Source organism: Caretta caretta, chromosome 4, assembly GCF_965140235.1.
Source record: "Caretta caretta isolate rCarCar2 chromosome 4, rCarCar1.hap1, whole genome shotgun sequence".
Lineage (NCBI taxonomy): Eukaryota > Metazoa > Chordata > Testudines > Cheloniidae > Caretta > Caretta caretta.
In genome coordinates this window covers 123,290,303-123,356,505 of record NC_134209.1, presented here as the reverse complement: position 1 = coordinate 123,356,505, position 66,203 = coordinate 123,290,303, and the positions used below count along the sequence as shown (strand labels likewise).

Genomic DNA, 66,203 nt, shown 5'->3' with positions numbered 1-66,203 from the left:
CCTGGCCTTTCTTCTAAGAGCAGGACTAGTTTGATCCATCAGATTCCTCCCTCAATTACGCTCATGCAATCCCCACTGAAATCAGTTGTAAAGGAAAGCCTATACGGCTTTCCTTTACAAAGCTTCTCCTCTCACATCAGTTCTACACTGATGTAATACTATTCACTTCAATCCAGTTCCTCAACATTTACACCAGCATAATGAAAGTTGGAATTTTACAGAAGGGAAAACACACAGTAGGTTATATTTAATAATATACACTGAATTTAAAAAAACAGACTTTGAAGAATAGTAGTTATCCTGATCTCTGGAGACTGAGATTATTTGTACTATGCCAAAGACTATCTAGGCATCTCACAGTACATATAGACAGCATGGTCCCAGTCACCAGTTCTGTGGGATGGTGTGTTTTTCCGAGGTACAGCAAACCAGTAGCAGTAGTTAATGAAATACAGAGTGCCCCATACTGTCTATTATAGAGAGAGACGGTGACATGAACTGCAGCTGGCTGCGTAACTTCCAACATGTCAGCTAAAGACTGACAAGAAAACATGCAGAGAATCACTATTCTGGGGGACTTCAATCTCAAAAAATCCAAACCCTTGAATGTGCTGCTGTTTGCTTAGTTCTTGGAATATTCCCATATTGACGTCATGGGCCGCCTTTCTCCAAGAGTTTTATTTTTCCTAACTTTTAGTGAAAAGTGGCAACAGCCAAGCATCCCTTTCACTCCAGCCAGCTGCCTTCCCTCCTTGAATCCTCAATGCATTCTGCTCTCTGACTGATGCTGATATTTCCAGAAAGAAAGATGAATTCTCTGGACTCCCATTGTGAGCTTGCTTTCAAAGCCCTCTCAGTACCACTCACCTGCATTGGGTTGAATAAGCAAATAGCTGCTAGGATGTTTTTTTAAGAAAAGCAAAGACAAGTAGACTATATGAAGTGTCATATGGAAGAGAGGTTAAGAGTAAGTGCGACTCAGAGCAGCAGACTGTGCGCAAATATTTAAACATACACACAAAGGTTTATTTTATGCAGGTGAAGATGGGAAATCTCCTTTGCCAGGTGTCATGGGTTACATAAGCTGTATTATAACCCTTCACTCAGTTTTCCTGTGGGCACCCCTTCCAAGTGTCAGGACTTGTACTTCTCTCAGGGTGGAATCCTGCAATTCATCCCCACTCTTAGACTGGGTCTCCAGCTTACAGAGCCTCTGTTTACCAACTATGTTGCCTTAGCAAGCCTGAATTTGGGACCTGCCAGATACTTTCCTTTGCGGCCTGTGAACAGTATGAAGATGCAGTGACTCAGAACAACTTCTTCCAAACAAAGTATTATTTAATTTATCCATAGACACATAAACAGAGGGAAAGGGTTAAAACAGAAGGGCCTACATGCATATTATTTCACATAAAATGTAGCCTTTCCTTCAAGACTTACATAGGCCCAGCTTATGCTAGGTACCCTGACATCTGAGATGGGAGGGTCATTGTCTCCCCAGAAGTCACTATCCCCTTCTGTTTCCCTCTTACATTTTACGGACATGGATTTTAACCCCTCAACCTTTATTTCCCTTTTTCCCTGTTTGGATTTCCCCCTTCTCTCTCCTCCGGGTCATCAGCCAGATGATCAGAGCTTGGTGTGGGGCATTAACAGGAACCGACAATTGTATTGTCAGTTAAGCACCAGTAATTGGTCTATCTACAACTGACTTTGCTTCCTGTGGACCTGTAAAACACACCCAAGACTGAGTCAATTCTTTGCACCATATGGCAGACAGAATGATCATAGTCAAATAAAGATAGGTATCCACAGTATTTATTAAAAAAATACAGATCTCCCATTTTCTTTATACCACGTTTTTGCTAACAGTGTTTCCACAGCCATTGGGGGATGGAGTTCTTCTGGAAGATCTGACCTTAAAAATCTCTTTCTGTCTGTTTCTCCATAACCAGGACCAATCTGCCAGACACTAGACATTGTTTTGGAGCAAACAACAAACTATAACTTTATAGCCATGACACCTCAAGATGCCTCAGGGCAGAGAAATCAGATTCCCAAGCCTATGCGCTTCAAGTTATACCCGCTGAAGCTTCTCCATGAGTCTGCTTAAAAATCCTACAATACATTCAGATACGCCAGGCCCAAACCCCACCCCTGTGCCTGGGTTTGAAGAGAAAGCATTTTCATACACATATCAAACCATTTGAAATCTCAATGACTACTGCAATAGGAACAATTACTCATGTGATCTGTAACTCCTGAGTAAACAGCGGTCTGAAGTCCAACACTTGGATCCTTCAAAACACAGCAAAAATAACTGAAGAAAATCCTTTTTGTATTGCCTTTGTCACTATATTCTGAAATATGGGCAAAATTCTCAATGGCTGTAAGTTGGCATAGCTCCACTGAAATCAAGTTACACTGGCTGAGGAGCTGGCCCATAACATCTCACAGTCATAGTGGATCACAAGCTAAATATGAGTCAACAGTGTAACACTGTTGCAAAAAAAGCAAACATCATTCTGGGATGTATTTGCAGGAGAGTTGTAAGCAAGACACAAGTAGTAATTCTTCTGCTCTACTCCACACTGATTAGGCCTCAACGGGAGTATTGTGTCCAGTTCTGGACACCACATTTTTGGAAAGATGTGGACAAACTGGAGAAAGTCCAGAGAAGAGCAACAAAAATGAGTAAAAAGGTCTAGAAAACATGACCTATGAGGGAAGATGGAAAAAATTGGGTTTGTTTAGTCTGGAGAAGAGAAGACTGAGAGGGGACATGATAACAGTTTTCAAGTACATAAAAGGTTACAAGGAGGAGAGAGAAAAATTGTTCTTAACCTCTGAGGATAGGACAAGAAGCAATGGGCTTAAATTTCAGCAAGGGAAGTTTAGGTTGGACATTAGGAAAAACTTCCTAACTGTCAGGGTGGTTAAGCACTGGAATAAAATGCCCAGGAAGGTTGTGGAATCTCCATCATTGGAGATTTTTAAGAGCAGGTTAGACATACACCTGTCAGGGATAGTCTAGAGAATACTTAGTCCTTACTATGAGTCCAGGGGACTGGACTAGATGACCTCTCGAGGTCCCCTCCAGTCTTGCCTTATATGATTTGGCTTATATTTTCAAGAATAAAACAAGTATACAATCTATGTAACAATATATGGTAAAAAGTTAGAGCTGGGAAGAGACCTGTTAGGTCCTCTAGTCTATAATTTTTCTAGTGCAGGATTCTGTTTCAGTAGCACCCAGAAACACCACAGTGCTAAGTATCATACAGACTTAAAGGTAGACACTGGCACGGCTCTGAGACACTTATACGCTTCATTCTTTGCCTAATCTAGTCTTTAAAATTACTCCAGGGATGGGACTGATCTGAAAAACAAACACACACTTTCCAAGGGCTGTTGTCTAGTTTTACACTTATCGTTCATGACCATTCCATCTGCTCTTAGGACTAAACCTTCCACCCTGCACTGAACCTGAAAAAATGCTCTTGACATGGGGAGGTATCAGGGAATGGCATGGTCAGGTGACAGGGAGAAATGGAATCCTCCCTCCACCTGTTTCAAGGCTCCTGCTCAGCCTCTATGTACTGACTAGCTCCCACCCCCAAGCTTCCCTCATTTTTATATGCGGCAAGCCCCCCACCCCCACCCCAAGAGCTATGCACAGTGGTACACAAGGTGTGCAGACCCCTGCCAGGACTCCATTGTCTCACACATGTTCCAGTTGTGCTGCAGCCAGTATCTTGTGCAGGGGAGGAGATAGCATTTGTCCCTTACACAGGACAGGAAGGAACATATGAAAGGTACAGAGGGCTAGCAGTGACAGCAGTGAATTCAGTAAGTAGCACAAAGGATTCTAGACACCTCTCTAAGTGTCTGGTTGCACATTGCTGAACTGGACACAGCAAAGGCCATTTCTGACACTCCAGAGGACCAGCTAGGGAACTGGGTGGGAAAGAGGGAAACGGATATCTGCAACTCTGGAAAGTTTGTTCAGCCCCTTGGGGTTTTGGTTGCAGACTTATGTAAAAGTCAGTGTCACCCTTGCTCACATTCAGAAGTACATCAGGCTTCCAGTAAAATGGGACTGCTCTCTCAGTGAGGTGCTATCAGTGTCAGCAAGGGTGACAAAATCAGGCCCTACATAAGCACAGAGCTGGGCAGAAACTAGCAAAAAGAGGTCTTGTGGATGGTTGGGACATATGAGCTGCAGAATAGGTCACATGACTTCTAACAAAAATCAGAATATTTGGCATGTATCTAGTTAGCAAATTTCATCTGATGCTCATTACGGTCACGTTAACCTGACCAGTTTATGAAATCATTTCCCCTAAATGTATAATTTAAGGTCTTGAAGCTACCCCAGTGCCCTTTCAGGAACATAGCACAAGAAAAAGACAGGGCACTCCTTTAAGCCTATCAAGTGAGCGCATTAATTAAAGTTTTGGGTTATCAATCCCATCGCACCATCTGCAATCCATTGTGAAACACAGAAATGTAAACAGCAGTATTGTGCACAGGATTTGGTAAGATGTCCCTGATCAAGCAGGCTCAGAGAAAAAGTGATAAATACCACTTTTACCAAGGAGAAGTATTTCAAAATATCACTGCAGACATTGCTGTGCAGTGCTGTCATGGTTCTTAAGTCAAGTATGTGGACTGCAATATTCTTCCATAAAAAACACAACGCTGAACAACCTACCAACAATGTAAGGAGTAGGAAGGCTCTAGATCAGCCAGGAAAGTTCAGCAACTGATGATGAAAATGAAATTGTGTCCCTGGGCATCAAGAAAAAATCTTGATGAGAAGGAAAGACACTTTTCATCTAACTTTAGTTTCTCTGCTTTTGACCTCCCATTTGAGGTTGAAGTAAAGACATGGGGGGTGGAGGGGAAGATCTCAGTTCTGATCATTTAGGACTCAAAGGGCACCGAATATTCCAGCCTGTTCTGCTTCTGCTAAGTCCTAGGTGGAAGAGACCTAATAAAGCAGACAAGTTAACAGGCTGCCCAGTGCTTGCAGCAGATTTTCAAGTATGTCATAATTATGTTCAGCACAGCTAGGATGGCAGGAACGGTGGTTCTAAGCCACCTTTGCACTTCCTTGATCCTTAGGGCTAGGCCACAGTGATTCTCAACCTGCGGCCCAATCAGCAGAGAGCTGTGGCCGATCTGACATCCTCAGGGCCACAGAGGTAGTATTGGATGCGGCCCATATATGTGGCCCACAATGGTAAATAGGTTGAGAACCACGGGGAGCGAGTTCGATTCCCAGCATGCTTTAGAGCAGTGTCAGACCTATTCCAAACTATACCCAACTGTAGTGGCCCTTCACCAAGGGGCCATTCCTCAGCCAAAGATTGCCAGCATATATCACTGCATCAGTACATACCATTCCCCCCTTCAGCCACAACCCCTATGCCAGGAGAATCACCGTAGAGCCAGTTCTGCCAGCTTTAAGGCTTCTTTGCACTGCTAGAGGCACAAAGCAACCTGGTCAGTGACCAGAAACTTCCCCTTCTGTAGAAAAAACATGCTGAACTGCATTATGTTATTCTTCTCCTTAGGAGAAAATCCTCCTACTTTCTTCAGAAGTATTTATGTCTGGAGAAGCTTAAATCATTTTTGAATGTTTTGGAGATGGCTGGTGGGACAGCTTCAGAAACCCTGATATAAAAGATGCACCAGAGCACTTTGAAACAGGCCTTTTTGTGCAATAATGACATGTCTCCCAAAAAGCTCTGGCTCATCCAAAGGCTCAATAGCTGTTCTGTGGAGCAGTCAATCAAACCAGAGAGGTCATTATGCTCCAAAGGTCCAAAAGAATGGAAATACTGGATGCGGCTGCCTCCATGCAGGTGGTTGGCAGGCATGTGTCATAGATGCCAGTGTACAGTTTTTGGTTTCATAAATGAAATGCTTAATATGGGAGGGGTGGCAAAATAGCTTTGTTCTTCTTTGAGGGTTTTTATTATACACACTATTAGATATCTACATCTAGCTGCACATGGTGTGCTAGCAAACATTAATACTGGGTATGTATATTTTAACATGTTAACACACACATTTTAACTCAGATGTTTTAAAGCCCTAATGTAGACAAGGCAAATTGTATTCTACAACATGTTGGCTGGCCATGGAGATGTGCTCATATACAGCAGGACTGATTTGGCCCATTGCTCTAAGAGATAATGACCAGATTCTGGTCCTCCTCCTGCTCCCCAAGTCTAGCTTGCCTTGCTGACATCTTTGAACACTTACATAAGCTCAGCTCTTCAATTCCAGAGGCTGAATATGAACTTCCACGTCAGGGTAGTTAGATTCATTAGAAAGCTTAGAAATTGGTCTTCCCAGCCCAAGGAGGAAACTCGGAGTCATTTTCTTTTGCTTCAGACTTCATAGAAAGAAAACGATATATTTGTCAGCAACCTACTGAAATTCAACCACCAATATCTGAGAGGACTCTAGTAGAGTGAGGAGGATGACCAACTGCTTCATCCAAGATTTGTTGTTTCAACAACACTGGTTGAGTCATTGTCAGATAAAGCAAGAGACCTCTCCAGTGACAGGATCCTATCACTGACTTTTCTAGGCAGGAACTCAGAGTATGGATCTCTCTGAAGAACGAATACCCAATCCTTAGTTAAGAAAGACCTGTCACTTTTCATCTCATTTTCATCCTTGTATTTCTGAGAGTCAGGTTTCTCTTCAAATGGTGGCACTAAATTGTTTGAAAATAACTCAGGATCTTGTGTTTTCCCAGGGCTGCCTTATGTAAAACATGATTCATCAGCATAACAGATTCATTCATCACATTAAATTGGGTGTATTTCAAAATTCTACATTTCCTTCCTTATTAAAGTTCACTTTTCACCTATTCATAGCTGGTAATTTCTGGTAATTCCATCTGTTCATGATTAGGGGTAGAGGTCTTAGGGGAGCAGCAAACAAAACATGTCAATCTATAAGAGGGGCACTAACTCTGAAAGTTTGGGGAACCCTGTACAGGCCAAAGTCACGCTAAAATAACTCAATAAAAGGTCAATGGCTGTGACACTCAGGGTCCAGATACCCCAGGGGGAAAAAACAGGAGATCTGAACCCCAAAGAATAAGCAACTGAATCAATTGGTGGTATACAGTGTTCTTGTGTATAAAGATACGTCAAGTAAGGTCTTTTATGAAAGCTCGTAATGTTCTGAACCTGATGGTCATTAAGAGATGTATAGAGTCTGTGGTTATACATTGATGTATTTGTATAAATATAAAACTATGCTCATAATTTGTGCTGCCACATTCAGCTGCTCCATCTCATAACAGGAAGGTGGTCAGCCAGGCAGGGAGGAGCTGCCTCTCCTCCCAGAGGAGACTAACTGTAAGTACCTAGCATTGCACAACCCAGGAAAAGAAATGATAGGCCATTAAAGATAATGGGAGAACACCCAACAACTTCAAAGAGAAAACCTCTGTCATGGAAAACTAAGAAATGAAGGAATTTCCCCCACCATGAATCACCACAGTCGAGAGAAAGAAAAAGAAAGAAACACCCCTGCAAATCTTTTTAAAAGGAAAGGGGTTTGAAGTGAAGGCTACCCAGAACTGAAGGACAGTCTCAAAGGCAAGGGGCTGCTGGTGAACACTAACTCAGTGGTCTCCAAACTTTTTATGCACAAGATCACTTTTTGAATTGAAGATCAACCCAGAATCTACCCAGCCCCTCCCTGAGGCCCCGCCCTGCTCACTCCATTCCCCTCCTTCCATTGCTTGCTCTGCTCTCCCGCATCCTCACTCACTTTCACCAAGCTGGGGTGGGAGTGCAGGCTCTGGACTGGGGCCGAGGGGTTCAGAGTGTGGGAGGGGGCTCTGGGCAGGAATTTGGGTGCAGGGGTCATATGGTCACACTACACCTAGTTTCACAGAATCCACTGGATTTAATGAGTTTTACTTTTTATTAGTGTCATTTGTGGTTTATAGATGCAAAATCCTTCAGGGATTGTCACAAATCAGTGTGTGGAGTGTGCACTGGCTGAGCCTGGGGCAGGGGTGCAGGAGTGAGAGGTGCAAGCTCTGGGAGGGAGTTTGGGTGCACGAGGGGGCTCCAGGCTGGGGCAGAGTGTTGGGGTGGAGGAGAGGGTGAGGAGTGTAGGCTGTGGGAGGGTGTTTGGTGTAGAACGGGGCTCTGGGAGGGAGTTTGGGTGCAGGAGGGGGCTCTGGCCTGGAGCAGAGTGTTGGGGTCCCGGAGAGATTGAGGGGTGCGGGCTCTGGGAGGGAGTTTGGGTGCAGGAGGGGGCTCCAGGCTGGGGCATGGATGCATGGGGGGTGTGAGGTGCAGGCTCCAGCCGGGAGGCGCTAACCACAGGCGGCTCCCACTCGGTGGCACAGCAGGGCTCAGGTAGGCTGCCTGCCTTCCCTGGCCCCACTCCGCTCCTAGAAGCGGCTGGCTGCTGGCAAGTCTCTGTGGCCCCTGGAGGTGACAGGGGGCAGTGGGTCTCTGTGCACTGCCCATGCCCTCAAGTGCCACCCCCTCAGCCAATGGGAGCTGCGGGGATGGTGCTGGGGTCGGGAGCAGTGTGCAGAGTCACCTTCCCCCCAGGGGCCACAGAGACATGCCAGCAGCCAGCCACTTCTGGGAGCGGCATGGGGCCAGGGCAGGCAGGCAACCTGCACCGCTGGACTTTTAGCAGCTGGAGATTGCGATCAACTGGCAGAGGCTCCAGGATCGACCAGTCAATTGCGATTGATCGGTTAGTTACCACTGCTGTAACTCTTCTTAGGGCTACAGGATATGCTGGGAAACTGAGCAAAGGTAGTAGGCAACTTGTATTAGAAAAGGGATTTTGATCTAATGTACAAGTGCAAAGCCTGCAGTTGTCTATGTTTATTTTCTGTGTAACCTGTATGTGTTTGCTTTCCCACACTATTTCATCTTTGCATCTGTGGCTTTTCTATTAAAGAAACCTTTTTTTTTTATTTTTACCCCAAGCAGGTCCCTATTGTGCAAACTGTGTGCAGTGTTTGTCCCAATGTGAATTGATAACTGGGGAGCAGGTTTCACTTCTACGGAGGTGATGAACCAGAGTGGGAAAGTCCAAGTGTCTGGTATTCAAAAACGTGGGATAGATGGATTTGGGGGAGGCTCAAGACCAGAAGGGTTGTGGAGGTTATCCTCTAAGGAGTAACTAGGCTGGTGGTAACCAGGGTGAGATCTTTCTGCTTATAGGCTGGCTACTGGTGTCAAGGCTTTGAGCCATAGTAGCATAGCATTGAGGTACCCAAGATTACAGGCAGATGATGGCAGAACCCCTTACTGGTGTGAGTGATCTCCACAACATTACCAATGTAATTCACCAGTTGGGCCTATGAATGCAGTGACCTTTCCTTTCATGCGCTGGTAATGGGCTACACCGAAATGAAGACTGGACAATGGGATAGAAGACAACTTGTATTAAGAGTACTGCAGTGTCTATAATGAAAAATTCCAAACCTTATTGTTCTGTATTTTCCTCCCTACAAACTATATCTAATAGGGATGCCAACTGTCTAACCACACAAATCCAAATACCCTTCCCCGCCCCCTTTCCCGAGGTCCTGCCCCGCTCACTCCATCCCCACTCCCTCCGTTGCTCGCTCTCCCCCACCCTCACTCACTTTCACCAGGCTGGGACAGGGGTTGGGGTACAGGGTGCAAGCTCTGGGAGGGAATTTGGGTGCTGGAGGGGGCTCAGCGCTGGGGCAGGGGGTTGGGATGCAGGAGTGGGTGCGGGTTCTGGGAGGGAGTTTGAGTGCAGAAGGGGCTCAGGGAGCCTGCCTTAGCCCCACTGTGGCGCCAGACTTTTAGCAGCCTAAAATCTCCTGCCAGGAGATAGGGTCTTATCCCAGGAGACTCCCAGCAAAACCAGGACGGTTGGCAGCCCTATCTAATAAACATTTTTCTATGCCTTAAAAATGCCTGGATTTTTCAGGGGTTTTACCCTAAGAAGATCATCTTAGTGTTCCTGGCAGACTAACCAGAGTAATAATAGTACTATGTGCAATGTAAAAATACACCACTCTCTTGTAAGTGACACAATAACTTTTTTTCTTATAAAGTGTTTTCTTCCCCAAATAATTACACATTCAAAAACATTGTCAATGTAAACACTCAGGAGTAGATTCTACGCTCAGGACATCAATGTAAATCAGGAGTAGCTCCTCTGAAGCCAATGGAATTATACATGTATAAAATTAACAATATTGAAATCAGAGCTAGGCCCTCAGAACATGCATGGCTGACAATTATTTACGCAACAGAAACACTGCTCTATTTAATTTCATAGACTTTACCCAAATTATTTTTTTCAACCATTTGTTCTCTCACGTGACACTGCTAAAGAAAGAGGTTAGGTTAGGTTCTCTTTTCCCCACCCACACGCCCCATCTAAGAACGTATGCAGGACAATGAAAAGGTCGCTGCCACCATAAGAGGAAAATGGTAACATTATTTGTCTTGGCTCCTTTCACGCTTTCCCCACAATGTAGCAGAATGCATAGAAAAGGGTAGCATACTGCAATCAAAATAGTCAACATTTTACTGAAAAAAGGTAGGCTTCCTGCTTGTCTACATTCTCAAACCACCTCCTCTGTCTTAAACACTGGCAGCGCACGAATGAGTATGTAGATCTTTCATATCTAAGGTCAGGCTTCTCAAAAGGAACCAGGATGAATGGGGGAAAAAATTGCGTAACTATCTCAGAAGCAAATATTATGGCTTGTACTGTCGGAAGTGCAAATAATAAGTTTGTGCTGCCATTTTACAATTTAATTATATTTGTGACATCTGGGGATTGTAGCCTTCTGAACATAGACTTAGATCAGGCTTTAGTCTGGCAAGCTAAAGCTGAGGTCAGCATAGCTATTGGGCTCAGGGGTGTGAAAAATCCACTCCCCTGAGCTCCATAGCTGTGCTGACCTAAGCTTTAAGTGTAGACACTGTCACTCAGGGAGGTGGAGTTCCTACAGTGATGGAAAAAACTCCTTCCATCACCACAGTCTGTGTACTGTCTACACTATAGGCTTACACTGGCATAGCTACGGTGCCACAGCTAAGCTATGCTGTGTAGTACTATAGCGTAGACATGGCCTAAGACCTAAGCTACACCAGTTTTTGCCTCACCACTCAAGCACATTCTAACCTACATTCTAACAATTCTGTCTCAAGACTGGGGCTTGGAGCAGTCTGCATGACATTGCCAGCACGCTGCAGTACAAAGAATTATCATCACTGAGTAATGGTGGCGTGTACGGCTGGGAACCTTGTATTTTATCATGTTGCTGATGGAACGTACCCTATATTCAAACATCATGTCTTATTCTCCTCTCACTTATTGCAATCTAAATCAGGAATAATTTATGAAAATATTAATTGAAAAAAAAAAAAAGCAAGCTGAGATTTGTGTATAATATGATTCCAGGAGCTGGAGATTGGAGCAAAACACCAGATATTGTGGAACTCATGATAAAATCACAAGTGTTGGCATCACAGTTATTTAATAGGTTCATAACTCTGTCAAATCAAAGACTTACCATTTTTACTACAACATTCCAAGGCATCTTTTCAGCGGGTACTATTTCTATATGAAGCTAGAGCTTAATACTCCTCACTCTTTCCGCTGTAGCACTGTCCGAGATTTTTTTGAATGGGAAACACTATTTCTTCTTCCCGCCGCCCCTCTACACCCCACCATCCTCCTACTCCAAAACACTGCTGCTGAACTGATTTTGCACAACCTTTCCACAATAAGTCACCTGAAAGCATAGACCCACCCCCACCCCCCCAAACCTGAAATGTGACAGTTATAGAAAGTTGAAGGTGGCTCAAAAACAGAAGGTTACAATGGAAACATTCACAAAACCTTAACTGCTATAGTAGCCACTGTTGTTTCATAAATAATTAATGAGCTATAAATCAGACACAAAACAAGTTACTCTCCAAAGAGCACAGCAAAAGCTGAAATCAAGGTTCTAAGATAAAGGCACAGTTTCAAGAACCTCAGCTGCAAAGGAAGCAAAGTTGATTTCTATTCCTGGCGTGTGATTTAACAAATACTGTTTTTGTCGTTTGTTGCCAATAACAACAAGTATCACTTATTTAGTATTCAAACCTTGCTAAAAAAGCTAGGCCAGATTTGCAATTACCCAACCAGCTTCTTCGTACAATCAAGCAAATAGGTAAAATGCTTAAGTATGTTTTCCAAGAATTAAAAACAAAACAAATTACATAACAAAGGCATAAAGTGATGAAACACTGCAATGCCCGATTAGTGGACAAGGCCATCAAACCCAACTGCCTTGTTAAACATTTATATATTTTACTTCACAAGGAATCTTTTGTTTCAAGTAAATAGAGATAGCATAACCTTACTGTATGTGCTTTTATTTACACAACATAGCATTTTGCTTCAGCATTGCAATATTTGGTATCCTGTTCTCTCTTAGTAGGGAGTGGAAAATTGCTCTTTTAGATTTCATTTTTATTTAAATGAGCATTTTAAAGAAAAAACCATGAAGAGGTTAATATATAGGACTATCAAAATAAGAGTGGGTGGAAGAGTATTGGGTTTATTATTTGTTCAGTCAGCATTGTGCTTATGTGTAACCCAAAGTAGAACACAGTATGTCTTTGTCCCCTTCTAGCGGCTAATCCACATATGGGGATAAAAATTTATTATAGCTTTCAGCTAATGGAGTTACTCTTTTGGTTCAAGCAGCTCACACCCTTAGCACTGAAGAACCTAAATTCAAACTCGGCTGACAACCAAAGTCCTGGGCCCTATCCCAAGGAGCTTTCAAATGAGGTTAGACACAGACAAAGCAGGTCAGACCCAAGTGATGGTGCCCACTCTAAGCAGGTCATGACAGTGAGACCAGAGAGATGAGAATTATCAAAGACAAATTCAATAATGGAAACCAAAATGATAGTGTTGCACCGTAACCTCCATCAGCCCCCGTGGTGGCACCTCTCTCTCACTGGCTGACACGGCTGTTCCTCTGAAACCTGTCACTGGAACTGAGGATTCTGGCCTGGATTTTCAAAGATGAATAGGTATGTAAACACGGAAATATCTTAAGCCCCGTACCAGGGCCAACACTCTCCTGAGCACCCCCTCATGGGCAGAGATCACTCTGCAGCACTCTTGCCCCCATTTCCTTCTCTCCAAGGCCCCTTAAGAACTGCACTATGGTTGATTAGCCACAGGCCCTCCAGTCTTTGTTAGAGGCACAGATCAGAAGTCAGGAAAATCATCAGCACATGCAATGTTATATTTGCCATAGTACCACCTGTTTATAAAATAAAAAGCATTGTAGCACTGAAACGTCCATGAGAAGTGCAGGAACCTTACCTACGTATAACAACAAGACTGATACAAGACTGCACAAAAGCATTTCAGAGGTGCACACAACATCCACAAACCCTTCTGAAACCCCAGTAAAGCATACACACGGACAGGTGTGCACACGTGTACTCTGTGGTCAGATTCTGACCACACACATACACCAGTGTCTGTGCAGCTATCTGTCTGATCAGATATTCAGAACCAATACCCAAATAAAATGACCTTTGAAAATGCCTCTGAAAATATAGAGACAAGGTGGATGAGCATGACACCAACTTCTGCTGGTGAAAGAGACAAGCTTTCAAAAACTGTTTTAAAGTTGTGAGTGCCTTGCACCTTCCCCGACCAGCCCACATTGGTGTCAGTGAAGCGTCCCTGGTGATCTACCAATGCTTGCATAACCACAGAAAAGTAGTCTTTTCTGTTGATGTACTCTGGTGCAAAAATAGAGATATGCATGCCATCTATCACTCCACTACAGTTCGGGAACTGTGCTGCTACAAATCCATCCATTACATTGCTGAAGGTTAAGGACCCTGCAAACTTGCATTATAATGGCCCCCACAGTGGATTTTCTGACTTGAAACTGATTTCTGACTGACTGGTAGCAATCTAGTGTTGCAAGTTTCCACAGTGTGATCTCCATTAACTTCTCCACTGTCAGTGTGTCACAACGCAATGGCCCCCTCAGGCAGATTGGTAACATAAATCTGTCACAAGTGCAGCTCTCATTTTGGTGTCCCTGCACTCAAGGGCTGGGGCAAGCTCAGCACACAGATCCAGGAATGGGCCTTGCGCATCCAAAAGTTCTGCAACCACTGCTCATCATCCCAAACCTGCATTACAATGTGACCTGACCAGTCAGTGCTTGTTTCTCTCCATCTGCAGCTGCTCCTTGAGTGCCAACAACAACCTTGATTGGTTCTCGCTATGTCCCACAGCGATCTCTTCTCCAAAGAATCATCATGTTCTCCACTGATTCAGTTCTTCTTGTGGCTCTGCAAATACTCCAGGATTGTGTGCTCTGTGCTTACAAGGCTCATGACACTAGTGCAGAACTGTGCATGATCCATGCTTCTGTCAGAGATGGTGGACAGCGAGGAGGGCCACACAGGTTTGTGGGATTTTGAAAAAAGGTGCAAAAATTATGGGACACAGATAACATGTGATGGAGACAGCTGAAAACTGCAAACCCCATGCTCCCAGTCACCCCACGCAACTCATTTCAACCCTGGACGTACACTGGATGATGGCAAGTTGCACAGTGGGATCTCTCTCCATGATGAGCTGCACTCTATCGATACAAGAACTCCTGGTGAGTGCATGCACTGCCGACACAAGGAGCCACATATGCATGCACACAAGTGATGTACTAACTGCGACAATTGTATGCTGTCGTAATTTGTGTTGACATAAGTTTGCAGTGTAGACACCGCCTGTATAGATAAGAGAAACAAAGGGATGGGGGAGAAGGGATATAGCAACCAAACAAGTGAACTATGTGGTGGTTGGTAAACACAATTTTCGTGTCATAAATTTTTTCATTGGTTTCTTTTTACTTTTACAGTTTGGGGTGAGGTTTTATTGGGAGGGGAGTAGCTAAATAGAGAGAAACTAGGGACAAGAGGAACTTGGCGCATGGAAGGCTGGTGACGTGAGACTGACATGGAGAGACCATGAAGGAAGGGACAGGAGTGAGTGGAAGGGAACAGGGGAAGGAAAGCAGTTGGGCACTGATGATACACCCAGTCCATGCTGCAGCTGCTCCTCCTGGCTGCGTATCTGGATGAGGCCTGGCCTCCCAGCGGTTTCTCTCTTTCTTGAGGTCACATGGAGGGGAGCAGCCACCACATGGCCTTGGTGTCCCCAGAGTGGGGCTCTCCCCTGCAGAGCTCTGGGTCCGGGATGCTCGAGGGGAGGGTAACTCTGTTTGGGTCTCAGCTCCCTGCTTCCTTGTAGCTGCTACAGTTACCTGTTTCTGTTCCAACCAGTTGAGTTTCTGGTTGGTCCCTCCCAGGAGTTTTGTTATCGGGAAGTAGATAATCTGAAAATGCAACACTCTACTCTTGTGTTTGAGTTGTTTGACCTTGCCCAATATTTTATTTATTTTTTGTTTTGTTTTGTTTAGAAAAGGGGCAGGGAATACCTAGGTATCCACAAGTTATTCTACTATCTGTGAGCCTTACAAGAAAAACCACAATTAACCCCTCTTTATTTTTTTGTCCTGCTTCCTTGAATCTGACCACAGAGTACATGTGTGCACACCTGTCTGTGTGTATGCTTTACTGGGGTTTCAGAAGGGTTTGTGGATGTTGTGTGCACCTTTGAAATGCTTTTGTGCAGTCTTGTATCAGTCTTGTTGTTATATGTAGGTAAGGTTCCATGCTTTTCCTGCCCATGAAATACTTGCCTCTCCCTGCTTGCTGATTCTGACCCACTATCTTCTCCTTATTCAGTTCCCTCCTAAAATTCCCTTCTGCCAGAGCACTCACGTCAAGAAGTGGTGAGTATGTGTGAATTAAATCAAAAGCAGAATCATCACATTCTTAAACAGAGAATCCCTTTGATCTAAGTGATACCTTCATCACCCTCTGCCACAACCCCCTTTTCTTATCCTTTAAGATTAGACTGTAAACTCTTGGGGGCAGGAGTCTTATCAGTTGTTTTGAAAAGCACCTAGCACAATGCTAAGGTACTACAGAATTAACTATTCACTGGTGAACAGGCACAACAAACAAGGGAGTTTTATGAGGAACTTCTCCAGGTGAGGGAGGAGTCAGGAGAAAATATGTGATCCTTGGGGTGAGGCTGTCTGTTTGTTGTAACTGTGTATGTCCCAGGATCCTAGAGAGAGACACAGTGGGTGAGTTAATATCTTTTATTGGACCAAATTCTGTTGGTGAAAGAGACAAGGTTTTAAGTTACACAGAATTGTATGGTATAGTGTTTTACTTCACTCACCTTGTCTTTTAACTTTATTTGCCTGTTAGTTTGTTTGTTGTGTGCTGGTTTGCTTGCTGTGTGCCTGCTTGACTGAAGATTGCTGTGTGCTCTGGTTTAGGGGCTGTGTGCTGAGCCAGGTGGTTGGCTAGGCTGAGTTTACACTAGCCAGGCTCTAGCCTGCTATCCCTTGATCCATAACCCCTTTAGGGTCCCTTGACAAGGAGGCCAGGCTAACTCTGGGAGAACAGGGGTTTAAAAATCCAGCTCCTAAGTGACCAGCAGCAGCAAACAGGGGAGTTTAGAGAGGGAGTGAGAAAGGCATTCCTTCCAGGTCCAGTTATGGAGCAGAGGGAGCCCCATGACCGAGGGGGAGAGCACTCGACTGAGTGAGCTACCAAGGTTAGGAGAGTTTGGCTGCACTGAGGGTTCAGTGGCAGGGGGAGAAGGTGGCTGAGGAACTATAACCTAATTATTGGAAGGGCACCAGAAAAGTCCCTACCAAAAACAAAAAAGAAGAGGGAGAAAGATAGCGAGAGAAAGAAAACAAAAGCAACCCCCCCCCAAAAAAATACCCCCAAACAACAACAAACCCTGCAAGAATAAAAATAATGCAGACAGTCTAGCAGCAGAGTGGGGCTATCCAGTTTGTTGCACTGAATGTAGCATGTATGATTACTGGTTTGTGGACAGGTGGAGAATGTGCGCGTATGGTACAAGCAGCTCAGTGGCTCTCAGAGACAAAATACAGGCTCCTGAGGGCAGAGTGGCTGAACTGGAGAAGCTAAGGAAGACAGAGGTACATTGAGAAGACTTTCAGGGACACAATAGAGCGGTCCCACTCCCAGTCTGACAGTTTCTGTGCTGTTAAGGAGAATGACAATCTTACAGAAGGAGAACATCAAGCTGGAGCAGAAGGAAACAGTCCCATAGTTGGGACCCTTCTTCCAGATGAGGTCATGGTATCCTCTTGCATTGAATATACCCTTGTGGGAAGGGGGACCCCAGTTATTAGGAAGACACAGATAATAGTAATGGGTGATGTGATTATTAGAAAGAAAGATAGTTGGGTTTATGATGACCAGGAGAACCCACATGGTATATTGCCTGATGGGCGTAAAGGTGGCAGATCTCATGAGACATCTAGACAGACTTATGTGCACTGCTGGAGGAGCCAGGGATTGTGATACATGTAGGTATCAATGACATAGGAAAAGGTAAGAGAGATGCCAAAGTTAGGCTGCTAGGTAAGAAATGAAAGTCCAGGAGCTCCATGGTAGCATTTTCTGAAATGCTCCCAGTTCCACATGCAGGGCCAGAAAGACAGTCAGAACTGCAGGGTCTCAATGCATGGATAAGACTACGGCATAAGAAGGAGGGTTTTAGGTTTTATTAGGAACTGGGGAATCTTTTGGGAAAGGAGGAGCCTATAGAGGAAGGATGAGCTCTACCTAAACAAATAAGGAACCAGATTGGTGGCATGTAAAATTTAAAAGATTGTGGAGGAGTTTTTAAACTAAGGGCTGGGGAAAAGCTGACAGGTGTGGAAGAGCACATGATTCAGGTGAACACATCCCTTAGGGATGAATTCATTAAAGGGGGAACTCTACATCCTAGCAAAGAGAATAGGAAAGAAGTTGGTAAAATACAGGTAGGAGCTAATGAGGAACAGTCAAACATAAGAGTGTCCCATTTAAATATAACATATGCAGGCAAACAACTGAATATTGACAAAATGTACAAATCATGCTAGATGTCTAAAAACTAAGATGGGTGAATGAGAGTGCCTACCATCAAATGAGGACATTGACATACAAGGCGTTACGGAAACTTAGTGAAAAGAGGATAATCAATAGGACATGATAATACCAGGATACAAAATATATAATAATGTCAGAGTGGGTCATTGGTGGGAGAATGACACTATATGTGAAACAAAGCAAAGTCAAAGTAAAAATCTTAAATGAATCAAACTGTGCCATAGAATCACTATGGATAGAAATTCCATATTTGAACAATAAGAGTGTAGCGGTAGGAATATACTACTGACCAGGATGTTGACAGTGATTGTGACATGCTCAGGAAGATTAGAGAGGCTACAAAAGCAGAAAGCCCAACAACAATGGGGATTTCAACTATCCTCATATTGACTGGGTACATGTCACCTCAGGAATGGATGTAGAGAGAAAATTTCTAGACATCATAAATGACTGCTTCTTGGAGCAGATTGTCTTGGGGAGAGGCAATTCTTGATTTACTCCTAAATGGTGTACATCATCACAAGAGGTAATAGCTGAACTAGTGACCATAATGTAATTAAATTGACCATCTTTGTATGGGGAAAATGCCAAAAAAACCCATCACAGTAGCATTTCACTTCAAAAAGGGGAACTACACAAAATGAGGAAGCTAGTTAAATGGAAATTAAAAGGAATAGTCACAAATTAAAATACCTGCAAGCTGCATGGGGACTATTTTAAAAAGACCATCATAGAGGTTCAAACTAAACGTGTACCCTATCAAGCTGTCCTCCAGTGGCTCAAGAGCATGGGTATCAAATTCAGGCCAGACTGTTAGGAAACAGAGCACAAACCCCAAATTGGCTGTGAGTTCTATACTTCAGTTTCTCTAGCCAGTTATTAAACTCCTCAGGCACTGGAACATCTTGAACATGGAGTCACAGACAGTCCCCTGAGGCCCTCCAATCTGTCTTGCCACCCAGGTAAGCTTGCCGTTGTGATAGATGGTTGCTTCCACCAAAGATCACAGCAATATTCAGGTTACTCCTCGTCCCAAAGGACCAGTCACTTACCCTAGGTCAATTGCACCTTAAATCTCATATCAAAGATAATGCTTGCAGTCAATCCTATAATAAACTATTTTAAGATTTATTATACAGGAAAAGGAAACGAGAGTTATTGACAAGGTTAACACAGGTGGACGTATATACACACAAATGAGTTCCAATCTAAGTTTCAAAAAGTAATAGAAGCTTCTATGACTTAAGCCTAGTGTGAACAGCACTACGTCAGCGGGAGAGCATCTCCCGCCGACATAGCTACCCCTATTCGCAGGGGCTAAAGTAATTAAGGCAATGGGAGAGCTCTCGCACATCAGCTTAGAGTGGCTACACAGAGCGCTTATAGCAGCACAGTTGCATCAGTACAGCTGCGCCACTAAGTTCTCTCGTGTAGTCATAGCCGTATAATACAAACCATTAAATGTTGCCTTACAACAGTGATTCTCAACCTGTGGTCCACAGACCCCTGGGAGTCCACGGACTATGTTTAAGGGGTCAATGAAAGACAGACTGAAAACTGACGGAACAGAATTCAACTATATATACAGACAACAGATTTCCAAAGCAGGCTGCACCTCCATTCAAAAATTTTTAGGGGTCCTCAATGAGTAAAGGTTGAGAACCACTGCCTTACAATATGGGATATAGATGTTATAAGCGAGATTAATGCATGCAACAACTTACAGGCATTTAATGAAGTCTAAACACTAAGCCCATTTTTATAATTCTAATATCTATTTTAACAATACTAAACACACAAGTGAACCAGACTGATTCCAGCTATGTGTTTGTCAATATTCACAGGAGGCACAGGCACCTTGGCCTAAGCTGGCCCTTGGTTTGCCAACATCACATACTCCAAATAAAACAAAACAGTAAGAGGACCAAACAGTGCCACCATGGCTAAACAGCAAAGTAAAAGAGGCAAGTTAGAGGCAAAAAGGCATCCTTTAAAAATTGGAAGTTAAATCCTAGTGAGGAAAATAGAAAGGAGCATACAAGTCAAGTATAATTAGGCAGGTCAAGAAACAATTTGAAGAACAATTCTCAAGAGACACAAAAACTAACAGTAATTTTTTTTTTTTAAAGTACATCAGAAGCAGGAAGCCTGATAAACAATCAGCGGGGCCACTGGACAATGGAGGTGCTAACGGAGCACTCAGTGAAGACTAGGCCATTGCGGAGAAGCTAAATGAATTCTTTGCATCAGTCTTCGCACCCCTGAGCCATTCTTTTTAGGCGACAAATATGAGGGCTAGTCTACACTGGCAACGTTAAAGCACTGCACGTGGCTTGGATGGTCTCAGCAGAGCGTGAGCTCTGGGGGAGAGCTCTCCCGGTGCTCTTAAAAAAAAAAAAGAAAAACCCCCCACCAAGCTCCACGTGGGGCTTAGCTACCAGTGCAGGTGCACCGTCTACACTGGCACTTTACGGCGCTGAAACTTGCTGCTCTCAGGAGGGTGTTTTTTCACACCCCTGAGTGAGAAAGTTGCAGTCCTGTAAAATGCCTGTGTAGACAAGCCCTGAGGCACTGTCCTGGATAGAGGTGTCAGTAGAGGAGGTTTTGGAACAAATTGATAAATTAAACCGTAGTAAGTCACCAGGACCAGATGGTCTTCACCCAAGAGTTCTGAAGGAACTCGTCCATGAAATTGCAGGACTCTAATTGTGGTTTGTAACCTATTGCTTAAATCAGCCCCTGTACCAGATGAGTGGAGGCTAGCTAATGTAACACTGAATTTAAAAAAAAGACTCCAGAGGCGATCCCGGTAATTACACCCTGCTAAATCTAACTTCATTACCATGCAGTTTGATCAAAACTACTGTAAAGAACAGAATTATCAGACACACAAATAAACATGATCTGTTGGGGTAGAGTCACCATGGCTTTGTAAAGGGATATCATGCCTCACCAATCTATTAGAATTCTTTGAGGGGTCAACAAGCATGTGGACCAGGGTGACCAGTCAATGTAATGTACTTGGACTTGCAGAAAGCAAAACAGCAGATGAAATTCAATGTGGACAGGGGAAAAGTAATGCACATTGGAAAAGATAATCCCAACTATACGTACAAAATGATGGGGTCTAAATTAGCTGTTACCACTCGAGAAAAAAAAATATCTTGGAGTCAACATGGATAGTTCTCCGAAAACATATGCTCAATGTTTAGTGGCAGTCAAAACAAAACAAAAAAACCTAACAGAATGTTAGGGACCATTAGGAAAAGGATAGATATGAAAATAGAAACTATCATGATTCCACTATATAAGTCCATAACACACCTACACTTTGAATACCACGTGCCGTTCTGGTTGCCCCATTTCAAAAAATGCAATCACATTTTAGTGTACTTGTTTTAAAAAAAAATCTTGCATTGATGATTTTTAAAAAATTTTAGCCTTTGAATAGGGAACTGTGAATAAGAAACCAATTTCAACCTTAGAGAGAACAGTTTGCACCCTATCAGCTTTTCTAGCATAGTCATAGCACTTCACAATTAACAGGGTTCTGCTTCAGAGAGGATTAAAACACTAAAGAGCAACAAAAGTATCTGTAATCACTTTGTAGTAGCTAGAATAAAAGTTACAAGACTGGCAAATTCTCCCGCTTCAAGGCACAAAATAATTTCCACTTTTTTTTGCTCAGTCTGCCCACAGTACTGCATGTATGGTGGGGAGCTGGGAGGTTATAGAAAGGGGATGGGCGGGAGATAGTAGCCTGTCCCTGATGCTTCAGAGGAAGGCTATCAGAGGCGGGTCTTTCACACTATGCAACCCATTAATCTATTTAGGCAAGGAAACTCATGTGATACTATCCTATCACTGCAACACCCTTTAATTTCACAGATGCTGCTAATAAGATTGCAAATGTGCATAAACCGTCCCACTGCTTTGTGTAAATTTTGTGCTCCACTCTGAATCAATAGGGCTGTTCCTTTTTCTCTGTGGTATTTCAACCCAGCAAGCAGCAGGTCACAGTTAATTTCCAAATCAGTCAGTGTGTGAAGGCAGAGTGTGGGGGCAGGGCGGGGAGTGCTGTTTGGCACATAAAAAAAAGCTACTTTTCTGTCGTGACCAAGAGAGCAGTTGCTGCTGCTGTTCACTAACTTTATCTACGATGCCCTTCCAAACCAGGTCCTCCAGGACGCGGCAGAGTACCGTCCTTTTAGTGGGCATCATGGTCCTGATACTGACAATTGTTGCTGTGATGGCAGCTGTGCTGCTGGCAAATGGAACGAAAGAGACTAGCATGCAGCTGCTACAGTGGAAAGGCAGAGGGACCACTAAAAATCTGCAAGAAGTCATCCTTGGGAGGTGTTATAACTACATCACAACAGTGAACCCGGAGCTGAGGTGAGTAATAATTATGGTCATGCATAATATAGTGTAACGGCAAAGAGCCTGGCACTAAGTCAACTGAAACAATATCCCGTGTTATCAGCTGAACAAGGAAAACAGGAATTAGAACTTCTTATAAGTATTTTGGAGCAAAACATATAAAGTCAGATTTAAAATTGGCCACAACATTTTTGGGAGAGGATTGAGGGTGCGCAAAACAGCACAGCAAATGAGAGTGTGAAACAACTGTAATTTGGGACCAAATTCTGCCCACACATATAAATGTGCAACTCCTTCAGAAACTTCACAGAACTAAACATCTAAACTCTGGGCCAGAGTCTAGTAAGTTTTAATATGTGGATGTGACCGCAGTGAAGTTTAACTGCAATCTGTGAAGAACTATGTACCCTATAACATTTAACCCATATAACCAAATATGTGAGTGTATATGAAAGAGACAGTAGGAGGCTGGGAAGTCATTTTTAAGACAGGTATTGCTATTCAGCTACTTTTTTCCTTCTGGGAATGAGAAGAACATTGAGAAATTCCTTTAAAATATGCAAAACATATGATGTGGTAATGTGGGTCAGAGGACTTGCCCAGATTCACTGTAAGCACATGGGGCTTTCAGGCTTGTGTAAAAAGATTGATTGCAGCTGGTCATAGGATTAGTGCAGGGGATGCGCTGCAAAATCTTCTGTACACATTTACTGAACTCCATTAGTGTGCTTGGTGCTGTACATTATACAGATGATGAAACAGTTCCTACCCTAAGGAGCTTAGGATTTGAATGAAGGGAAAGGTTACTTAAAGCATGTTGGAGAGAGGGCATTTCAAGTGTAAAGGCTTGCACTGAAGGGGCACAGGCAAATGTGGGAGAAGATATAGAAGTGGCATTTAGAGAAGCAGCTGGGAACAGCTCTTGCAGCAGAAGGGGGAACATGAAAGAAGGATATGAAAGCAGAGACTGTAGTCCAGGACAGAGCTGTGCAGAGTCTTAAAGGGGAGGACGACGCAACTTCTCTTCCTCCATGGAGACAGAGGTTGAAAACCCAGAGATTCCTTGTTGGAGAGGGAGTCTGGCAAGGGAAGCATCATCCTGCCTTTTCCCAGGCCCTGTAAAATACCCCACCCCCCGGAATTCAACATGGATTGGTCACTGTATTGTGGGAGGGAGCAGGGCTGAGGCAGGACAGTCTCTCTACACAGTACAATTCCACCCTTACACCCACAGAGTCAACATTTTCCCATGGAAGTGCTGTCATGTTTAACTTATGTGCCTGCCCCTGCTCCATAATGGTACGAACATAATTTAAACCTAGCAAAATATTAACTAGTTTCCTGCTAGATTGCAGCAATCAACAAATCTTGCCTTCTGCTGTCCAGTGCTGAGACTACTGTATAAACAATCTAAAATCTGCAATATTTGAAGGGAAACTGTCATGATAAAAAGCCTTGACCCTGATCTCGTGAAAATTTAAGCATAAGCTTAATTTTAAGCATGTGAGTAGTATCACTGAAGTCAACGAAGCTATTCAGATGTGTAAAATTAAGCCAAGTGTTTGCAGGATCAGGACATCCTAGTGAAAAAAGGAAAGAAAAAAAGCTTCCTTGCCAATGTTACTAAAAACATATTCAATTATTTACTGAAATAACTTTTAAAACCTAACAGTCTTTTCAATTGGTATATTACTTACTTACTTTTTAATAAGGGCACTGAAAGTGTACAGTCAGGGCATGTCTGCACTGGCAGACTTACAGCGCCACTCAGAGGGTGCTGAAGGAAAACCGCTGTTGTGTGTTAACACTGTGAGGCCCTGTCTACACTTGCAAGTTTCTGTGCAGTAAAGCAGCTTTCTGTGTTGTAACTCCGGAGGTGTACACACTGCCAAGCCACTTAGTGCGCAAAAACTGCCCAGCTGTAGTGATTTAAAAAAGCCACCCCAATGAAATACGTACAGCTTTCTGTGCCGGGGCTACAGTGCTGCGGTGCCCGTATATACACCCTGGTCGATTACAGTGCTATGATTGGCCTCCAGGAGGTGTCCCACAATGCCTGTTCTTGCCTCTCTAGTCATCGGTTTGAACTCTACTGCCCTGCCCTCAGGTGACCAACTCTCATCCCTACCCTGTAAATTCCTTTGGAATTTTGCAAGTCCCTTTCCTGTTTGCTCGGTGATGCGTGCAGTGGTCTCAGCACATCTTTCCAGGTGGCCATGCCTGCTCCACGCACCAGGCGATCCCCCGCTTGGAACAGTGCCGAGCTGCTGGACCTTATTAACATTTGGGGAGAGGAGGCTGTCCAGTCCCAGCTGCGCTCCAGCTGTAGGAATTATGATACCTACAGACAGATTTCACGATGCATGACAGAAAGGGGCCATGACCGGGACACATTGCAATGTAGGGTCAAAGTGAGGAAGCTGCGGAACGCCTACCACAAAGTGCAGGAGGCAAACCGCTGCTCCAGTGCTGCGCCCACGAGCTGCCGGTTCTACAAAGAGCTGGACACGATACTTGGCTGAGACCCCACCTCCACTGTGAAGGCCCCTGTGGATACGTCATTGGCTTGCGTGCCAGTTGAGAGTGGACTGAGCCTGGAGGAGGAAATCTTGGACGAGGAGGGGAAGGGGGACCCAGAGGCAGAAGATGGCTCGGAGGCCAGAGATGCATGCAGTCAGGAGCTCTTTTCTACCCCAGAGGAGCCTAACCAGTTACAACTGTTGAAGATTGGCGAGGTGCAAACAGAAGAGGCCTCTGGTATGTGGATCTGATCTTCAGAATTGCTGAAGTGAATTGTTGGGGGCAGGAGGATTGCAGAAATAAGGCTGGTCTCCCACCGCATGCTTAGTCTGAGCGGTGGAACAGGCTGTTGGTTGACTCCCTCACTTCACGGGAACCTCCCTCAGAGATCTCCAGGAAACTCTTGTGGAGATACTGGGCAATCTGCTGCCACAGGTTCTTCAGCAGAGCTGCTTTGTTTCTTGCCCCATTAACAGAAACTTTCCCATGCCACTCTGCTGTCATGGAGGCGGGGGGAGGGAGAGAAGAACGGCCAGAGTGGAAGCCACAGTCTTGGAGAAGACCCTCCTTGATGACCCTCCCTTGATTCCCTGCTCATCCTCGGCAGCGAGATACCTTCAATAAAGATCACATCCTGTGGAAAGTGTGGGGACAGGAATGATTAGCAGGCCCCCCCTACAGTGCTGGCTCTCCGCAAGAGCCACATGCCCAGTGTACAGCAGGGTCTGGTAAGAATGATTTACCCTGCCCCTGTGGCTACTTACCATTTTGGAGGTCTTGTGGCTCATGTGTGATTGCCTGGGGTCAGCCAGTTAGTGACAGGTGTGTGAGTACTGGCTGTGTTTTCAAGCACCGAATCAGTGTTCTCTGTGTTGCAAACAATAATGCTTCTGTAAAATGTTGCATTTAAACTTTACAGAGATGACCTTGGGAGCCCATCCTCCCTCTTAGTTATCAGAAGCTGAATGGCTGCACAGAATTAGAAAGCGGCCAAGAAGAACTAAAGAGGACTTTCTGCCTCATGTTATGATGTACTCTGCTGCTGAGAAACAGGAACTGAAGGAGTGGCGGGACAGCGAGAAGTGGGACCGAAAGGAGAATGCGGCATGCCAGAGTGAAGCCATGGAGCAGCTCTTAAACGTTATGGAGCGCCAAGCAGACACGCTCCAGGTGATACAAGCTCTTCAAACTGAGGAACTCCATGCCCGCCGTCTTCTCCAAACTGTTGCAAAACTCTTTCCCATGCCCCCCATAGACACCGCCAACACACTCTTATCAACCTCCTGGCTCCAGTCTCTACCCGCGGCATTCCACTCCTCCCTGCCTCACAGTCCAGCACTGTGGACTCCCACTACCTACTGCATTCAACACCCATCCCTCTGCAGTTTGGCCCTGCTGAAGCACAAGCACCTGCTGCATTGTACTCCAGAGAAGAAGGTTGGAGACAATCCCTGGACATAAACAAAAAAATACATCAGCAGGGAGGCGGATGGGGGAAGGGAAGGTCCCAAGAGGAGGAGGGGTTCTGGGACGGCTAAAGATTTGTGTGACTCTCCCCTCCGGTTGTTGTTTTTTAATAAAAGAATTGTGTTGGTTTGAAAGCAAATCTTTATTCCATTAATTGAAAGCAAAAAGAGCCCTGCAAAGCAACGTACAATTATTGCATCATGTGCACCAATCACCTCCTAGCATTACAAGGACTGCAATCCTGAGCACAGCAACAAATATTAGGGGCTTTCAGCTTCAAATTGCTGCATCAAGGCATCCTTGATCCTTAAGGCCCTGCGCTGTGCCCCTCTAATAGCCCTGGTCTCTGGCTGTTCAAACTCAGCCTCCAGGCACTGAGCCTCTGTGGTCCAGCCCTGAATGAAGCTTTCACCCTTCCCTTCACAAATATTATGGAGCGTACAGCACGTGGATATCAGCCTAGGAATGTGGTCATCGGCCAGGTCCAGCGTCCCATATAGGCAGTGCCAGCAGGCCTTTAAAATGGCCAAAAAGCACATTCAGCAGTTGTTTTTCACTTGCTCAGTCTGTTGTTAAACAGCTACTTGTTGCTCTCAAGTTGCTCCGTGTATGGCTTCGCAAGCCAATGCATTAAGGGGTAGGCGGGGTCTCCCAGGATCACAATGGGTATTTTGACTTCCCCTACGGTCATCTTCTGGTCTAGGAAGAAAGTCGCTGCTTGCAGCTTCTTGAAGATGCATGCATCATGCACTTTTCCAGAACAGCCTGCGTTAATGTTTGTGAAATGCCCATGGTGAGCCACAAGCACCTGGAGAACCATTGAGAAATACCCCTTGTGATTAATGTACTCTGTGGCTAGGTGGTCTGGGGCCAGAATTGGAATATACGTGCCATCTATCACTCCTCTGCAGTTAGGGAAGCCCATTTGGGCAAAGCCATCCACAAGGTCGTGACTCTGGGCAACGTGCGTGGTCTTTCAGAGCAGGATGCGATTAATGGCCCTGCACACTTCCATCAACACTAGTCCAACCATCAACTTTCCCCACTCAGAACTGGTTAGCGACCGATCGGTAGCAGTCTGGAGTAGCCTGCTTCCACAGTGCAATCACCACGTGCTTCTCCAATGACAGGGCAGCTCTCATTCTCGTGTCCTTGCACTGCAGGGCTGGGGCGAGCTTATCACACAGTCCCATGAATGTGGTTTTCCACATCTGAAAATTCTGCAGCCTCTGCTCGTCATCCCAGACGTGCAGGACGACGTGATCCCACCACTCAGTGCTTGTTTCCCGAGCCCAAAAGTCGCGTTCCACCGCGGTCAGCACCTCCGTGAATGTCACAAGCAATCTCGTGTCATAGCTGCTACGCAAGGCGAGATCAAGGTCGCACTCCTCTTGCCTTTGTAGTTTAAGGAATAACTCCACTGCCACTCGTGACGTGTTGGTCAGAGCGAACAGCATACTGGTCAGCAGTTTGGGATCCATTCCTGCAGCCCAAAGAGGCAGGGCACACAGTACACAAACGGTTGAAAGATGGCGCCAAATGCGGACGGAAGCACAGGGATTGCTGGGATGTGAAGCAGTGCATCCTGGGTCATTGGGACAGGATCCAGGATGCACCGCAACCCCCTCTGCCTTCCCTTGTCTTAGCAGCAGAAGAGAAAGAGGTGCTCTGTGGGATAGCTACTGTCATAAATATAAAGGGAAGGGTAAACCCCTTTGAAATCCCTCCTGGCCAGGGGAAAGCTCCTCTCACCTGTAAAGGGTTAAGAAGCTAAAGGTAACCTCGCTGGCACCTGACCAAAATGACCAATGAGGAGACAAGATACTTTCAAAAGCTGGGAGGAGGGAGAGAAACAAAGGGTCTGTGTGGCTGTCTATATGCTGGTCTTTGTCGGGGATAGACCAGAAATGGAGTCTTAGAACTTTTAGTAAGTAATCTAGCTAGGTATGTGTTAGATTATGATTTCTTTAAATGGCTGAGAAAAGGATTGTGCTGAATAGAATAACTATTTCTGTCTGTGTATCTTTTTTGTAACTTAAGGTTTTGCCTAGAGGGGTTCTCTATGTTTTTTAATCTAATTACCCTGTAAGATATCTACCATCCTGATTTTACAGGGGGGATTTCTTTATTTCTATTTACTTCTATTTTTATTAAAAGTCTTCTTGTAAGAAAACTGAATGCTTTTTCATTGTTCTCAGATCCAAGGGTTTGGGTCTGTGGTCACCTATGCAAATTGGTGAGGCTTTTTATCCAACATTTCCCAGGAAAGGGGGGGTGCAAGTGTTGGGAGGATTGTTCATTGTTCTTAAGATCCAAGGGTCTGGGTCTGTAGTCACCTAGGCAAATTGGTGAGGCTTTTTACCAAACCTTGTCCAGGAAGTGGGGTGCAAGGTTTTGGGAAGTATTTTGGGGGGAAGGACGCATCCAAACAGCTCTTCCCCAGTAACCAGTATTAGTTTGGTGGTGGTAGCGGCCAGTCCAAGGACAACGGGTGGAATATTTTGTACCTTGGGGAAATTTTGACCTAAGCTGGTAAAGATAAGCTTAGGAGGTTTTTCATGCAGGTCCCCACATCTGTACCCTAGAGTTCAGAGTGGGGGAGGAACCTTGACAGCTACCTAGAGTACACTGCTCCGAATACTGCTGCAAGTGTGAACCCACTATTGTGCAGGCAGTTGAACACATAACAGTGGTTTCCCTTCAGTGCTCTCTGAGCTGCGCTGTAGCTGCTGGCGCTTTAACTTTGCCAGTGTAGACGTGCCCTAAGTGATATAAGCCTCCTTGTATATTCAGTGATGAAAAGTATTGTCTGGCCACTCTTTATATCCATTTGTACAGTCCCTAGCACAAGGACATCCCACTCTTGACTGAGGCTTTTAGGCGCTACATTCATACACATATGGAATGAACTCTCAAATAAACCGTTGTGTGCACGTACCCATTTTTCTGATAGTGTCAATGAAGATAAGAAAAGTTCTCTAGAGTGTTTTCTTTTGACTTCCATATAACATTCCATACACATAATACAGCTTAATTGTCCCTTCTGTACTTCTCCTTCGGATCCCTCACTTCTCCCACAAGGTGGCAGTGTTCACCTTAAATTCAGCTCTAATGTCTGTAAACCTTTAAAATAGAGAATAGAAAAACTAAAACACATCTACACTGTGGCTGGGTTTTGAGACTGCCCCAGAGTGATGAGACAGAGCAGGTTCTGAAGGGTGAAGGTGTGGTGAAAGAAAATAAAAAGTTTAACAGTGCATAGAAAAAAAAGCAACAGTTAGTGTGCAGGCTAGAGAGTGCTCCAAAGTAAGATGTAAAGACGAATGGTACTTTAAAAATGCATTTTATAGTTTCTGAGCATCTCATACCCAGACACCAACTCATCAGGCCAAAGTTTAAAAAGAACACAAATCTGGTATAAAAGTCCACTATTAACCCACAACCACAGCAGTACAAGCACCTAAAGCAGGGTGAGTCTCCAGCCAGTAGAAGCAGAAGCAGCCAAAAGCAGGGACTGCTGCACTGGGGAGCCGGGGTAAATTGGGGCCCAGCTAGGGCCACCTCTCCCCCAGCATTCTCCTGGACCCAGAACTGTGTAAGGGAACCCCTCGCACACTCTAGGGGCACTGGGATTGAGGTGGTGCCTCCCCTCCCTCTCTCCTGTGGCCTTGGGGGAAAGCTGCAGAGAGGAGCCAGCCAGAGACTCCAGCACAAAGGAGGTGTCTCTGGGCATTCAGAAAATTTTCTACAGTTTTGACTGGACTTTCTCTGCCTTGTGCTGATTGGCTGTTTGCTCTGACCCTCCCCGCCCCTCCACTCCCTCACGTTATCTTCATCTCACCTTCAGTCCCCACCTGCCCCCTTACCCTCTTCTCCTCTGCTCTGTCCCCCGGACTCCCTTCCCTTCAGCTGATCCTCTCCTAAATACCCCTCCTCATAAAAAAATTACTGTGGTACTAACATGTTTGCTGCCATCAGATTGTTCCCTCTGCTTGTGGGTTACCTCCATTCTTCTACCATGTGCCTGTCCTGTCTATTTAGATTGTAAGCCCTTCAGGGCATGAACCATCTTCTACTCTGTTTGTATGGGTTTCAGAGTTGTAGCCATGTTAGTCTGTATCAACAAAAACAATGGGGAGTCCTTATGGCACCTTCGAGATGAACACATTTATTTGGGCATAAGCTTTCGAAGGCTAGAACCCACTTCATCAGATGCATAGAGTGGAAAGTATAGTAGCAGGTATGTGCTGTGTATTTATACCTGCTACTGTACTTTCCACTCTATGCATCTGATGAAGTGGGTTCTAGCCCATGAAAGCTTATGCCCAAATAAATTTATTAGTCTCTAAGGTGCCACTAGTACTCCTCGTTGTTTCTGTTTGTACGGTGCCTCGCACAATGGGGCCCATTCTTGGATAGCCCTTCAGGATTACCATAACAAATAATAATAATTAATAGAAGGTTGACAAACTGAGCCCCTGGACCAGATGGGGTCCATGTGATGTGGAAATCCTAGCTCATGATGGCTTAAGACCTTTTAGGGTACAATCTTTCCTTAAAAAAATTATATAATTTTATATATATATGGTTCTCGCTCTTCTGGCTGTGCAAATAACTCTGACAGTAAACTAAAGTTCTTAGAGAGGTGTGAACTGCTCCCATTCATCAAAATCATGATTTATTCTGAAGCCTAATGATGGCTCTTTATGAGCCAGATTTCCAAATAACGAAGATGCACAACTGCATTTCTAATTTTGGTGACCAATGACAGTGGTTGAGAAGGCAAGTTGGATAAATGCATGCACAAAGGACCAGATAAACAAAGAGCATAAATGAGTGCCCCTAAAAGCATCAAGCCTTATTTTCCCTCCTTCCTCCTCGCCCCCAAAGTGATACCAAATGCAACAGCAGCTCTACTAACTGAAGGCCAGATCCTCTACAATGGCCCTTCACCAGCTTAAACCACATGAGGATCTGGCCCTGAAAGTTTACTAACTACAAATGGTCCATATTCTACCTTTGACATGTGGGTAAACCACCCACTCACAGTGGGTATTCTTTATGGCTGCTACTTTGTAGCTCTCTCCCAGGGACCACAATTAAAATAAAATTTGGCCTTTTGCTATCAATGAGTATGACAAAGGAAAGAAGTTGTTAGCCTTGCTGGAAGTCTCTGCTGAGCAGTCCAAAGTCACAGGCCCCCCAGTTAAGAAGGTCCTTATGCTATGTTGAGTCACTGCAGCCACCCCATCAGAGGGGAGTGAATTCCTCATAATGAAACCAGACATGCTGGGCACAGGAGCACTTTCACTGTTTGTTGTGAATTTAAACTCTGTTCCATTGCCACAACATTTTCACAGTGTGATCAGCAAAACCGCGGGTCAGCAGGAGGGGAGGATGCTCTCTACCTCACAGGGGCTCTCAGCACCTGATAGCACGATGCCCTAAAAATGCATTTTCGAAAGCTGCATTTAAAACTGCATACTTTTCATGAAGCAAATGAAACCCTAAAAGGCCAAATTCATCCTTGGTGTAACTACTTTTAAAATCAATTTAATTACACTAGGGATGAATTTGGTTCTGTATGTTCAGTTTAAGTGAAAAAAATACCAAGAACTATATTAATCATAAGCCTCCAGACCACCACCTCCTAAAATTGCTCTTGCTTTTCTTCAAATGAAGAGATACCCTTTCAAGGTTAGCCAGTTCAATCAGACTCCCATACAGATCTGCAATATACAATATTCCAGAGGCTTTCCATTTTTCTAAAGTGCGTATAACATCTGGCCACTAAAATAGCTCCTACTTGAAATGTTCTTGGCTCTAATTTAGATATGGCATATTAATAAAATCTTCTTTTAAAAATGTGGATGACTAGAAATATCCAAATTCATGACCAAATATAAGCTAATGCTTTCCCCCAAATTGCACAGACATAAGGACAATCTGAAAATATACTTACAGTACCTACTCCATTTAATCAGACAGTTACCAATTTCTAGCTAGCTCTTGTTTGATGTTGTATTCTGTACAGGTTTCAGAGGAACAGCCGTGTTAGTCTGTATTCGCAAAAAGAAAAGGAGTACTTGTGGCACCTTAGAGACTAACCAATTTATTTGAGCATGAGCTTTCGTGAGCTACAGCTCACTTCATCAAAAGTGAGCTGTAGCTCACGAAAGCTCATGCTCAAATAAATTGGTTAGTCTCTAAGGTGCCACAAGTACTCCTTTTCTTTTTGCGTATTCTGTACAGTAAGTCAAAGAGCCCAATTCTACAACCTTTAAGAGTGAGAGACAGGCCTGCAGAATCAGGACTCAAGTTTTAAGTCTTTAGTAGATTTTACAGTTTTCTTTTTGTGCATGTTATCACCATTTCATCTATATCGTGTTCCAAGTTTCTAGTTCTATCTTCTCTAATTTTAGTCAATGAGCACCTCACACTAGATAGCAGTTACCTTCTGTGCGGTACAAAGCAAGGCTTCAGAACGCCTATGTAGTTCAGAACTTCAAGGTCAATAGCAGGACTCCTAGGAATTCTAGATATTCTAGGAGTTGGGGCTTATCTAGATTATCTTTGAAAAATTTGATTTTTAACTACATGATTTGTATATGCCAACTATAAATACAATCCCATGTAATATACAGTTTTGTTTTTTAACAAGGATTTGAGGTAGAATCTGTGTTCCACAAGAGAGTTGATTCAAAGTAAGATAGTCCTTCTCAGAGCAAACCAATGAAATAATTTTGTTGCTCAGTTTTATAGACTGAGTTATCCTTTTATAGACTGAAACATATTTTATAGCCAGCTGGATCTATTTGCATGTTGAGGGTCTGGGTTTTTCTTTTTTTTAAAATACTGTATTGACATGATCTTGTTTCTAAAATACCCATTCTGGTGTCTCATTTTTATTTGCCACCCAATAGAGTGGCTGCTTCATAGTAAAAGAAGCAGGAACGTTCCACAGATGTGGACATGTAAATCCTACCTCTTCAATGATTTTAAATATTTACAGTTCAATTATCATTACTACTTATTATTTGTATTGTTGTAGGGTCCCTGTCATGGACCAGGACTCCATTGTGCTGGGCACTGTACAACACAGAATGAAGAGACAGTCACTGCCCCAAAGAGTTTACAGTTTAAGTTCTGCCTCCTTTCCACCTGATCCCAAATACGCACAGTTCTGCCGGATGTTAGTGGGATTTGCACAAACACAGCTGCAGGCAGAACTTGACTTTAGTCTTTTAAAATATTAGAAAACCAAATCATCCTGATGGCTGTTGCTTCATCTCTCTAATAATTGTGATCACAGCCACAGTCTGGTAGCAGGAATGCGCTGGATTGAATCTATTGTTAACTCCCCATTTTGGAAATAAAAATCAGGTTTTCATCTTAATCAGTGAGAGACCCTCCACAACTTTGTTCTCCTGGTCATTTTCATTGTGCAATCACAAACATTTGTTTTTGAACTCAGCCATAATGTTAATCGGATTTCAAGGATGGCAGGTTACTTCACTGTATGATATATAAGGGATTTGAGGCATAGCTTTAAAAAATAAGGACCCCTTAGAAGGACAAAGATTTCCCAAGTTAGAAATAGTAAGCCATCTACATGATCTTTTCCATGTAACAATATTTTAATCCTATCCCCACAAGTCTCTTTCATGAAACAGTTGACACCTGCAGTAAAAAGGGTCCACATGCCCATTATGTAATGTTACCCTTTAAACGGTATGGGCTGATTCAACATGATCATGGTGTAATGTTACTTCATGATGGGATGCTAAATTGCTACCATACTGGGCCACACTGCTAGAATGCCTTCAACCTGGTGGGTGTGACCCTGCCACTTTCAGGCTGACAATCTGGTTGACCACAGTGGTATAGACACTGTCTCTACTTCTATGGCAGAGTTCCAAAGCACTGGTCCACTCCTCAGCTGAAAGGCTCATCCCCTCTCCTCCTGAACTATTGCACTTAGATCAGCTGGCATCATATGTCTGCGAGCTGTAGCACGTCATCTATCTTCTAGAAAGCTAAGGTACTTATATGACCCTCATTCCCATAGTAATCTTTGATGTATTTATCCTGGGATGTAGTGCGGTGCTATTATCCCCATTTTACAGATGAACTGAGGCACAGAGAGGCTAAAGTGATATGGCCAAGATCATACAATAAGTCCGAACCCATGCCTCCCAAGTTCCACACTAGCATCGAAACCACTGGACCATCCTTCCCTCACTCAAATCCCCTTCTTCCCATCCTGCTGTTCCACTGCAGATCATTCTGAGTCATCATGAGATGGGTGGGAAGGAGCTGACCCAAGATCTCTCTCTCATATTCAGCGTTCCCTAAACAATCTGGCCCTCTTCCCACAAGTGCTACCAGGAGTTTCAGCAGGTGAACTGCACCACGGAGGGCAGGGGAAGAAAATTCAGCTGGACAGCAACGATCATCAAGTGTGGGGGGTGAAGCAGAGTCAGCTGTAAAACAGGGTCTTTGCCAGACTGTGCCTCAGCGACAGTTTCCAGCCTCCAGTGCAACCGCTTATCTCTGCACATCTGCTCTTTTATCATGGGAGCCCTAGGAACTGGCTTGGACACAATGTTTGTTCCTGGGATAAGTGTCTAAATTTGGGACCCTCCCGTCCATACTGGACAGTCAGCAAAGTAGCGAAGTAACTCGCGCTTATTCCAGTATAGCTGGAAACACGCCAGTACAGTGGCTGTCGTCTTTGGCATGCATGCTGCTGCCAGCAGCTATGTTAAATACAGCTGTCAGAACTCATTCTGATGCTGAGCAGCTGGTGTTACCTACTTTCTCCTCTTTTGCAGGAGTATTAGTGGTAGTTTGATTTGGAGCAGTCGAACAAGATGCTCTCAGCTAATGCTCTCAGTCCCACTAGACTTTAAATACAGTCTTGTCCAGGCTGGGGCAAACATACCAGTACAGTGTGTCTCTACAATACAGAGCCCTCCATGAAGTTTTCTGAACACATTTCTTATTCAGAATATGTCTCATGAATATGAATAATTCTTTTGGCAATGAGGGAGAAAGTTTCCTTCTTGCACTGTGTAGCACTACAGTGAAGGATCTCACCGACACACTAGATGGACTTCTGTCCTGCTTTCATTAACATTCAGCACTGGTAAAGTCAGTGTGAGATTTGCCATTGAATTCTAGGAGATCAGATCAAACCCTTAGTCTAAACACACCCTTAGATCCTCCATTGGAGAGAGACAGTCTGAGTAATGATAGTTTAAATTTTCCCCACGCTTTCTCAACAATGCAATAGTATAAGTCTCAGCCTTCATACCTATTAGCCTTTCTGCTGAGATTGCTGAAAATAGGGGTGGCTAGTTAATGCCATTTGTATTGATGGATTGTGCAATGTGTCAAGTTTCCAGTAGGTTTCAGAGTAGCAGCCGTGTTAGTCTGTATCTGTAAAAAGAAAAAGGAGTACTTGTGGCACCTTAGAGAGACTGATAAATTTATTAGAGCATAAGCTTTCGTGAGCTACAGCTCACTTCATCGGATGCATACAATGGAAAATATAGTGGGGAGATTTTATATAGACAGAGAACATGAAACAATGGGTGTTACCATACAGACTGTAACAAGAGTGGTCAGGTAAGGTGAGCCATTACCAGCAGGAGAGCAGGGGAGGGAGAGGGGAACTTTTTGTAGTGATAATCAAGGTGGGCCATTTCCAGCACTTTACAAGAACAGTAGGAGGGGAAATAAACAAGGGGAAATAGTTTTACTTTGTGTAATGACACATCCACTCCCAGTCTCTATTCAACCCTAAGTTAATTGTATCCAGTTTGCAAATTAATTCCAATTCAGCAGTCTCTCATTGGAGTCTGTTTTTGAAGTTTTTTTTTGTTGTAATATTGCCACTTTTAGGTCCGTAATCGAGTGACCAGAGAGATTGAAGTGTTCTCCGACTGGTTTTTGAATGTTATAATTCTTGACGTCTGATTTGTGTCCATTGATTCTTTTACGTAGAGACTGTCCAGTTTGGCCAATGTACATGGCAGAGGGGTATTGCTGGCACATGATGGCATATATCACATTGGTGGATGTGCAAGTGAACGAGCCTCTGATGGCGTGGCTGATGTGATTAGGCCCTATGATGGTGTCCCTGAATAGATATGTGGGCACAGTTGGCAATGGGCTTTGTTGCAAGGATAGGTTCCTGGTTTAGTGTTTTTGTTGTATGGTGGGTGGTTGCCGGTGAGTATTTGCTTCAGGTTGGGGGGCTGTCTGTAAGCAAGGACTGGCCTGTCTCCCAAGATCTGTGAGACTGATGGGTCATCCTTTAGGATAGGTTGTAGATCCTTGATGATGCGTTGGAGAGGTTTTAGCTGGGGGCTGAAGGTGATGGCTAGTGGCGTTCTGTTCTTTTCTTTGTTTGGCCTGTCCTGTAGTAGGTAACTTCTGGGTACTCTTCTGGCTCTGTCTGTGTCAGAGTACCCAGAAGAGTACCCAGAAGTTACCTACTACAGGACAGGCCAAACAAAGAAAAGAACAGAACGCCACTAGCCATCACCTTCAGCCCCCAGCTAAAACCTCTCCAACACATCATCAAGGATCTACAACCTATCCTGAAGGATTACCGATCACTCTCACAGATCTTGGGAGACAGGCCAGTCCTTGCTTACAGACAGCCCCCCAACCTGAAGCAAATACTCACCAGCAACCACCCACCACACAACAAAAACACTAACCCAGGAACCTATCCTTGCAACAAAGCCCATTGCCAACTGTGTCCACATATCTATTCTGGGACACCATCATAGGGCCTAATCACATCTGTCACACCACCAAGGGCTCGTTCACCTGCGCACCTATCAATGTGATAAATGCCATCATGACCCCTCTGCCATGTACATTGGCCAAACTGGACAGTCTCTACGTAAAAGAATCAATGGACACAAATCAGACGTCAAGAATTATAACATTCAAAAACCAGACGGAGAACACTTCAATCTCTCTGGTCACTCGATTGCGGACCTAAAAGTGGCAATATGACAACAACAAAAAAACTTCAAAAACAGACTCCAATGAGAGACTGCTGAATTGGAATTAATTTGCAAACTGGATACAATTAACTTAGGCTTGAATAGAGATTGGGAGTGAATGTGTCATTACACAAAGTAAAACTATTTCCCCTTGTTTATTTTCCCTCCTACTGTTCTTGTAAAGTGCTGGAAATCGCCCACCTTGATTATCACTACAAAAAGTTCCCCTCTCCACCCTTCTCCTCCCCCCCGCTCTCCTGCTGGTAATGGCTCACCTTGCCTGATCACTCTTGTTACAGTCTGTATGGTAACACCCATTGTTTCATGTTCTCTGTCTATATAAAATCTCCCCACTATATTTTCCATTGTATGCATCCGATGAAGTGAGCTGTAGCTCATGAAAGCTTATGCTCTAATAAATTTGTTAGTTTCTAAGGTGCCACAAGTACTCCTTTTCTTTTTAAGTTTCCAATAGGAACTGGACTTAAGCAATCATCTGATTTCCCCTCCTACGGTATGTCTAACTGTGTGCCTTTCAGTTTGGGATAACCATTGCGTGCACATGAAGACAAGGCAACTTCTGCTGCACTGAAGAAAGTCATGACAGGAAACTGTTTAGGTTATCATCCTCCAGCTGTTATGCACGTGCCTCAGCTTAGGAGTAGTTTCATAATGTCTCTAATTTCTATAAGAGACACAAAGTAGATGACGCAATAACTGAGTGGAAGGTACAAGCTTTTGAGCTTCACAGAGCTCTTCTTTCAGCTCTGTGAAGTTTGAAAGCCTGTACCTTCCACCAACAGGATTTGATCCAATAAAGGATGTTCCCACACCTACCTTTTCTCTCTCATATCTTGATGACAGTGTGGTTACAACAACACTACAAACGTTTGATTTCTACATCAGGCTTTCTTTATATTGATGGGCAACTGGTAGGTAATTTCTGAGATAGGTATCTTAGTATTATCCCCATTTTGCAGATGGAGAAACTGAAGGTTAGTGGCTTGCTTGGGGGAAGTTTATTCTCCTAAGGCTGCTGCAGAGTGTATAGCATGTGGGGGACAGCAAATTGTAAGTTATTGGTGCTTAGCCCAAAATTTACTAGTGCATTTCTTCAAATTGCCATTGGCTTTGGATGGAATCATGTACCCAGTGCTGCTATCCTTTGGTCTCTTCCCCTGTCCTTGCTGGCTATGTTTTTCTCAGATTGTGCTATTGACTGTGAACTGACTATACACCTATTTTTCAAATGGCATGGAGGCAGTGCTGTCTAGTGTAAAGAGCCCAGAAATGAGGTAGTGTGTGTTCTTGCGGAAATCAACACTGTGTGTCTCAGTTTGCCCATCTAATACTCAGATCGGCACCATATAAAAGCCTAGATTGACTTGGGAAATAGTGATAATTCTTCCCTACATCACAGAGCTGTTGTATAGCTTAATTCAATAGTGTGTTTGTAAAGTGCTTTGAAATCCTTGGATGAAAAGTATCATCATGGTGTTACATTCCTTAGGCCACTTAGGACTATTTTTGACAATCACACCATGACCAAATACCAAACTGCATAGTCCCCATGATATCCGCTGGTAACAATGCTGTAGAGCTGTCAGTGGTGCAAGTTCCTTAAAATAAATGGCACCTCTCCAAGTTAACCAGCCAGTATAATTTTATACTGCCCAGAGGAGTACTAGGCACTTCACAGAAGTGGTGGTGGTGGGGGAAATATACAACCAGTCCTTCTTAAAAGAGCTTTTGCATGGGGGACACTGAGTGGTGGTGAGAAATAATGGAGAAGGGGTGAGTCAGGAAAGGATAAAGGTCACAGTGTTACAGTTATGCAATTGCTCAGTTTGGGCATGCTTATCTCAAGGTGACTCAATTCAGGTGTTTTTTAATTTTCATAAAAAGCACCAACATAAAGCTACCGCATTGTGACTATTACTGACTAACTTATGATGAACAGCACGAAAGAGGTGAGTTTTCAAGAAGGAATTTAAATGTAAAGGGGCTGGTGCCTTGGCAGAGAAGAGAAGGAAGGGTATTCCATCCACCAGGGACAACATGGAAAAAATATACTAGATGGACAAGAATTGAGAGTTGATGTTTGTCCACAAGTGTTAGCTTAATTAATTAGCTTAATTCAATACCTCAAATACAACAGAACAGATGGTGCTGATTAGTCTCAAGAGTATCAGCAAGACTCACATAGTGAAGATTTAGAAATGGAACAGAGTAGCATTTCACTGGAGCTCAACAAAAGTCTCAGAAATGTCACTCCAAGCCTACATATTGAAAAATGACCTCAGCCTGGCACAGTGCAATGAATTACCGTTTACAGGAGAAACTCTCAGCACCTGTCAGCATTCGCTTGTTGTGTTTCCCATACTGATGACTTAGCTGATAGGCCAATGGCTTAAGCAACAAAGCTAGACACAGACAACTTGGTTGTGCACCCTCCCGCATGTATCAGGTTTACATCAGTGTAATTCCATTCACTTCAGTGGAGTTAGTCCTGACTTCAGTGCAAACAAGAAGGCCAGAATTAATACTGCAGATAAGAGGATGCTGAAAAGTTGGAGAACAAGTAACTCATGTAATTCCACTGAAGTAAACAGGTATAAAACCATTGTAAAATTGGTGTGTTACTAGAATCAGGCCCTAAATACTTATAGGGTTTCTTCCTTTTTCGGGGGATAAAATTACTGATGCTACCTATGTAGGTCTCCTCTTGGGAAGGTTCACAGGCTGATTTTCACCTTACCAGAAGATCTACATATCTCATTGATCCCCAAACTGGGGGGCATGGAGGAACATTTGGGGGACGGGGCGCACACATGGCAGGGCCCAGGTCAGCTCCCACGGGAGATAGAGAGGGAGCGCCACCAAGCCCTGCTCCGGCCCCAGATGCAGCGCCGCATCCCGCCCAGCTCTGGCCCCAGCCACAGCTCCACTCAGAGGTGCTGGAACTAGGGGTGCAGGGGGTGCTGCCACACACCCTGGCTTGAAGTGGTTTCCATTATATACAGGGTTGACAGTTTGGTTCAAAGGCTCTCAGCACCCCCACTATAACAATTGTTCCAGCACCCCTGGCTCCACTCTGTCCCCTCCTCAGCTCCAGCCCAGCTGCAGCCCCATTCTGCCCTCAGCCCAGCTCTGCCCTCATTCCCCCTCCACCCCCAGCCCAGCTCTGCCTCTAGCCCCAGCTCCTCCCCCTTCCCCAGTTCAGCCCCCAGCCCATCCTCCTCTGCTGAACCAGCTGTGCAGTAATGGAGGGGGCGGGGCACAGACAGATTACATTACTGGTAAGGGGGGCATGACAAAAGCTTTGGGCACCACTGACATATCTACACCGACAATATTATTCAACTTCTCTGTACCACAAAGTGTTCAATCTCCAGGCTAGATTCTGCCACCCTTGCTGCTCAGGATGAGCAGTCACTGACTTTGTGACCGGTCCAACTGACTGCAGTGGGACAACTCACAGCACTACTCAGCAGGAATGAGGAGGGTAGAATCTGGACCCTCTATTTGTGTGGAGACAGATATTTGAAAGAACGCAGGACCAAATGTTCAAGTGCGCAGCACTGACAACTGGGGCCAAATTTTCAAAAGAATTCCACTCCCTTCTAGGCAGCGAAGCATGGAAGGTGCTCAGTGACGGGCCACAGCATAAAATCCCTAAAACAGGGCGAGACAGAGAGAGGGCTGATTTTCAAAATTACTCAGCATCCAGCATATACTCAACATGCTGAGGGGTTTTGTTGTTGTTGAAAATCTGGCTATTTATTTTGGTGCCTAAATGAGAGAGAAGCACTTTAGGCACTGTCGGCCAGACTTTCTAAACACACCAGAAGGGAGGGGATCCTTTCGTAAGCCCCTCCCCCACTATTTATTTTCTCTTCGTAACACAGTAGCAACTCACAGAAATAGAACGATGATTCTGGATGATTACCTGTTTTTTAAACGGTTGCTCTCCCATTAACTATATTTTAACCTTTTGACAGAGACAAAGATTGCCAAAAAATATGGGAAACAATGCAAAAGGCATTTATTTACAAGAACCCATGTAATATTACAACAGAAGATTATCAGCCGTTACTGGATTTGGCGAGTCATACTATCCCCTGTAACAAGGTAACAATATTTGTGTGTGATGAGCTGTCTGGGTAGAGACTGCTTGTCCGTACATGCTAGTACAATGAAGATTCTTTGCTTTGTTCTGTGTTTGTAAAGTACCTCTAGCACAACGGGGTCCTGGGCCAATACGAGGGCTGCTTGGCACTATGGTAACACAAATAATAATAATGATGGCAATCATGAGTAACCCTCAAATACCTACAGGTACTCTGACTGCAGGCTTGAGATAACATTACTCCCAAAGCTACTTCTTTTAGAACAAGAGAATCCTGTTCATTATAGGTCCGTGATGAAGATCACAGATCATTCCTTCTAGGGAAAAATTTTTGGGCCATGATGGGAAAATCATTGTGGCCGTTATTGCTATTTAGAAGAGAAGCTCTGTGTAAGAACAGCCATGCAGTTAGAGGCACACGGCTTTTTATTGCTCAGGTGCGGTTGAAATGCATGCAGAAATGGAGGAGTGACAGCAATTAGAGCTGGTTAAAAAGTTTCCTTCAAAATGTTTTTTCAGTGGAAAATTGTTTTCCCCAACCAAATTAATTTTTTTTCCCTGAAAATTTCTATTTTCCTTAGAAATCCCAGTGGAATTTTTATATATTTTAAAATATTCAGTTTTTGGTCTTTTGACAAAAAACCCACAAAATATAAATGAAAACAAACATTTTCATCATCAAAACTTTTTCAGAAAAAAAAAAAAATTTCCTGATCAGCTCTCATATCAATGCCATTTCTTACACACCATCCTTTCCCTCACAGTCATTATTTTGGAGCAAGACAAATGACCTTGTTCATCATTATACAAAAACCAATCACAACTTCCTCACTCTGGAGGACACCTTGCTGGGCTATATGGCTGACGGGGTCTCATGGTGTGGAAACCCTTCTAGTCCAGGTAAGGATTCCTTTTTAAAAAACAAACAAACAAAATTAATATAATGATTATAACTCCAGGTTCTCTTTCAGCCACAAATTTCTAAAATAAGATAAAATCTCTTTTGGAGAGGATACTTTTCATTCTTGGTTTCAGCCCAAAACAACTGTTGATCCTTTCTACCCTGCCTCAGTTATGGAAAAGTAAAAACACACACCCATTTTCAGCTTAATTTTATCAACACTTCTTAGCTCCCAGTAGGACAAAAAGAGCTTAGTCTAGGGACATCAAACTTGGCATGTGACCAGTGCTCACGTCTAGCTAAAGGCCACATATTGCCCCCCTTATTTACAGTAATCGGCAACCTACTGTGATTCCAGTGGGACCACTTGTAAACTAAGGCCCCAGTCCTGCAATATGCTCCATTCAGGCAGACTCCTGCACTTGCACAGAAGTCATTGGGGCCCCATGTAGATATAAGGGGGTTGCCTGTTCAGGCTAAGGGCCTAAGAATGAATAGAGACGTAAGAATCTCTCCCCAAATTTGAGGGAAATTTATAAAAAACAAAATAAAAATTATGTGGGAAGTGTCACTTCTGAGCATGCTCAGTGAGCATTTGCAAAGACACCCCCCCCCCCCACACACACACGCACGCACGTTCTTCCTGCTCAGGCTGACCAGGAACAATGTTGCTGGAATCATTTGCATAAGGGGACTGTAAATGCCTCATTGAAACAACTTAATCTCCCCCTCAGAACATTTTTCGCCTAAGCCTGTTGCTGTGATGGGGTGCAATCAGTGGTGAGCTGGAGCTGGTTCGCACCGGTTCACTAGAACTGGTTGTTAAATTTAGAAGCCCTTTCAGAACTGGTTAAAAGGGCTTCTAAATTTAACTGGCCAAAAGTGGAGCCTTAGGCGCCAACTCCATGGGTGCTCCAGCTCCCCGCCCCACCGGTCCCAGCTCACCTCTGCTCCGCCTCCTCCCCCTGAATGCGCCGCCCCGCTCTGCTTCTCCACCCCCCCCAAGGCTTCCACGAGTCAGCTGTTCACGCGGGAAGCTGGGGCAGGCTGAGAAGCAGGCTGCGGCTTCCCACTCAGGCCCAGGGAGGTGGAGGTGAGCTGGTGCAGGGTGGTGCGAGGAGGGCCGCCCGTGCCACAGCAGGTAACCCGGTGAGGCGGGGCGCGCAGGGGAATCGCTCCCTGCCCCAGCTCACCTCCGCCACCCTCGGCCTGTGTGGGAAGCCACAGCCTGCTTCTCAGCCCTCCCCGGCTTCCTGCCGAACAGCGGATTCGCAGGAAGCCGGGAGTGGGGGTGGAGAAGCAGAGCAGGGCGGCATGTTCAGGGGAGGTGGCGGAGCGGAGGTGAGGTGAGCTGGGGCCGGGCGGGGAGCTGCCGGGGGGGTTCTGCACCCACCAATTTTTCCCCGTGGGTGCTCCAGCCCCGGAGCACCCAGGGAGTCGGCGCCTAAGACGCCACTTTTGATGTGATCAGTGGGGGAGTGGCCGCTTCCCCTGCTCCCCCCCAGCTACACTCCCCGCCCCTTGGAGCCAGAGGGACCTGCCGGATGCTTCCTGGGAGCTGCCCCAGGTAAGCACCTCCAGGACTCCCCACCTCGCCCCCCAGCAGGTGCCTCTGGCTCTTAGGGGTGGGGTGGGCACCCACTACGGTGGCCCACAAGACCTCCTGCCCGGTTCTGGGGGCAGTCAGGGGACAGGGGTGGATGGGGCAGGGGTCCTGGGGGGGCGGGTTGGATGGGGCAGGAATCCCAGGGGACGGGGGTGGGCAATGACCCCCTCGTGGCATGCGGAGGGAACCCGTTGTTAAGATTTTGGCAGCTCATCATTGGGTGCAAATGTTTATTTTTGCCATTCTTATTCAGCACTGCAGGCAGTATTAAAGTGTCTGACAATTTCTTCTCTAATCTTAGTTATTCTGCATCATATATTTATTTAGGAATTAACTATGAATCTTGTCCAAAATGGAGTGAATGTGAGAGCAACCCTAGTTCTGTGTACTGGAAAATGGCATCCAAGATGGTAAGGATTATATAGCAACTTCTCCAGGATCACAGTTAGAATTTATTGTTCCTTTGGGGGTTGGGGATGTTTAAAGAGTAAAAACTTGGCCCCAAGCAAGTCAATAGCAAAACTCCAATAGACTTAAGTGGGACAGGGTTTCACCCAGACTGTGGAAATCTGGGGCTAAAATGTTGAACATCCAAATTTGTCTGATATGTCTGTTCCATTGGCTAGAAAACAAAGGCTTTGATCCCACAACCAAATCCATGCGTGTGAATCCCTGAGCCTTTGTAAGATGCATTGATTTCAGTGGGACTCTGTGCAGACACAGAAGGCTGCCTACACAGATCCAATTGCAGGATTGGGGCCTTTTAACCACGGCTCCCCACTTTAATGGCCAGTACTCTTTTTTTTCCCCCTATATTTTTATCATAATCAGTTACATCCTGGAACAATAATTTTAATCAAAATATTCATGTTTATAACAATGAAAGAAATACAGCAAAGGAAAAAGTAGTTAACAGTTAAACCTTTGAACACAGTCTGATCAGCTCAGTGGTCTGATGTGAATTCCTCCCAAACTGTTAGGAGTGATGCCACAAATTACTCAAAAAGCCATTTTCCTCTCAGGTTTCACCAAAGACGTTGAATGGTCAAATTTGAACACCGATTAGACTATTATGAATTGAAAGTTGTGCCATGTGTTTTTGGAAATACAGGTTTCCCAAGACTTTCACAAGGTCTCATGTTTCACACAACATTTAATGTCACAATAATTTGGGCATTCTTGTTCTTACTTGAATGCGTCCCTCCATCAGTGATCATCTTGATATTTGTGTCAAACAGCACCAAGCACAAATAGTGCTTAACAAACATTAACCAACCATAATATAATCATAGGAATCATTCCCTCATACAAATACACAAGATCACAATTGCTAAAATGAATGACTTTTTAAACCTCTGCATGCTAAAAGCATGCTGAAAACTGCTGTAGAGCTTGACTGAGAGAATGAGCGCCTCCTTGTACCTTTTTAACATAACGAGAAGAACTCCTATGTGAAGCCCTGATTCAGCAAGGTGTACAGGTAGGTGCCTAACTTGAAGCACATGAGTAGCCCCATTGACTTCAATGAGACTCCATATGCTTAAAGTGATGCATGTGCTTCAGTACCTTGCTGAATCGGAGCCTTACAGAATGCTTATTTAACTCTATTCTGTTGAGGTTCTTCCCGCTAAATCAAAGGTAATTTAAATTTATCATCAAATCTGAAGATTGAGGAGACACTGAGTAAGGATATTAGAAACAAAAATGGTTATATGTAAAACAAAAAGTATAACACCCGTCTTAGAGACCATATTTAACCTTTAACAGGCTAAAATCCTTGTCTCAAGTAGTTTCTCACCGAAGGCAATCTCCCAGCATCACCAACCAGCATGGCTGGGATCCACCTTTCACAAATGCAAAAGACACTGTCCTTCTTGCTCGCTCAGTGATGGATACCAAAGTCTCCTTATATTTCCCCAAACTCCTTGTTTTGTCCCCAGAGTCAGGATGGCCCCTATGATTCCTTTCCTAGTGTGCTGGCTCCAAGTTGCCCTCACAGACTTGTGTTGACTCCATATTCAAACCAGGTTTCTATTGTGTTGGCTTATAATGCTTAATCTACATAAGGACCTAGGCAGACAGGTGTCTAGCAAAACTGGTTTGTCAACGCTACCTAGGACACAGACTCTAAAAATATATTTTCAGTACATATATACAACTGCTTACATATCATTCATCCATCCATCCCTCAAGAGTTATGTGGTTCAGTATGGCATAAGATACCTCATTATTAGATATTTCACATGCTTTCACAGTATTTATCCAAAAAGGATCGTGTGTTACGTGTAGTCAGTTTGTCAGGCCTGACAGAAGTTGCTACTACAGAACAGTGAACCCTTTGCCAGTTGGTATTCAGATCACAGTTGGTCACAGTTAGTTCCCCAGCATAAATTAAGCAGCCTGAGGGCTGCTCTAATTTGCACTGGCTGCCAGTAGACACATGGTCTGACACAGAAGCCAGGGCTCAGGGAAGTCGCAGCAATGTCCTCTACACCAGCAGCCAGGAAAACTGTGGCACAGGAGCTGTTATGCCAGCTTTACACCATCACAGGATCTCCCTACATGGGGTTATCCAGTTGCGGTTGGTCAACGTAGCTTTTAGGTCACTTTGCACCAGTGACAGAAGATGTGGCCTTTTATTTTCACTGGAATCTTCTGGTAAAATAGTGAACCCAGATCCTGAGCTGGTAAACATTTGTGCAGCTGTACTGAAGTCAAAAGAGCTATGCTGATTTACTCTAGCTAAGGATCTGACCCTGTGTTTCATGTAATGCTAAAGTACAATGTACATTTGCTTTGTTTAGTTTGCAGAAGGAGCATGTGGTGTGGTTCAAGTGATGCTCAATGGATCAATAGATGCTGGAGCATTCAGAAGTAACAGGTATCTACTTAATCGGTCATTGCCTGTGGCTCTATCTTACTACTCACTTCGGGAATGTGTACTGGTGCAGGTGTCTGTGATAGTAAATCCCAGTGCAAGACTGGAGACTTATAGGGCCAGATCTTCTTCAGCTTTGCTAAATCAGTGTTGCTCTGTTGACTTCTATGGAGCTATGCGAATTTACACTTGCTGAGGATCTAGCCCATTCTATTATGCATCTTCTGATGCATTTGATTTGGATTTTTTTCTGAAAATGGCCACAATCCACAGAACTTTATGCAGTAAGCCCAAAATGAACTCCTCCGCTATATTACACTCACATAACTGACACATATAACTACCCTCAGAGTGGATTTCTTGGGTTATGCTCCCCCAGAGATAGTACATACTTTCAGTGACTGACAGGAGGTGCTGCCTCTGCTAACTCTGTGGGATGAAGAAACTTGTGGTTAGCACAAGCGGAAAGGTTTTTTTTCCCCTTTAGCAGTGGGAGGCACTGGTAATCCAGACAAGAGAAAAATCATTAGGAATGAAAGAACCTCAGACTGTTTCATTCTGCAAACAGCTCCAAAGGCTCTCAATAGAGCTGAATGAAAATGGGGGGAAATTCCTTTACCACAAATTAAATAGTCCATGAAAATCCCATGGGAAAATTACACGTTCTCTCCATTGGGAATAACGATAACTCATATGAGTATGTAGTAGTGACTGGAAAACACTGTGTTTATCTTGTTCTAAAACTAAGATGTGTTGCTTTTTCATGCTCGCATTCTTACAGCATTTTTGGAAGCGTTGAGATCTTTAACTTAGACCCAGACAAAGTTTCTACAGTGCAGATTTGGCTTATGCAGAACATCGGTGGACCTCCAAGGTAAAGTTTGCTAGTACAAAATAGCGTGAGATGCTTTGTTTCTATAATTTAAAGTGCAGTGCAATTCTGAAACATGACTAAAAATAGCACTCTCTTACCCATCAACTTTGCTCCTTGAATGCAATTAGCTACTTACTTTAGTAGAAATAGTAAGATTTTTACCACTTTTTATGAAATTATTATTATTATTATTGCCAGCTCTGCTGAGCCAATACAGCTCTGGAAGAGCAAAACTGTTTCCTTTCTGTTAGCCTTGCAATTGGATATAGTTATCTCCACAACACTGTTGTCTTCAAATTCTGTACCTCTTTACTTCTGTGCAATCCTACGGAGGCCCAACAGATCTGTGTCGTGCTCAGACATAAAGAGCACAGTTTGGCTGAGTTAGCAGATCTGTGCAGTTGGAAAGCATCTTTTTACATGGAAACCGAGCAAATATGCTCTGCAGGTCACTGAGAGGCAATCAGTGCACAGTAACCATGAAGCCATGTTTTGCCAAGTAATTTTTAATAATAGAACCACAATTTAAATGTTTATTTTTAACTATTCATACCAGACAGTGCCCATAAGTCACCAGAGAATTTCTATTCTATATAGGTTTTATAAAGAGCTCATCACCATAGTATCTGAGCACCTTCCAGTAGTGCATTAAGTGACATGACTAACATCTGTCACTCATCTGCTCTCTCATCCTCTCCACAGGGGGAGAAGTACATACGACAGAGTGTTTTGTTTTGGAATTTTAATTTTATATTACATACATTCCTGTACGTTTATGTTAGAGAAGGCAGTCAAAGAAATGCACCTTGCACTTAGAGTGGAAGGTGATGCAGTCTGTGAGGGTCCTCTGTAGGCAAGGGGGATCTTCTACATGGATCCTTGAGTGTACACTTTGCACTGATGCACTGGCACAGCATGCCTGCAATGTGTCTGAATCTGGCCCTCTGATCTCAGTTGCTCTGGTGTAAATACAGAGTAACTCCATTTACTTACTCCTGATTTTCACCAGTAGTACACAGATTAGAATTGAGCCTTGGAAGCCTTTCCACCAGTTGAGGACCTCTGCTTACTACTTAAGTCCACTAGAGTGTCTGGCCATTAACTGGGAGACGTGACTGGGAATAAGCAGGAAGCATTCTAACAAATGAATTCATCTGGTCACAAAGGGCTCAGCCCCAAAGCAAGATAAACATTATTTTAAGAGAACCCAAAACATCCAGATTTCTAAAATCAAACCACGAGGGGCAAGTGACACACAGGACAGACAAATTCCGTAGAGGGGCTCTAGAGACTCCATAAACCTAGGGCTGCCAACTGTGGGATCACACAGACCCAAACACTGTTGCCCCACCCTTGCCCCACGCCTTCTCCGAGGCACCGCCCCATTCACTCCATCCCCCCTCCCGCCGTTGCTCGCTCTCTCCCACCCTCACTCACTTTCACTGGGCTGGGACACGGGGTTGGGGTCCAGGCTCTGGGCTGGGGCCAAGGGGTTTGGACTGTGGGAGGGGGCTCCAGGCTGAGCCTGGGTTGGGGTGCAGGGTGCAAACTATGGGAGGGAGTTTGGGTGTGGGGGGGCTCAGGGCTGGGACAGGGGGAGGTTTGGGGTGCAAGCTGTGGGAGGGAGTTGGGTGTAGGAGGGGGCTCAGGGCTGGAGCGCAGAAAGGGGTTCAGGCTCCAGCCAGGAGGCGCTTACCTGGGGTGGCTCCAACCTGCAGCTCCTGGGGAAGGGGGCTCTGTGCACTGCAAGTGGCGCCCTTGGAGCTTCCATTGGCTGCAGTTCCCGACCAATGGGAGTTGTGGAGTCTGTGCACTGCCCACCCCCCAAGCGCTGAGACCCCCTGCTTTCCCCTTCCTTCCCCACCAGGGGTCAGAGACATGTCAGCTGCTTCCGGGAGCGGCCCAGGGCCAGGGCAGACAAGGAGCCTGCCTTACCCCTGCCTTACCACTGGACTTTTAGCATCCTAAAATATCCCTGTTTGGCATCAGTAGCCTCCAAGAGATAGGGCCTGATTCCAGGAAACTCCCAGCGACACCGGCAGGGTTGGTAACCCTACATAAACCACAACAGCATATCTCTACACCTGCACTGACCCCTCCTTACACACACCCTTCACCCCTCCCAATGCTGCTGCCTCTCCCCACACCCAGCCTTTGTAAGGGTGCCACTTAGTAGTGCAACAAAAAGTCTCCTGACAGGACTGCAGGCTAGAAACTTACTGCTTTTACTCAACAGCATCACAACTGGAGGAGAAGGCAGGGGACTTCCCCACTGACCAAACAAGAAGTAAAGGAGGGGTGGAGCACGGGGATGAAGTCACCCAGTTCATAGAATCATAGAATATCAGGGTTGGAAGGGACCTCAGAAGGTCATCTAGTCCAACCCCCTACTCGAAGCAGAACCAATTCCCAGTTAAATCATCCCAGCCAGGGCTTTGTCAAGCCTGACCTTAAAAACCTCTAAGGAAGGAGATTCTACCACCTCCCTAGGTAACGCATTCCAGTGTTTCACCACCCTCTTAGTGAAAAAGTTTTTCCTAATATCCAATCTAAACCTCCCCCACTGCAACTTGAGACCATTACTCCTCGTTCTGTCATCTGCTACCATTGAGAACAGTCTAGAGCCATCCTCTTTGGAACCCCCTTTCAGGTAGTTGAAAGCAGCTATCAAATCCCTCCTCATTCTTCTCTTCTGTAGACTAAACAATCCCAGCTCCCTCAGCCTCTCCTCATAAGTCATGTGTTCTAGGCCCCTAATCATTTTTGTTGCCCTTCGCTGGACTCTCTCCAATTTATCCACATCCTTCTTGTAGTGTGGGGCCCAAAACTGGACACAGTACTCCAGATGAGGCCTCACCAATGTCGAATAGAGGGGAACGATCACGTCCCTCGATCTGCTCGCTATTCCCCTACTTATACATCCCAAAATGCCATTGGCCTTCTTGGCAACAAGGGCACACTGCTGACTCATATCCAGCTTCTCGTTCACTGTCACCTCTAGGTCCTTTTCCGCAGAACTGCTGCCTAGCCATTCAGTCCCTAGTCTGTAGCGGTGCATTGGATTCTTCCGTCCTAAGTGCAGGACCCTGCACTTATCCTTATTGAACCTCATCAGATTTCTTTTGGCCCAATCCTCCAATTTGTCTAGGTCCTTCTGTATCCTATCCTTCCCCTCCAGCGTATCTACCACTCCTCCCAGTTTAGTATCATCCGCAAATTTGCTGAGAGTGCAATCCACACCATCCTCCAGATCATTTATGAAGATATTGAACAAAACCGGCCCCAGGACCGACCCCTGGGGCACTCCACTTGACACCGGCTGCCAACTAGACATGGAGCCATTGATCACTACCCGTTGAGCCCGACAATCTAGCCAACTTTCTACCCACCTTATAGTGCATTCATCCAGCCCATACTTCCTTAACTTGCTGACAAGAATACTGTGGGAGACCGTGTCAAAAGCTTTGCTAAAGTCAAGAAACAATACATCCACTGCTTTCCCTTCATCCACAAAACCAGTAATTTCATCATAAAAGGCGATTAGATTAGTCAGGCATGACCTTCCCTTGGTGAATCCATGCTGGCTGTTCCTGATCACTTTCCTCTCATGCAAGTGCTTCAGGATTGATTCTTTGAGGACCTGCTCCATGATTTTTCCAGGGACTGAGGTGAGGCTGACTGGCCTGTAGTTCCCAGGATCCTCCTTCTTCCCTTTTTTAAAGATTGGCACTACATTAGCCTTTTTCCAGTCATCCGGGACTTCCCCCATTCGCCACGAGTTTTCAAAGATAATGGCCAACGGCTCTGCAATCACAGCCGCCAATTCCTTCAGCACTCTCGGATGCAACTCATCCGGCCCCATGGACTTGTGCACGTCCATCTTTTCTAAATAGTCCCTAATCACCTCTATCTCCACAGAGGGCTGGCCATCTCTTCCCCATTTTGTGATGTCCAGCGCAGCAGCCTGGGAGTTGACCTTGTTCGTGAAGACAGAGGCAAAAAAAGCATTGAGTACATTAGCTTTTTCCACATCCTCTGTCACTAGGTTGCCTCCCTCATTCATTAAGGGGCCCACACTTTCCTTGGCTTTCTTATTGTTGCCAACATACCTGAAGAAACCCTTCTTGTTACTCTTGACATCTCTTGCTAGCTGCAGCTCCAGGTGCGATTTGGCCCTACTGATATCATTCCTACATGCCCGAGCAATATTTTTATACTCTTCCCTGGTCATATGTCCAACCTTCCACTTCTTGTAAGCTTCTTTTTTATGTTTAAGATCTGCTAGGATTTCATCGTTAAGCCAAGCTGGTCGCCTGCCATATTTACTATTCTTTCGACTCATCGGGATGGTTTGTCCCTTTAACCTCAACAGGGATTCCTTGAAATACAGCCAACTCTCCTGGACTCCTTTCCCCTTCATGTTAGTCCCCCAGGGGATCCTACCCATCCGTTCCCTGAGGGAGTCGAAGTCTGCTTTCCTGAAGTCCAGGGTCCGTATCCTGCTGCTTACCTTTCTTCCCTGCGTCAGGATCCTGAACTCAACCAACTCATGGTCACTGCCTCCCAGATTCCCATCCACTTTTGCTTCCTCCACTAATTCTACCCGGTTTGTGAGCAGCAGGTCAAGAAAAGCGCCCCCCCTAGTGGGCTCCTCTAGCACTTGCGCCAGGAAATTGTCCCCTACGCTTTCCAAAAACTTCCTGGATTGTCTATGCACTGCTGTATTGCTCTCCCAGCAGATATCAGGAAAATTAAAGTCACCCATGAGAACCAGGGCGTGCGATCTAGTAGCTTTCGTGAGCTGCCAGAAGAAAGCCTCATCTACCTCATCCCCCTGGTCCGGTGGTCTATAGCAGACTCCCACCACTACATCACTCTTGTTGCACACATTTCTAAACTTAATCCAGAGACACTCAGGTTTTTCTACAGTTTCGTACCGTTAACTGCTTGATGACCACTTTGACAGAGACACACAGCCTCCCTGAATGCCCCTCCCCCATCGTACTGGTCACTGTCCACACTTACTTGGTACCACCAGCATAGCTTTTGCTCCCTTCTCTAGGGGCATCCCAGCAGCAGAATGACCCACATTTCCCTCCTCAGCAGAGACCGAGCAGCTCTTACCTCATGCTCTGGCAGCCTGCTCGGTCTCTCCAGAGCCACACTTTCCTCCTGTGCTGAGGCCCCTCCAACACCCTCACAGCAGTTTCCCCTTCACTATCCAATTAACATCTCTGGCATGTCAGCTCTGAATGTTGATTTGATTCACATCACATGTTGTGTCAGCCCACAGCTTCAGGAAACTCTTATGAACGAGGAAGATTGTTTCTGTTTGTCAACTGGCCTGTGTTTTGTGGGGCAGTCCTGCATTTGCCCCCGTGACCTGCTACCTCACTGATCTGTCTCACATGCTGGGCCACTGGGATTGATGTTTTTTTATTACAGTTTGCATCTCCTTCCACTCAGGGGCTCTCCCCCCACACACACACTTTCTTCACTTCCACATCACTGGAGCCTTAAATGAGCAGGAGGGCTGACTGTGCTGCTACAGACAGGGAACGTGTGAGGCAGCCAGTACCACTTTGCTTCTCCCTGTCTCCTTCCCTGGCTTTTCTAATCCCTGCTCTTCCTGTGCTTTGCTGCACTGATAGCTGTGTTAGCTGCTAATACTTTGGTCTAGACAACTCCCAAACAGTTCGTAGGACTCACAAGAGGAAACCAGGTTTCTCTGTTTTTTCCAGTTTTAACAAATGGGAAACTCACCCTTAGATCATGGACTTCATGCAGGGATTGCAAAATGAAATTCTATGGCCTGTGCTATATAGGAGGCCAGTCTAGATGATCCCAACAGTCCTCACTGGCTATGAATTCTGAATTCCTTACATACAAATTTCATGAAACTGACAACTAAGTTATACCTGCAAAATATACACACACAGGTGCAAATGTGCAAACTGCCTGCTAAACATGTATTGACAGGTGTGCAGACAAGTGCTGATTACATGGTTTATGATGGGAAAAAATGTTAATTTATAGCTGCACTTGTGTATTTTGTGGACCAACCCAGACATCTGTTTTTTTTTTTTTTCAGTTTGGCCTTGTGTTGTATGCATCAGTGGGCTCTGAACACATCACACTGGAAATTAGCACCAATCCTGGTGTTGGATAGCATTTAACAATTAGCAATGGAATTTATTCAGACAGGGAGAAATTCACCTTGATGAAGAGGAGCAGCACAGGGTCCTCCACACGACTTAAACTCTTTGGGAGGGATACACAGAGGGAGCTGTAGATGGAATGGCCAACTGCAGGAGAGGGATCTGGAGTAGGGACCTACATCCATGAATATATCGCCAGTCTCCCATCTCCACTGTACAGACACAGGACCTGATCACGTTGCTTTCCATTTACTTCAGCGAGCCTTAGATCAGCCCACTGAGGCTGTAGGGCACAGGGTCTAGAATAGCAGCTGTGAATGGGCAAGTTCTGCAGTCCTCATGCCCTGCCGGTGTGTAAAAGGATTGAATTATTTCTCACAACACAGTTAGCTCCCCATGCAAAGACTTTTTGCAGGAGAGAGTGATGGTCACCCTAGAATTGTACTCAGTAAGGCCCTGATCCATGTGGAATTGTACTCAGAACGGAATTGTACTCAGTAAGGCCCTGATCCATGTGGTCAGACCCCACCACCACCCGGAGCTCCATTGATGCCACTGGACTTCACAGAGGCAGTAGGGCTCCCTGCCACGGATTAGCTGGCAGGAGTGAGGTACATTTAACCAAATGTGTGGTCAGACAGCATGAGGCAGCATAGTGTAAAATCCACCTGTGTCTGCCAATTGTGAACTTCATACACATACAGGATACACGTAACAACCTGAGGTTTTTCTTTTCAGTGAGTCCTGCACAGGTCGCTCTATAACAAGGTTAAAAAGCATCTTAGAGGAACGAAACTTGAGTGTCTCCTGTGAGGATAATTATAGGTAATTATCTGCTTTGGGTTTGAGTTGGAGTCTACTTGTATAAAATGAGGCAGTTTTTCTCCGAATCAGAATATTTTTTGAAGGAAATAGGTCATGTTTTATTATGCTAATGTATCAGTGGCCGTTGTGAAAATGACATCAGTGGCATAAGTTTGATGTCATAATAGTACTCATATTACACTTCTGCTCCAAAGACTGCCCTCGTTTCCGATCCACTTGTAGGCAAATTCAAGCTGCGGGTGCTCCTCTTTCAAGTCCTCTGTGGTTCAGTCCTCGCTACTAAAGTCAATCCCTCCCCTAACACTCTGCCGTGGCAGTAGAAAACAAGAGATGCGCTCCCACTTGTCATAATGCCTAGATTTGATCTGCCGGGGGCATTGCATTTTGAGGGGCTAGCCTCTGACTGTGGAATTTGCTTCCTTTATTGCTGGTTGACCTTCTGGACCTGCTATATAGCCCATCTATTTGGGGAGGGTTTGCCTGAGAAACAATAGCTGGAAGTGCTAAGTATTATTAATTATTATGATTGCCCTCTCAATTCCCTTACTCAGAAGAAGGCTGCATGCTGGGGGTGGGGACCCACTGGCACCACTCAAAGCTGCTGCTGCCTGAACATTGCAGCTGCTTGCAGCCAACTACATGGAATTGTGGAGGGAAGGTGGGAGAATTTCCAAGAGCCACGTGATCACTTCACTTGCGACACAACAGCATGTTTGCAGTGTGTGCATATTAGGGTGGGAATGCATCGGGGTCCTACAGTTTTTTCTACCTGTAGTGATCCTCTCCCATGCTTATCATGAGCTTGAGGAAGAATTATAGGCAATTCCTGCAAGTCATCAAGCTGGCTACTGGCGAGGAATGGCATTGCTTCCAGTTGCCATGATGAAGAATATGGAAGTAATCTGGTATCCATTTTCAGGGGCTCATGGCGATGGTGGGGGAAAAAAGAGAGGCTAAGACTCTCTAATATTGATTCAGATTCATCCAAATGGAGGAAATAATTTTTGGTAGTGACAGTGCTGTCCTGGGAGTGAAGTTGTTAACTAGGAACAAGAATAATTCTTATTTATCAAGAAGAACTTTCCTTAGAGCAGAACTTGTATATTGTTTAGAATATTTCCTGAGTAAACAATCATTTCAATAAACCATTGGGAGTTTTATAATTTAAATTTTAGTCATCTTTAACTGGCTTGCAAAGGAGGATGACTGGACAAATGCATCATCTGGCACTAAGATTTTAACGTTCTGGAAGACAAAGCCATTTCTTCCTCTTTGTAATATGCATTACTGGGGCTGATTCATAAGCACTTTGTGGAGTCATTTATACTATTGTGATGTAAAATGCTGCCAAATGAGAGTCTTAGTATTTTGCATCCACTTTGTTCCCATGTAAATCTAACCCTGGCCAACACCGGGGATTAAACTACAAAGGCTGGAGCTAACAGAACAAGGATCTGTAGTTGGGGGCTGTAACAACTCATATCCTTTGCGGAGAGGAGGACCTGTAACACACTCTCTGGTGGGTTACAGAAGTGGCCCCCCAAGGTGGAAGACAATAATGATTTAGGGCTTCTATCAGAGCTCAATCAATAATAACCAGCTGCCCAAAGCAACACCGACAATTAACTAGACCACTTTAGGTGAAATGGGGGCAAGTAGTAGTATTTTCAATGTACAGTAAAACTCTTCAGACCAGATATTCAGCTGCTGGCAATCAGCGTTGCTCCACTGAAGCCACTGTAAATGGAGCTATGCTGATTTAAATCAGCTACACATTTGGTTTTTAATACTTACAGCAAGTATAGCATGGATGGATGATCCTTATTTTTGTCAGCCAGTCAACATGATGTTCTGTTAATAAGTCAAAAAATTGGTTCAGTGAAGAAATTTCAAACCCACAAGTCTAAGTATGTTTGAAATTTATTCAGAGGTGTTACTGAAAAAGCATCAGTGGTAGACTGCAGTAAGGAGAAAACATCCTAGCTGTGTCTGTGCAGAAACTTATATCACCTTAAGAAAGGAGATCTCATGGACTCAGAACTATGTAACGTGTACTTTGACTTCCATGTGGCACTTGATAACTGCTTTTAATGATCAATAGAGTTATGACACCATACATCCAAAACAGCCACTAATGTTTGGGTTTCTTTTTTGTCTTATCACAGGCCAGTTCAGTTGCTTCAGTGTGCAAGTGATCCTGACCATGCAGACTGCACACTTTGCCCCAATAGTGTACAGTGAAACACACAATACTCCACATTGCTTAAATCATTCCTTAACTGTGTATGATACTGAACAAGAGTATGTGTATATACTGTCTAGAGTACTATATAGTATAAATGTGTCTACAAACACTATGTTACCAGAAAACCTTGCTGTGGCTGTTACACTAATAAATGAAAGAAAGGAGATGATATTTTAGGTGCGGTTACTGTACACAAACACACATACTGCCCACACTGGCTTCCCACCTCTTCAGCCTGACGGCCAAACATATTGTTTCAGAAAGGTCAAGAGGGCCGCAATACATTTTTTGGGTCAGATTCTCAGCCCGGCTCCGCTCCCTTTAACCAGCGCAGGTGTTGCAAAGGGAACAGAAGCCACCTGCAAGTCCCCTGCTGGGGATTCCCTGGAGTAGGGAATACATAGGGAAGAGCCATAGCCATTTCTTCCTGGCACACAGGGGAGTGTGGGAGGAGGGAAGGGAAAGTGGCTGGAACAGCTGTGCTCTGGCTATCCCCAGTGGGAATGTTTTTCTTAGAAGACTGCTGCCAAATGATACAAATTACAGCAGCCCACAAGGTACTCTGAAGTGTACCAGGGCAGGGACACACAATCAATCAGTTACAGCTTCTCCTCTGTTCCTCCGTCTCTCAGGCTGCCCTGTCTGGTTGTGTGAGGGGCCTTCCATTGCTAGGCACTTCCTGAGGCTCTGGCACAGCCAGCTGAGCTTCTCTCCTGTTCTCTCAGAGCCTGGAAGGGAAGCCTGCACCAGACAAGCCAGAACTACGCTCATTGCCCTACCCAGCATTGCAGCAGGTGGCCAACAGGGAAGCTGCTGAGCAGCTGAAGCAGGCAAGAGATAGCAGCTCTCAGAGCACTTCCAGCTCCCCCCAGACCTACTTCTGAGGCTGCAGGAGAGGCCGTGGGAGGTAGCTGGGGAAGAGGCAGCAACAGGGCCAATTCCAACTCTTCCATTTAAAAGTCACCAGGCACAGCTCAGGGACCACGGTTTCAGTTCAGAATCAAATATAAAATGTTCTTCTTAGCAAACAGTCACCCTCACAGTCTACAAAGTGGCCTCCACGCCATAGCTTGGACACCACTGAGAGAGACAGACAGGAAGATCCCAAAATAAGTAGTCGCTGCTTTAGCTTCTGAAGTTGACGGTGACTTCTTTGTAGCATACAATTTCCAAGCACACATACCATAGTACTATAAACGGTAAGAGTTTTCTTATATTTCTTTTTTGCTGTCATGATAATCAGATTCAGGAGTAATTATATGAAACTGAAGACTTAGGGCTAGAGGGTGGCCTTGGCTCTCTTCCCTTTGCGCTACTCTGATAACACATAGGAAGAGAGCTGGAGCTTTCCTGAAATATGGACTCTGATATGTAGTTACTGCAATTAATTCAGACTTACATCAATAACTTTAATTCAGTTATTTCTGACAAGAAAGTTGGAGAGTTTAATATTATATTGGCTTTTGTACATATTATGTCATAATACAAAATGGTAATGAACAATAAAATTGCTGATGGCAAATGTTCTTAATTCTATTACACACATTGGTTAATCATGGACTGGATACTTAAAATGAGTCATCTATTAAGAGATTTTCACGTGGATTAGAATAGTCAGAAAAGTGGAATAATTTCAGAAGTGTTTCTCTATGAAAACATACTTGCATTGTGAGAATAAGGAAGAGAAAGAAAATCAGCAGAGCCAAGAATTGCTTTTCTTTTTCAACAAATGATTTCTATTGTTGTCTCTCTGTCTTTAGTTTTGCCTACACACTGCTACATATTAAGAGTCTAGGGCGTATTCTGTCCAAGAATTCTTATGGGGTTAGTGCATTTCTGTACCATGCCATCCTTCCCAATGGCTGCCCCCTTCAAGTGAAATATAGCTCTCAGACTTACATCTCCACTGTACTATTCTACTATAACATTTACATTAAGTATAGCAACACATTCTTGATATTTGAAACATTTGTGTATCTAGGATACACTATTCCCTTGGGGAAAACTTCCCAAAAAGTGGCAGTAATAGATTGTGAAAGATTTTTCAGACCATTATTTCATTGTTGAGTTTTTAACCCAATAACCCTTTAACACTTAGAAGTAGTTTCAACATCTGGCACCCTTGATGAATGTTAGTGGAGAAGCCAGGGACTGACTGGGCCATGAAGAGTGAATTACCCTCTCAACCCTACAGATGGCTCTTCTAGAACAGTTTCTCAAACTGGGGGTTGTGAGCCCTCGGGAGGTCATGAGGTTATTCTGTCGGGATCACGAGGTGTCAATCTCCACTGCCCAAAGTTTGCTTTCAGCATTTATAATTGTGTTAAATATATTAAAAAATGTGTTTTTAACTTATAAGGGGAGGTTGCACTCGAGGCTTACTGTGTGAAAGGAGTCACCAATACAAAAGTTTGAGAACCGCTCTTCTATAACATGGTTGAGACACAGTGATGAGAGAGTGTGGAGAAGCTTGCTTATATGTACCTGGTCTGTAGATAAATTGAGGATTCTATTCTTCAGGGCTGTCTGTCTAGCATCTCTTCCTGGTGTTAAATACTCTGGAAAAAGAAAACCTCATAACCTCTCAAAATATTAAACTATACTTATACCCACACGAGCATTTAGCAGAGGCACCACATCACAAATCCCCTCTCTCTACACCAAACAAATCTGCTGACAAATTCTGCACCAGTTGCAGACAGTTGATCAGCCATTTGTGTTGCTCAGAATGAAGTGCATTGCCGTTAGCCAGCCTTGATGGCACATGGACAATCTGATTATATAATTAGCACTTATTCACAATAGCTGAGGAGGATTTATGGTGGTTATCACTGATTACACAATAAAACCAAAACAGTCTAGCAAACTGTTGAGCAAACTCATCAGGAAATACACATTTCAAGGCAACAATGAACAATTAACTCTGACAACTGTGCTTTAATTAATGACAGCTTTTGGGCACAGGTGTCAGGCATACCATTGTGCTAACAGTAATATTTCTTTAAGAGGGATCATTTATAGATAGACTTGGCAGAAAAACAAAATAAAATTATGAAAGTATTAAACATTTGACTTGTCTGCTCCATCTAGTACTATAATTCATAAATTCCACTGCCCTTTTGAAATAGAGAAACATATATTCATATAGTTCAAAACATAGTCACTATTTTAAATATGTATTGAATACACTGAAACTAATCCTTCTTGAAATTTGTACAGATTATATTAAAGATAACAAGGCTGGATTGCGGGACAAAGTCTCAGCCCCACATGGGGAGTTGTGCAGAGGTGCATTATTCAAAAACCTTAGGAGGATCATGCAGGAGAGAGGTATAATGCACCCTGAGCTCCCAGGAGCATATATAACCTATCAAGGCTACTTATATGGCCCCCCAGTACCATAGCAACTAAGCATCTCCCTATCTTTAATATATTTATCCTTACAAGAGCCCTGAGCTAAACAGAAGTTCTATTATCCCCATTTTGCATTTAGGGAACTGAAGCACAGAGAGATTTTGTCTATTCACCTACTGTTTCATCTTATATTTAGAATGACACTCAGTGTTGCCAAGGGGATGCGGTGCAGGCTGGGTAGGCTGGAACACGGAGTAGGCATGTCAGGGCTTAGCTATTTTGAGTTGTGTGCAAGCAGAAACTAAAACAGTAAAATTAGTTAAAATGGGGAAAGTGTGTGTATGTGTGTGTATATATTCACCTATAATGACTCACTGAATTTTACTCAGAAGAATTCATCACTGGGCCGAGACCAGCTATAGAAACTTTCCACCACAAAACGTGAGATTTTCAGATAGTGATGAGCAACTGACAACAGGGGATTATAAACGGGATTCCTCACATAACTGCAGCAGGGACTGGTACAGAAGCAGAACCTTCTCCCAGATCAGTTGGCACAGAATGCCCTCCATGCATGGCCCTAGAAGCTCCACTGGGCATCCAAAAAAATCATCTCTCAAACCTACTCTCACAAAAATGTTCAGCAGAGGGAGTAAGAAGATCAGACCGGCAAGCCCCATCCTTGTTGGAAACTGTGCCAGGGAGAGACTGAAAAGATGCTGCACTCAGAAGCGATTCCTTTGACAATATGGGTTGAGATGCAGATGAAATGTACTGACAGACTGACCTTTCTTATTACATTGTTTGAACATTCTTATAGAGTTCAGCAGCTCTGGGGCAAAGGGGAGGGGACTGGTGGGAGGAGGAGGCATGGGTAGCTGGTGGGGCTTTGTAGAGAGGATGGAACAGAACTGTGTGGGTGATATGGGTTAGGGGAGAACTTGTGAATCAACGGCTCCACAGCACTGTTGCCTTAGCTCCCCAGTGCACCAGTTACATAGGAAGCCCATGATGTGCCGGCACCTTGGTGAAGAGATACTTCGTTCATCAGCCTGCTTCCTCTGTGTGCTGGTGAGCTGACTCAGCAAAACTGGAGCAGATTAATATCTCTGCACTGAGGTATTACTGCCTAAAGGTCTCTCCACAAACTGCTGCTTCAGTGCATTGGATGCCCTTCAGTCCCAGTCACCTACACAGCTGTGCACCTCCTACCCAGAACACAAGACTGAAAACTGCTTCTTATTCCTGTCAAATCTCTGCCAATTCAGATAAGCATGTAAAGTAAGCATCCTGCTTCATGGACAGGAAATCCGCGGCAAGGCAGTTAAATGCCTTGCCCAAGGCCCTGCTGCAAATCAGTGACAGAACTGGCAATAGCAGCCAGACCTCCTGACTGCACACTATGCTTTACCCACTGGCGAACAGCTGTTCGCCAAGAGAAATATGGTGGATTTATTAACAGAGGGTTCCAGCAGTGCAGGAGTAACTTTGCAGCTACTGTAATCTCCCTCATATTATAATGTGGGGCACGTTACTCTACTTTAGCACTTACAGCATTTATGCTAGAGCCCAGTCCTATGTCCATTGAAAGTCATGCATCCCTAGTAATAAATCACCAAAAGTGTCACTTTCTTCCAACACTGAACCAGGAACTTTATGAGAAGGAGAAAAGCAGTGGTTTAATAGTACTCTGTCCTTTGGGTGAGTCGCTTCTGCCTACCACCCTTTACAGCCCTCTCCTGCTGGCATCCGACTATGTAAATGTAGATACAGCCTCACACTGAACTTGATGGGAGTTTGTCTTCAGTGGGATCAGCATCAGGACCGTCCACCTGTTTTCTGGCCAACTCACACCTCCTGTGTAACATACTTCAACCACCAGAGTTAGCTCTGAAGATGGGGCCAGATTTGTTTCTCAGGTACACCAGAGTACCTGTAATCCATTCTTCAGTGTGTATCATGTATCCCTCTCTCTGCCTGATCTACAGAGGATACGAGTATGCTACAGCTCTCACATATGGAATTTAGTCCTTTAGCTCCAGCTCTAGAGACTCATATTTCAGCTCTGGAGGTCTTTGGTCCAATAGTTACACAACTCCATTGATTTCATTGGGGCTTCAAAGATGTAAGAATGGGCAAAACTTGGCCTGAGGAGTTTGCCTCAGTTACTCTACCTGCCCACACCAAATTCCTGCTTCCCCTTCACCTTCCCCCCGTCAAAGTCTGGAGTTCAAGGGTGCCCAGTGGGAGTTCAGGTGGCGGGTGGAGCTAGGTGGGTTGTGGCTACTGGAAAGCAGTTGAGGTTGAGCCAATGAATGGATCAGCAAAGTGTAGATGGGGAGCTGAATGATTTCATTGCTTATTCCCATGCTTTTTACTGTTTGGGCTGCTGGTATATAGAGTATAACAACCTTATCTTAAAGAAGTTAATGGCCTTTTTTGTGTGTGGTTCTGGTTGAATTTGATCCCCAGATGGACAGCATCACAAAATATGTCAGGACCGCAAGGTAAGTGCTTTTTAATTGCTAATTACCACATCCTGAAAATTGTACAGTCATAGCAGAAATTCATCGTTTTGCATTCCTAAAATTGCCAGTGTGTTCACTGATGTTATGTTCAATTGGCTTAGGCAAAGTTATGTTGGGTGTTTCTTAGCACTCTCATACTTAATGCAGTGAGTCAGAAATGGGAGAAATGACTTATAACATTAACATTTTCACCAGCCGATGATTAGAACTGAAATTTCATGAAGGTGGTAGCATTAAGACAGAGGTTGCTCAGAACAGTCTGTCACCCTAAGCAAAACATTAGTGTGTTGCCCCTTTCTCCCCTCAGATCCCTAAGGAGGTTGGGGTGCAGTAGGGGGTGCAGGCTGGGGGGTGAGGCCAAGGGATTCAAAGTGTGGGAGGGGGCTCTGGACTGAGCCTGGGACATGGGGTTGGAGTGCAGAAAGGGGTGCGGGCTCTGGGAAGGAGTTTGCATGTAGGAGGGGGCTCAGAGCTGAGGCAGGGGGTTGGGCTGTGGGAGGTGAGTGGTGCAAGCTCTGGGAGTAAGTTTGGGTGTAGGAGCAAAAATATCCGCAAAAAGAAAAGGAGTACTTGTGGCACCTTAGAGACTAACAAATTTATTTGAGCATAAGCTTTCGTGAGCTACAGCTCACTTCATCGGATGCATGCAGTGGAAAATACAGTGGGGAGATTTTATATACAGGTGAGCTATTACCAGCAGGAGAGCAGGGTGTGTGTGGGGGGGACCTTTTGTAGTGATTGTTAGGATATAGATATTCAGGCCTGTCTGTAAAGGCCTATACTCTAATAATGTAGGTGTATTCTTATCACTTGGCTAGTGATAGAGGTATAAAAGAAAGAAAGAATCAAAACCACTGTCTGCCAGTGTAAGGGCCTTCTCTTACTGTGACAGTTTGTGGCCCTGTGCTTAGGCTCAGGCCTTTGGCTAAGCAGCAGAGGCAGTCATAAGCTGGGAAGCGACCAGTCACATCCTCACATTCCAAACTAGTCACATTGAAATAAGGTGCTATTGGGCTGTTAGGCACGATCAGGACAGGATTGTATTCCTATCACCTCCAGAGAAAGGGAAGTGCCTAGAAAATGTAAAAGGAAACTTAGTTTGATAGCATCCTGTCTGGCAAGAACTCACTTATCAATAGCTGGGATGTGAAATCCTCACTTCTGTATTGTTTTGTCATTATAGTTCCCACTTTGCTGTTGTTTGTCTGTATAATCTCTGTCTGGTTCTGTGATTGTTCCTGTCTGCTGTATAATTAATTTTGCTGGGTGTAAACTAATTGAGGTGGTGGGATATAATTGGTTACATAATCATGTTACAATATGTTAGGATTGGTTAGTTAAATTTCAGGAAAATGATTGGTTAAGGTATAGCTAAGCAGAACTCAAGTTTTACTATATAATCTGTAGTCAGTGAGGAAGTGACTGGGTGTGGGTGTGGGTAGGCATGTGGGTGTGTGAGATGGGAACAGGGAATGGGGGTAAGAAAATTGGAATCATGTTTTACTAAAGGGGGAAATGGGAACAGGGAATGGGAGTAAGGAAGTTGGAATCATGTTTGGCTAAGGGTAGGAATGGGAACAGGGACACAGGTGTAAGGCTCTGTGGTGTCAGAGCTGGGAAGGAGGATACTAAGGAAGGAAACTGGAATCATGCTTGCTGGAAGTTCACCCCAATAAACATCGAATTGTTTGCACCTTTGGACTTCGGGTATTGTTGCTCTCTGTTCATGCGAGAAGGACCAGGGAAGTAAGTGGGTGAAGGAATAAGCCCCCTAACAGTGATAATCAAGGTGGGCCATTTCCAGCAGTTGACAAGAACATCTGAGGAACAGTGGGGGGAGGGAGGGAGCATAAACATGGGGAAATAGTTTTACTTTGTGTAATGACACATCCACTCCCAGTCTTTATTCAAGCCTAAGTTAATTGTATCCAATTTGCAAATTAATTCCAATTCAGCAGTCTCTCATTGGAGTCTGTTTTTGAAGGGTTTTTTTTGAAGAATTGCCACTTTTAGGTCTGTAATCGAGTGACCAAAGAGACTGAAGTGTTCTCCGACTGGTTTTTGAATGTTATAATTCTTGACATCTGATTTGTGTCCTTTGATTCTTTTACATAGACACTGTCCAGTTTGGCCAATGTACATGGCAGAGGGGCATTGCTGGCACATGATGGCATATATCACATTGGTAGATGTGCAGGTGAACGAGCCTCTGATAGTGTGGCTGATGTGATTAGACCCTATGATGGTGTCCCCTGAATAGATATGTGGACACAGTTGGCAATGGGCTTTGTTGCAAGGATAGGTTCCTGGGTTAGTGTTTTTGTTGTGTGGTATGTGGTTGCTGGTGAGTATTTGCTTCAGGTTGGGGGGCTGTCTGTAAGCAAGGACTGGCCTGTTTCCCAAGATCTGTGAGAGTGATGGGTCATCCTTCAGGATAGGTTGTAGATCCTTGATGATGTGTTGGAGAGGTTTTAGTTGGGGGCTGAAGGTGATGGTTAGTGGCGTTCTGTTCTTTTCTTTGTTGGGCCTGTCCTGTAGTAGGTAACTTCTGGGTACTCTTCTGGCTCTGTCTCTGTCAATCTGTTTCTTCACTTCAGCAGGTGGGTATTGTAGTTGTAAAAACGCTTGATAGAGATCTTGTAGGTGTTTGTCTCTGTCTGAGGGGCTGGAGCAAATGCTTTTGTGTCGAAGAGCTTGGCTGTAGATAATGGATCATGGTGTGTGGTCTGGATGAAAGCTGGAAGCATGTAGGTAAGCATAGCGGTCAGTAGGTTTCCAGAATAGGGTGGTGTTTATGTGACCATCGCTTATTAGCACCGTAGTGTCCAGGAAGTGGTCTGCTCCAGGCTGAGGTTGATGGTGGGATGGAAATTGTTGAAATCATGGTGCAATTCCTCAAGGGCTTCTTTTCCATGGGTCCAGATGATTAAGATGACATCAGTGTAGCAGAAATAGAGTAGGGGCGCTGGGGGACGAGAGCTGAGGAAGCGTTGTTCTAAGTCAGCCATAAAATGTGAAATAGTTATGGGTGATGACAAAGTCACAAAGTTCAGCCACCAGGTTTGCCGTGACATTATCAGGGATACTGTTCCTGATGGCTTGTAGTCCATCTTTGTGTGGAATGTTGGTGTAGAGGGCTTCTACATCCATAGTGGCTAGGACGGTGTTTCAGGAAGATCACCGATGGATTGTAGTTTTCTCAGGAAGTCAGTGGTGTCTCGAAGATAGCTG

General features: G+C 44.6%; 1 protein-coding gene across 3 annotated transcripts; it reads left to right on the top strand.

Moving 5' to 3' along the window:
- Positions 1 to 16,161: 16,161 nt before the first annotated feature.
- Positions 16,162 to 57,256, top strand: CD38 (CD38 molecule). 3 transcript variants are annotated; one of them, XM_048848831.2, is made up of 9 exons: positions 16,162 to 16,246; positions 22,260 to 22,478; positions 41,476 to 41,605; positions 42,368 to 42,503; positions 44,438 to 44,520; positions 46,915 to 46,991; positions 47,770 to 47,862; positions 54,759 to 54,845; positions 57,011 to 57,256. In XM_048848831.2, the coding sequence occupies exons 1-9, from the start codon at positions 16,215 to 16,217 to the stop codon at positions 57,084 to 57,086; spliced, it is 933 nt and encodes a 310-aa protein (XP_048704788.2). In that variant the 5' UTR covers positions 16,162 to 16,214; the 3' UTR covers positions 57,087 to 57,256. The 3 variants fall into 3 exon arrangements, with proteins under 3 accessions (XP_048704788.2, XP_074984123.1, XP_048704789.2); XM_075128022.1 differs by lacking the exon at positions 54,759 to 54,845; XM_048848832.2 differs by lacking the exon at positions 57,011 to 57,256 and having other exon boundaries at positions 53,954 to 54,840.
- Positions 57,257 to 66,203: the final 8,947 nt, after the last annotated feature.

What these genes read in the sequence shown, in the direction of transcription:
- CD38 (XM_048848831.2), top strand. Translation starts at nt 16,215, where the DNA reads ATGTCCCAGGATCCTAGAGAGAGACACAGTGG. An exon ending in ATACTATCCCCTGTAACAAG is followed by an intron (nt 41,606 to 42,367) that starts GTAACAATATTT and finishes TTTCCCTCACAG; the next exon opens with TCATTATTTTGGAGCAAGAC. An exon ending in TCCTGTGAGGATAATTATAG is followed by an intron (nt 54,846 to 57,010) that starts GTAATTATCTGC and finishes GTCTTATCACAG; the next exon opens with GCCAGTTCAGTTGCTTCAGT.